Raw genomic sequence first — 72,089 nt, forward strand, 5'->3', positions numbered from 1 at the left:
TCCTCCCCCCTCAGCCAGCAGCCCTTCTTTCTCTTCATCCTCAGCCCCAGTAGCTCCTCTCTCTCCCCCACCCTCAGCAACTCATCTTTCAAACCCCAAGCCACAGAACTCTCTTCTCCCGGCAATTCCTTTCCCACCCACCCCCCAGCACTAGCAGTCTCATCTCTTCCCTCCTCTCCCATTTCCATCTTTCCCACCCACCTTCCAAACCCCTAGTGGTTCTCTTCTCCCCAGCCCCCAGCTTTCTTTATCTATGTCCCCCCCCCCCCCAAAAAAAAAAAACCTGGTTTGGCCTTGCCTATTGCTCCTCAGCAGGACAGAAGTACTGGGTCCTGGCACTCCTAAACACCTCTCCTGCCGCCAGTGCCTCTCTGTTCCACGCAGTTCAAACATCTGATTTTAAAACTGAACAGACTGGGACACAGAAGCACTGGGTGGCAGGAGGAGGTGTTTAGAAGCTCTGAGCTCCAGTACTGTGCCCCCGCTGGCAGACTAAAAGGGAATGCGAGGAAATGGCAGCCATAGCAGCTATTTTTCATTCCTGGGGGGGGCGATGGAAACAGCAGTAATTCTTTGGCCACATGGACCGTGGTAAGAGGGAGAGAAGATTGCGCAACAGCCACAATTCTGCAGACTATGTGGAAAAGGTGTTGTGTGTCAGTGCTGTTCTTCAGATGCCAGGGTGCGTCCCCTTTTCCAACTAGAAGAGAAGTGGTGGTCCTGTTGTTACACTGGAAGGGGGTGATGGTGCCACAGCGCAAAAACCAGCCCTAACTAAGCACCTACTTTTAGCCAGTTGAAAATGGATTCAGCCATTCTAACCACATAATCCCGATTTTACCTGATTTAGAAGTGAATTTTCAAAGGAGTTACAAATGTAAAAGTAGCATATATTGTGGCAATTTTCAAAAGTCCATTTATGTAAGTAAAACCTTTAAAACAAATCTCAGTGAAATTTCAAAGGAGTTATGTACATAAAAGTTACAATTTTCAAAATCCCAGTTTTATGCACATAAAGGCTTTTGAAACGTTATTTGGATGGGGACTGTTTGCCAAGGTAGTTGAATAATAAACCCGAATGGATGGAGCAAGAATTAAGGGGAAATGTAGATTGTGACTAGATATGAACAGTATCTTATGGCAGAGAGCCTTATGGTTAGTCACAGGGTGTCTTACTTATGGAATGCAGCTTCAGGTGGGACTCAAACTTTGAGAAAGGAAGGAACCACTATACTGCAAGCAGAAGTATATTCTAGCAATAGAGGAAGGGGTGCTCTTTGGTGAGTGTCGTAGATTTAGGATTAAGAGGAAAAAAGCTAGCTTGTTTGCTCTGAAAGCTTATCTAGTAGGTAAAAAGAGCCTTTTGAGGGCTTGGGAAGTGCTTTTCTGCCCTCATTATTGCAATGGAGAAATGCTTTGCATGATCTGATGGGACTGGAGATTATGGCAGCACAGGAGTCCTCAAAGAAAAAAAGAATCTTTTTTTGGCCTGGGAAGATCATATTCATATGTTACCTCCTAGGGCTAATTAACTATCTTTAATGTGTTATGAAGGAGAGAAATTAGGGTTGGAAGGAGGGTGGTAGGTAAGGAGTTTAGGAAGATAGTGGGGACGAGAGAGTTTGCATATGTTTTTGCACCTTAGCAAGAATGAATAGAGCTGCTTTTGGGGTTTGAGTGAGCATAAGGAACAAATACTCATCAGGCCATTTCTCGTTGTTCCAGTTTCTACAATTTTGGGATTCTAATGGGTTGGAGTGGGGATGGTAAGGGAAACTATGAGAACGTTCAAACTTATTTTGTATATGATGCTAGTTTGATTTTAGAGAGAAAATGGAAAATGCTAGATTTAGTTCACTTGTTATGGGATATGATGTACTTTATGTATTCATTGGATGATTGCTTACTCTCTTAGGCCTAGATTTATCAAAATGCTATAAATATATCAGAAATAGCACCTGAGACAAAAAAAATGTGCATGGTTAGGCTAATTTCCAATCTTCTACATTGCATATGCAATTTCTGCAAAATGTGATATGGTATTACATTTTTATGCAGCATGCATTGATTTATGCATGGCGTGCTATTTGGTTTATGTATATACCAGCTGCCTCTCTAGGGGGAGGAGAAGGGGAGAGAGAGAGAGTGCGCATTGTAATAGGGAGAATGGGACTCTGTATATATCTAGCACTGTAGAAGGGGTGGATTTGGGATGGTGTTATTACATACACCTATTTTTTAAGTTTTTAGTCTGTTTTTAAATTTGTTAATTTTATTATAGTTTCATTTTTTATGACTGTTATATTTATTTTGCTTGTATTATTTTTATTCTATTTTACCTTTTATGACTATTTTATGTTTGCCTTATTCTATTTTACTGTATTGTCATATTGGTTTGTTATTTTATGTATCTATTATTATGATTGTATTCTTGTACATCACCTAATCCTTTTTAGTGTTGGGCGATCCATAAATGCCAATGTAAATGCCAATAAATGTACAGTCAAAGGAATTAACTACAAATTTGAATTGATGAAAGGTACAACAAGAGAAGTTGATTGTACGATGCAGTCTCTAACTGTCTTCAATGTTTGAAAGTCCAATGGAGAAAATGTAAATGTCACCACAGATGGATCAGCAAATTTAACTAGTAAAAAAGGTTTAGAATTCTCAAAAGAATAGAAGACAAAGTAAAAGAAGAGGACCCAACACAACAACTAATATTTCTACACTGTATTTATTCATCAGGACATGGAGCATATTGTTCACACAGTGGTGCATGTACTGAACTGCATTAGGTCACAGGGACTCACAATGTCAATTCATCTCCCTTCTTAATGACACAAATGCTGAACACCAGGATTTGATTTACCATAGCTATGTCCACTGGCTAAGCCTAGGAAAGTGCTGCTGCACTGCTGCTCCCTAGGGCTTGATTGTTGGGATCAGCAAATTTCTGGGCAAGATGTGTGGAAACAAAGAAGACATAAGTACCAATGCCAAGAAGTACACATGTACCATTTGGCATCAGGTGTGCCTGCACTGTGCACTTTGCATCTCAATCAATGTGAGCATCTTATGCCAAATGATGTGGACAGCTGAAGCAGCCTTGCCATTTACAGGTGACATGAACTTACGAGCTCCGACTCGTGTGGTGACATTTACCATTTTTCTCCAGAGGAGCTTCAAACTTTGAAGACAGCTAGAGACTGCATTTACAAATCAACTCCTCTTGTTGCACCTTCCATCGATTCAAATGATAGAAATTCTTCAGTGATTTCAAATTTGCAGTTAACCCCTCTGACTGTGTATGTAACACCACAGCCCCAAACCCACCCTGAGTTGAATGTGCCCATTTACAATCCTAGATATAGAGAGTTCTATTCTCCCTATTAGAGTGTGTTCATACTCTCTCTCTTTCCTGCAATAACAGCTGTGGTTGCGCAATAAAAACAGTTTTCCCCTCTACTGTAAGAAAAAAAAAAAAAGGTGTCATTATTTCTGACATTAAATCTCACGTTAATCTACCGCGCTCCATGGTAGAAGACCCCAATTTGCATTGACTCCTCCCACTTGCATAAATTTAGAATTTCCATGCTAATTTGCATTGTGATATTTATTGTGTGCTTTAGACCCTTTTAACGCATGTTCGGGCCCTAACGCTTTTTGATGAATGACCCGGTTTGTTTCTTTTCTTTCAATAAAAAAGTGTTAACATAAAAAGACTGGGGAAGAGTCTAAGCAGAGCAAAGAGCATTGGTTGTAGTACAAATTAAGGTAACATTGTAAAACAGACACTTAAATGTGAATTTTCAAAACATTAAGTGCTTAAAAATTAGCATATATGCACGTAAGTAGCCACTACTCACATATTCTTTATTTTACAAAGGATGAAATATACATGTATTTTCACTTTTGCACATATAGGTATGTAAAAAATGGCAGTCTATGAGTATTTATGGGGCCAACAATTACACGCGAAAGTTGTTATTTTAAAAGACACTTGCACTTCTACACGTTCCAACCAGGAGAAGGACCAGGAGAAGGACTGGGCAAACTGATGGACTAATTAGTTAAACTGGTAATTTCACTCATGTGTGTATGTTTTAAAATACATCGATTTGCGTGAATAAATCCAAGATCATGTGAGTAAATCATACTTTATTTTTGCACTAAGTTAAAATATATGTGTGTATATATTAAAAAAAACAAATTGCTGGGTAAACTACGTGCGCTCATTGCACTGAAACACGTGGTTTCAATGCAATGCATGTATTCGCTCATTGGCCAACATATGACTTTTTTATAATATGTGTGTATGTGATACGCACATGTTAGAATATACTATGGCAAAACTATACCAGGCCCCATACACACGTATATGCCACCGTGCACAATTCTTTTAGTTATCCTCCCTAGCTTTTTCAGAGAGAAAGAGAAGATTGAATTTAACATGGACAAGGCCAGGAAGTCACAGTAGTAACCTAAGGAAGGGTTGCAAATTAAATACTGTCTTATAACTGATGTGCAATACTATTATACAAGAGACAATTACCACCTGAAATACAGACTAATAATTCAGTCATCACTTCAATTGGCTTCTCCCGATTCCTACTCTGCATTCCCCTGTTCATTTATCCACTATCAATTGCTATGCCTATTTTTATTCAAGAGGTAAAAGAAATTGATGTAGTATTCAAAGGTCAGAAGACTGGCAATATGGGAACCTGGCAACCTGATGTGTTTTATTTATTACTAAGGCCAGATGTTGTAAAGGCAGCTGTGAAGCAAGTTTCCTTCTGCTGTCCTGCCACTAACTTCAACCCTGACCTGGAGGAAACTTTTTTCTAGGAGACTAGATACTACCTCAGTCCTGATCAGAGGCTGCCAGCTGTGACAAATACTTTATTGCTGAGCAACAACAACAGGATGCTAACATTACTTTTACATGTGTGTAACCCTTGGTGGGGTTTTAATCCCAAGGGCATAGAAACATATTTATTTTTCTTTGGGGCTGCTCCAGCTAGCAAATGTACTCCCTTGCTTGACTCTTAAACCTGGGGGGGATTCTTTTTATGGGGGTAAGCTCTCGCTGGTGGCCCAGACCATGGTGTCTTGCTTCACAGTGTGTTTAAATAATATACATGCTTCCCATAAGGTGACAAGCTGTGATAAATCAGATAGGACCAGGGTCTGGATGTTAAAAGTTTACTTATTGGTAATCATTAAATTAAGTCCATTTGTCCAGTGGCGTAGCCACGGGTGGGCCTGGGTGGGCCATGGCCCACCCACTTTGAGCAAAGGCCCGCCTACTTTGTGTTGCCTGGTGGCCCGAGAAGAGAGGCCCTGTCACAGAGTCCCCGTGAGGAGGCCCAGTGCTGCCAGAGATGTACAACCAGCGGAGCAGCAGCCAAAGAGGAGAGGCGGCCCAGGAGACCACCAGTGGGCCCTTTTCCCAATGGCGACCAAAGAGAGGTGGCATCCTGCAAGGGTGCCAGTGGCTTCCACCCTATTCATGTCCAAGATAAAAAAAAAGGCCCAGGAGGCCACCGGTGGATCCTATCCCACCGGTAGTCAAAGAAAGAAGAGCCCAAGAGGCTGCCAGTGGATCCCATTCCACTGGCAGCTGAAAAGAGAATACCACCAGGAAAGGGCCCATTCTCTACTCCATCACATATGCCGGCAATGCATGAGATCAGCATAGAGGAAATGCTAGCGACAAGAGTTTTGTATAGCTCTGAGGCCGACACACGAGGAGCAGCAGGAGAATGGATGTTCCCTTCTGCTCCCGCTGGGGAGACTCTCTGGGTGTGTGTTTGTGTGAATGGAAACCTGAATGGGAGCCTGCCCATGTGAGTGTGTGTGTGTGTGTGTGAGTGAAGCCTTTAATAGAGTGAGGTGGGGTGGGGTGAGATTATGAATGGGAGGTTTCCTGAGGGGGAGATGTGAATGGGAGCCTGCCTGAGGGAAGGTGTATGTGTGTGTGTATGAGAGACATTTGGGAGTGGAGAAGCTGTGTGTATGTGTGTGTGTGTGTGAGGGAGAGAGAGCATGTGGGTATGACATCTGTATTTAAGAAAGATCAAGAGCATGTATGTTTGAAAGAGAAAATATTTGAGAGTAAGACCCTGTGCGTGTGAGAAAGCATATGCATGTTGAAGTGGCAGCCTGCTTGTGATCGTGAGACCCTATGTTTGTGTGAGCCTGTGTGTTTGTGTGGGAATGTGAACCTGTGTGTGAGACAGAATATGAGAGCTTGTGTGTATCTGTGAGGGGGACTGGGAGCCTGCATGTGAAAGACAGCATGTGACAGCGAGAGCCTGTGTGGGATGGAATAGGAACCTGCATGTGAGAGAGAGCATATGAGAATGGGAGCATGACTGAGTGTGTGGGAGTGGGAGCCTGTGTGTATGTGAGAGAGAGCATGCAAGAGTGGGAGCCTGTGTGAGATAAAGCATGTATGTGTGAGAGCTCATGTGAGAGAGCTTCTGTGTGTGTATATGAAGGAGGAAGGAAAGAAGATGAGGAGAGAGAAGAAACAGAAATAATAAGAGAGACCCTAAAAAAGGAATTAGGGAAAAGACAGACAAGGAGAACAAAGACATTGGAAGCAACCGATTAAAAAATAAGATCAGACAACAAAGGTAAAAAAAAATAAAAAATTATTTTGACTTTCAGTGGTTGAAATATGCTATCTTTAGGAATGCATTTCTTATATTTTTGCATTTTGCTGTTTCTTCAGTATTCCAGTGTTCACAGGTCTGATTTCTTAGGCTTTTCATTTCAGTTTTGTCTGCATATTTGTTTCTAATTTGTAATCCCTTATTTTGTATTGGATAGGTGTCTGTCTGTATTATGTATGTGTAACAGAGGTACAGTATTTTGGCTAGCATGTAGTTTCTCTGTAGGGATTTGTAGCAGTTTAGCTTGTTCTGTATGCCCACTAGGTTGTGTATTAGTATTCTAGGGTTTAGTGTAATGCTTGCCTTTGCTGCCTGTTTGTAGATAAGGCTGCTGCTGTTTGAGTCCTGAGAATTACTGTTGTTATGGTACAGTATGGCAAGGTTCTAGGTGGGGGGGTTTTTGGGCGGGGGTTGTAGGGATTTGTCTTACTTCACAAAATGTTTGGCATTGGAGAGAGTTTATTTTGTTGTCAATGAATATATTTTTTTTTTGCATGTCCTAGTCCTGTTCTGCATTTTTTTAAATGGTGCTGGTCATCCATTACCCCTACCATGTGACAGGGGCCGGCCAATGGCACCAATCGCCCCAGTCACACGGTAGGTGCTAAGGGTCACCAGCACCATTTTGGTTAGTAATGGCAGCCAATGACACTGGGAGGCGGCAGATTGCTCCAGGGCCTCCCGATGGACCACCAGGGGTTTTCGTGAGTCTTGGGGGGGTTGGGAGCGGGTGAGGAAGGGGCTGGGCAGAATTTTGAAGGGGCACTTTTTTTCTGCTTCAAAATTCTGCCGTGTGAAGTGGCCGCCTCAACCCTGCCTCAATATAGAACTGGCCCCTGTCAGGTGCACTCTAAGGCATTATTTATCAATAAGAATACCACTAGAAGGGCCTAGATCTGTATGTCAGCTGCCCACCCATGTTAACCTTGGGCCAACCACAAACTTCATTTCTGGCTATATCACTGCATTTGTCCATAACAGTGATATTACGTCTGACTGCTGGTACAAGTATAGTTCTAGGTAGGTAAGTGTCCTTTTATTCAGGCATCTGGGTAGAACCCCATGGTGATATTTACTACGCAAAGCTCACTCAGCAGCTATCTGGGAATCCTATTTAAGGGGTCACCAACTTCACAGCAAAAAGGCTTATTTTAGGTCATCTTCTCTCGGACACCCAGCCCACCCTGATCCCATAGTGTGGACATCCAGCTGGGTGTCTCCCGATCTTGTTCTTTCATCCTTGCATGATAATTCTGTGGGTACTTCTCCTGGGGGAAAGTCAAGTGAGATCAGACTACCTCAGCACTGCAGTCCTGGTGGGAAGTGGGGGGGGGGGGGGGGGCGCGATCCAAATCCTCCCCATACTGTTCAGGTAAAAAAAAAAAAAAAACATCTTAAAGTTAAAACTGGATACATCTTCTGCCTTCACTGTCTCTCGCAGCAGGATCCATCACTGGTGCTTGCCCATCTTGGGTTTAGTGCAGGCTCACAGATCTTTGGACCTCTGGTGAAAGCCTTTGCGTCCCAAAAGGCTATCAGGCGTATCACTATATCTCTCTGTAAATTAGTAAAAGAAGGATGCTCTGGCAGGGAGTGCACAGTGAGGTATCACTTCTAAGTGAAACTGCATCTGAGTGAAAGCTGTGAGGCCTCACTAGAGTGTAAAACGTGGACATCTCTACCCTTCCGATGCTTTCTCAAACTGAACCCAAAGTGTCCTAAAATGGCTGGGCTAAATAGGCATCCAATCACAGCCCTCCAGGTGGGAGGGACTGAGGGGGGATGGATGGCTCTTTAAGAATATGTTTTATACAGGGACAGTGACATCTGGTAGCCAACTCGGTGGGGGGTGGGGTTGCCACATGTCCTTGCTAACATCAGCTTTAGCAGCCCAGTCATTGGGAAGGTAATTTTAGAACTGTGAGCAATCAGCTGAAGTCTGCTTGTAGCTTTTACATATAGGGGCAGATAAACGCTACGCGTGGGTGTAGATTTGTGCGTGCAACCCGGCGCGCAGAACTCTACGCCCGGTTTTATAATATGCACGCGCAGGAGGGGTTTAAAAGGGTTACGTGCATGTATATTACGTGCATAACCCTTTCAAAATCCAAACCATAGACTTTCCCCAAATGCACATAAATTTGCTGTGAAAATTCTCAGGTAACTGGCCTGGTGTGCGCACAGACTAACTTGCACAAAGTTACATCCCTTCTTCAGAGGGCATAACTTCTGAGGATTAATGTATGCACACAAATTTTATAAAGAAAAAGTATGCATGCATGTTCCAACTCTACCTCCATTCCTGAAGTGGAATTCCTCTCCCCAGTTTGCATAAAAGTGTGTGTGTAACCAGATTACATATGTGCTTTTATGAGCTCCAGGTTATGTTCTAACAGTCATTTATGCACATAAAACACTGTTTTATGTGTATAAAAGGCTTTCAAAATTCAGCCCTAAATTGTCAGATGCATGAAGGAGTTTTACCCATTTCGTATCTATGGGAAATTGGCTTAATACATCTGGCTACAAATTAATGAGATGCACAGTGTGCACAAAGTGAAAGACCCTTGCTAAATGGCAATTGGGACTTTTAACACATGAATGCTATGAATGTAAAAATCACTCCACTAATTGGCCTGAGGTACACAGCCCAGTAAGTAGAGAGCCTTTCTACTCCAACCACAAAAAAAATCTTTCAGGGTGCACAGGCTGCTATACACAGCCCCCCTCCCACTTCAACTGCAAAAGAAATCCTTCTGGATTCCAGCTGAATTCATCCTCCCCCCCATCCATGGCTACACAAACCCTTTCAGGGAATGCTGCTGCCCTCTTCTCCCCCACCAGTAGTTCCCCCAACCCCACCACGCACACTCTTCTCTTCTCTTGATGTACGAAATGACTCTTCTGGGGGAAGCCAACCCCTCCCCCACAAGAAAAGGCCCCTCTGAGGGTCCATTGATCTCTCCTTGCAATCCAATAAGCCAATAACTCCTTTCCAGGCAGTTGAATACACTGCAAAATGCAGTGATGTTGCCAGCAGGAGAGCTTTCCATTCCCTTCTGCTAATGAAGAATGGGGGCATCTCCAGGATGGTTAGATCCCATTCTGGATATTGAACTGAACCCCTGAATGAGCCTTGTTGTTGGCTCAAGGGATAAGAGTCAGGTAGGAGGTCAACTGCCCTACCTGAGTCCTACCTAAATCAGCTAGAGGGGCCTTATTTATAGACTGGGGATTGGGAGAGCTGGCTTCTCTCAGAGAAGCTTTGGATCAGAGATAGAATGGGGATTGGCTACCCAAAGGGGTCTTGTTTTTGGATCGGGGGTCGAAGATGGAATTGGTTGCCCAGGGTGGAGACTTTTTATTGGATAAGGGAGTGAGAAGGATTGACTGTCCCCAGAACAGTCCTTTGGTTGCAGATGACCCAAGGACACTGCCTCCCATCCACCCTCCCCTGCATTAAATGTTTGTGCTGGTATGTTAACATTTACTTACCCCCAAAGCAGTGATACATTTACTAGCGCTCAACAGCCTTGGTAAGTTTAGAGACTGGAGTGAGACATTTTCATTTCGACACCTAGTGGATGAATTAAAAAAAAAATTTACCTGCATATCTTTAGCAATTTTTCAAAGAAAAATTAACAAGGAGAAAATTGTTCTATATGTGCAAAGTTTACTCTCTTGAGCCAACTCTGCGTCCCAAAATGCATATTTTTTGAATGGCTAAAATATAGTCATTCTCAGTGGGGAAATTTTCAAACTTTTTGATAAAGCCAGCTAACTCATTAACTTGTTAGTTGACTAGATTGTACTGAAAACTGCCCGCTAGAGTGGATAGAGCTTATGAACTTATTATTGTCCTACTTATGTAGTCTGCATGCATGAACGCATAAGCCTTTAGCCTGCACATGCACGCCCAGTCCTGTGTTGTTTCTTACCAATGTTAAATTGGTAGTGACTAGCCCACTATATAGCATGCCCATTACGTGATAGCAGGCTTTTGGACTCAGTCCCTTTGTGGTGTGTTTATGGTTCGAATGAGCATCCTATAGATAGGATCACATCCTGATGTCTCAAATGATTAAGAAAAACCGTCGGATTTCAATAGGGAAGATAAGAAGCACCATCAACAATCCAGAAACAGCCACAGTATATTAAGTCCCTTGTGTAAAATGTCTGTCAAACAACATCTGCGAACATGCTAACCGGGAGTTAGCGTGCACTAATGGGGAGTTAGCGCGCACTAACTAAAAATTGTTTTTTTGCGAAAAAAAAGACCCGAACCGAAAAAAAACGACATTTTCCATGGCGGCCGAAAAATGAAGAACTACACGAACACAAAAAATGATGCACATCTCTACTACTTACTACTGCACTGTATGCCTTTTGACTTTATGGGAATACTGGTAAGAAAATAAAAGATTAGTGATAAAGATTTATAATAAATCTTCTTACATCACACAACTCCAATTACTCCAAACTGCACATCTTCAAGATAAGCTCATTTATTCCTGTTGCTGCATTCTCTTTCCCTCCTCTACCTAGCAATCAGTTTGTGGTAGCACTGTGAATCTTACAGTAGATTGTTGCAAAAAATTGCCTTGAACTAAAGTACTATATTAAGTATTTATAGTGTAACAAACTGTATTTCCACAGCAATAAGGAACAATCAATGTGTACTGCCTTCTTTGACCTGATGCAATAAAACCAGACTTTTATTTATTTATTTATTTATTTATTTATTTATTTATTTATTTATTTATTTTAACATTTTTATATACTGGCATTAGTTGTGGACACCATGCTGGTTTACATCAAAACTGGTAAAGTATGGAAATTACATTTTAACAGGGAATTAGAAACTGGGAGGAGGGTAAATAATTAAATAGGATAGATGAGAAATAACAGTAACATTAACATTAACATGGTTCCTCGGTGTGAACGAGGAGAGAGGATAACAACATATGGTTCCTCAGTATGAGGAAGATGGAACAGACGCAATGTGGTCTATTTTTTATTGGAGGAGGTGTGAGTTTTCATTCTGGGTAGGCATGCTCGAACAACCATGCTTTCAATCTCTTCCCGAAGCCGTCCACACATGGTTCAAGGCGCAGGTCAGGCGGCAGTGCGCTCCAGTGCGTGGGACCCGCTATGGAAATTGCAAATTAGATGCTTCAGCTGGATGCAAATGTTGCTGCCATCTACTAGTACAGCAAGAGAAAGTGTGTAGAGTCAAAAAAGAAAAATAAGACACATAGATACTAATATTCAAAGGCATTTACCCCTAAATTCATCAAAATGCATTAATAATGCATTGATAATTCCCACGATAAAAAAGGAGTGTGTGTGTTTAGGAAAATTTTAGAATTACCGCACCATGCGGTAACTTACTGCTTCTCATCAGTAGTATTGCATGGTGCAGTAAACTTAGCATGCCCTGCAATAATCTTGTGCTAAGGGGAGGGAGAGAGAGAGAGACTATCTACAAGGCCTTCGTAGTGAAGTATTTATTAGGGATGTGAATCGTGTCCTCGATCGTCTTAACGATCGATTTCGGCTGGGAGGGGGAGGGAATCGTATTGTTGCCGTTTGGGGGGGGTAAAAATATCGTGAAAAAATCGAAAAAATCGAAAAATCGCAAAACCGGCACATTAAAACCCCCTAAACCCCACCCCCGACCCTTTAAATTAAATCCCCCACCCTCCCGAACCCCCCCCCAAATGACTTAAATAACCTGCGGGTCCAGCGGCGGTCCGGAACGGCAGCGGTCCGGAACGGGCTCCTGCTCCTGAATCTTGTTGTCTTCAGCCGGCGCCATTTTCCAAAATGGCGCCGAAAAATGGCGGCGGCCATAGACGAACACGATTGGACGGCAGGAGGTCCTTCCGGACCCCCGCTGGACTTTTGGCAAGTCTCGTGGGGGTCAGGAGGCCCCCCACAAGCTGGCCAAAAGTTCCTGGAGGTCCAGCGGGGGTCAGGGAGCGATTTCCCGCCGCGAATCGTTTTCGTACGGAAAATGGCGCCGGCAGGAGATCGACTGCAGGAGGTCGTTCAGCGAGGGTTCCGGCGCCTCGCTGAACAACCTCCTGCAGTCGATCTCCTGCCGGCGCCATTTTCCGTACGAAAACGATTTGCGGCGGGAAATCGCTCCCTGACCCCCGCTGGACCTCCAGGAACTTTTGGCCAGCTGGTGGGGGGCCTCCTGACCCCCACGAGACTTGCCAAAAGTCCAGCGGGGGTCCGGAAGGACCTCCTGCCATCCAATCGTGTTCGTCTATGGCCGCCGCCATTTTTCGGCGCCATTTTGGAAAATGGCGCCGGCTGAAGACAACAAGATTCAGGAGCAGGAGCCCGTTCCGGACCGCTGCCGTTCCGGACCGCCGCTGGACCCGCAGGTTATTTAAGTCATTTGGGGGGGGTTCGGGAGGGTGGGGGATTTAATTTAAAGGGTCGGGGGTGGGTTTTAGGGGGTTTTAGTGTGCCGGCTCACGATTCTAACGATTTATAACGATAAATTGTTAGAATCTCTATTGTATTGTGTTCCATAACGGTTTAAGACGATATTAAAATTATCGGACGATAATTTTAATCGTCCTAAAACGATTCACATCCCTAGTATTTATATCTCTATAGGAGGACCATCTAATAGGTCGAGGTGAGGTGTTAGGGATAAGAGTGTAAGCCCAGCTGTGTTCAGAACACCCCTATGCCTCCAGGAGGAGGGCACCTCCTGTATAGCACTCTGTCCAAACCAGAAAGGGGTGTGTGTACACTGACCAGAAGCAAGGCAGTCTACAGCCCATGTGTATGTAAGTGACTACTGCTAAGGTAGACAGTCCACTGTTAAAGTGCTGTGTTTGCTAAATAAAATTTTATCTGCATTAAAAATGCTGAATTCAGTGTGGTCCAGTCTCTCACAAGGATCCAAATTATGGGTCATGCAGCTGGTGAAGTGGACCCAATAGAAACAATAGGGGTATCTCATTTTATTTGACTCGTCAGGGAGAACATCAGTCTTTTCCACCTCCTTGAACCTGGTCCCTATAGCTATCCATTAGTGCTGACACAAATAAAGCCTCACACTACTCCAAGGTAAAACCAAAACTATTTTTGGTTTTATAGCCAATCACTATATACACTTTAGTATAGGGTATAGCATTCAGTACTGAATGCTCAGAATTCATGGGATACACAGAATAAACCTCCACAATAATAAACTACCTGGTACCTAAAGGGTTAAAGTACTAATCTGTCAGCTTTACTTGAACAGCAGTTAAAGCTTCCAATCCTCCTATATCACGCATGAACAGAAATCAGATCTTTTTATTCACATTATTCTCCCTATCTCTCGACACCTCCTCTGGGACACCAAGAGTTACGTACAACACCATGACTTCAGGAACCTCTTTTTCCTCATCCTGGGCTTCTCACTTGGACAATTTTCAGGATTCTTAGGTCTCCTCCACACTCCAATTGTTATTACCTCACTGGGGTTCCCGTCATCTCAGGCCAACTCTTCATCTCCTCATCCAGGCACTTTCTTACTGGGACTTCATCCAATTCCTCAACAGAAAGAATCATCTCTCCTTCTACTCAGCTGTTCCAGCCAGTTCCTCAGAAGGAGTCATCATGCCACTCCCACTCCAAAGCCTTGGGCCTTTTCCCTTGAGGGGAAAAACCCTTGCAGGGACCAGGGTCCCGGACCCCACCAGCTTACGAGCTGGCTACTCTAGTGCCACTACATCCTTAGTGTCCCTCTCTCTCAAACTCCAACCTAGAAAGGGCAATGCCCACCAAATTGACCCAGGCTTTAAACCACCCCAGGACAACTCTCAACCAATAAAAATTTAAGGGGGACACTGCACCACCCAACACACCATCACTCAGATACTTTCCCTCTACCATTTACTGTAATCCAGTATTAATCCAAGTGCCATCCAGTGGTCACTCCGCAGAATGGAAGCTTCAAATATACTGTATATACATTTTTCATAACATTTCAAGCAATAAAAATCCTAGGACTCGCCCCTCTCAAAATATCTGGTACTACTAGAAGTAAAAAGGGCACAAATTTGGGGGTCTCCCCAATCTACTCCTGAACACCAACAGAAAACTATATACCAGAGTGAAAGTTTTGAATACCACTGGACCTCATCAGATGCAGAAAAGGAATAACCAAAGGTTAAACCACCAGAATCAAAATTTAATAACACATCATCATCTTATATCGCCCCTCTTGAGCATATTCCAATGATTTTTCCAAAAAGCAAAAATTTACATATTTTAAAAGATTTTTGTCTTATGTAAAAAAAATAAGCAAATCTTTAACACAAGTTTGGTTTATAGTTTATTAAAAATTTATATACCACATCATCATAAATTTCATAGTGGTTTAGAATAAAATGTACATAATCATACAACAACCGCCCCCCCCCCCCCCCCAAATATCATTAAAACAGCATCATCAAATAAATTAAAAAATAAAGAAATCAGTATAAGCTTCTTAAATAAGAACGTTTTTAAAGCCCTTTTAAGGACTTAATACAAGGCTCTATCCTAACTTCGTCCAGGAGCAATTCCTCAAATAAATAGGGCCTGCGATAGAAAAGCCCTATCATGTGTGATGATAAAATAAGCAAGTGTTGCTGTTGGAACCTCGAGGAGGTTCTTCTGAGCAGATTTTATGGCACATGGTGACCTGTAAATTTTTAAAATAGAGCTCACCCAGCTAAGATGATCAGAGTTGAGAAGCCTAAAGATGATGACTCCATCTTAGACATAATTCTCCACTTGATGGGGAGCCAATGCAAATTAGCCATAATTGTAGATATATGGTCACGGAACCTGGCACCAGACAAGACATGGGCAGCAGCATTCTGAGCTAACTGCAGAACAATATTTGGGAAACCAGCATATAAAGCATTACAAAATGACTAAGAACAAGTGCTTGAAGTACCGTACAAAAATCATTGGGAGCAGAGGATGAAGTTTCCTTACAAGATGTAATTTGTAAAGGATTTGTTTGACAACTGAGTTAATATGGGAATTAAATGAGAAATTTGAATCCAGGAATCGCCAAGGTTATGCACTCTGAATGGGAATGGGAAGTTATTAAAAGATGGGAATGGGAAGTTATTAAAAGATAAATGAGAAGGAAAATTGGATGATGGAAATTTGGACACGACCCTCTCAGTCTTTTCCACATTGAGAAGACGTTTATTATGAAATAACCATTTTTCCACAAACTCTACATAGAGGGAGACATGCTTGAAAGTATGGGCCGTGAAGAGGAGAATGGAATGAAAAATTGAACATCATCGGTATAGATTCTATAATTTACACCAAGAGCACTAAAACGTTTACAGATGGGACCAATGTAAATATTAAAGAAAGTGTCCAAAAGTGGGGAGCCTAGGGGTACTCCTGTTGCAACTTATTTCATCATAAAGCACTTATTTCCCAAATGTATGTAATGTATTCTGCCCTGCAAAAAAGATGTAAACCATTGAAGGACAGTACCAGAGATACCTAGCGATTCTAATTGTGCGATAAGATCCTGTGATTGATAGTGTCAAAGGCTGATGAAATGTCAAAAAGAATCATGAAACACTCAGAGCCTCCATCAAATGGAGGCTCTGAGTGTTTCAATAATCGTATCCATACTGGACAGCAATAGTCAGTTATGGATGCGACGGACTGCCCAGTTCTGCCCCTTACTAGCAGTGGTTTCCCCTAGTTAAAATGCAAGCAGTGGCCTCAACAGGTCTACTTGCCAGCAGTGTGAGTCAGAGGTCTCCATCGAGACCCTTCCTCTATCTGTGAGATTGGTATAGCAAGGTTTGTTAAAGTGCTGTACCACTCTTCACTGGGAGAGGTTAAGTAAACTCCTGTGCCCTTGTAACAGAGGAGCTGAGTGAAGGGGTGTTTCTCAGTTGGTGGGCATTATCCTCCACAGGTAAGTTCTGGGAAGAAAGGAGAGGGAGAACTTTAGGAATCCGAGAGGGAGATGCCCAGACTGAAGAAAGAAGACTTCCTGACGTGTCAGATTCGAGGAGACCCAAGAGAGAAGGAAATTCTGCATTCATGAATGGGCTGTAAGGGAGAACTTTCTGCTTGGGAAAATCCACAGAAAATCTGATAAAGCAAATCTGCCAGAAGCTTAGCAAAGAGGAGAAAGAAAGGAACAGACCCAAAGGTACTGAGTGTCCAGGGAGGAAGGGATCCTTTGTTGGAAGGAGTGTGTTGTACTGAGTTGTGTTTGCTGTGATGCCCTGCTCTCTGGTGAACTTCTTTTAGACTTTGTTTTTTTCTGCCACCCATTTTAGTAAAGACTTTATTTCAAACAGTAGCTTTGGGAGTGAAGAATGATTATTAGTGTTGACTGATTGGGTGTGCAGAAGAGCCCTAGAGGGCAGGAAAACCCTAAGGGCCTTGAATACTTTACTTCCCCCCCTGTGTGGGAACCCTGGGAGGTCATGGGGCTTTGTATGATCCGTGACCCTCCCCTGTGTACCCCAGTGCCCAACAGCTGACCAGGATGGGGGTTACGTGTATATTAAACATCCATATGATATAATTACAATAAGTCAATTCTAAAAGTAACTGAATAACAACTCTTAGGTGGTTTAAGCTTAAGGATAGGTTGATATGGGGCACACAAGCCCTTGCCAAAAACGTTTTCAGATGTTGTTGATTTTCTCATAGTTTAAACTTTTCTAGAAACAAGTTGTAAGTGGAATAACCATCTTAGAACTCAGTATTTATTTAATAAATCTTAAAATCTCACTGTTTCCATGGAAAGGAATTACCAGCAACCCAAGCATCTATGTTTAGAAGTCCTTGGTGATTGTTTTTCTTCATGAGATGTGTGGGTTTTACATTAGATCCTTTTCTTTTCCACTGAAGCCACAAGAGGAAGATACAGGGCTAGAATCTGGTTTTACTTATCTACGCACCCCACACGGAGATCTCTGGAGCTGACTGAAACCAGCTCAGATCACAAGTAAAGCAGGCACTGCCATGAAAAGGTGCGTTTCCAGCAGAGAGTTCAATTTTATGGGAATGAGGTACGGGGAATTTGATCTACCTTCAATGGGAGCCTGCTGAGATTTCAGTGTGGCCCGCTGCTGTTTTTTTAGGATATTCACTGGGACCATTCTAGGGATGGGGGGGGGCTGAGGCCTGTGCACTAGTTGGAATGTATGGGGTATTTTTATGTGTATGCTGGTGTCAGAAATTCTAACTCTTTGCATGAATTATTAAACTTCAAAGGTACTACACATCCCAATAAACAGTAAAAGGAATGGCTTGCTGATTTCAGGAGGACAGCACCTGGAACAGAGGACCTCCTGCTGCAAACGCAGCTTTCAACTGCAGCTCTATCTTATTGCCACTAAAGGGAATGTATTTATATAAGCCTTCCTTTAAAACAAACTCAGTCCAAGGCACACTATCTGTGACAGTCATCTTCCAGTACTTACTATATCCTAGGCATACAGTGCTGCATGTTAAGGATAGTGGCTCCCATAGCCAGACCCACTGAAATAAAATACGAATGCCTTCTTTAATACATGGCAATGTCAGAGGACATCTAAGACCCAGAAATTCCAATACACTGCCGGCACCATGCAAACACCAGCAGACAAAAATGGTCACATATTCGACAAAGAAAATCATGCATTAAGCTCATTTTCAAACCCTTCTCAAGCAAGTTATCAGAAACCTGTTGTCTGTGTACTGCAATTGATGCATGAAGGCAAACTAGGAAGAAGAAAGAGAATGGCCTCGTAGTTAAAGCAATAGGCTGTGAATAAGGAAGCCAGGGATCAAATCCCACTTCTCCCATTGATGCTCCTTGTCTCAGGTACATACTCAGATTATAAAGTCTAGGGGGAAGGAACTGATTGTACAGAACTGTAGGCCAGATTTTAAAAGGGTTATGCACGCCGGGCCTATTTTAAGTTCCGGGGCTTTACAAAAGGGGTGGTCTGGAGGCAGGGCCAAAAGCCTCCGACAGAGCGGCCATTGCCGCTGTGTTGGAGGATCACGTGCCGGCAAGCTGCTGGCACGTGCAACTTGTGCCTGCCCAGAGGCAGGCGCCAAAGATAAGACAAGAGTCCGGGGGGGGGGGGGGGGGTTTAGAGTAGGGTTAGGGGGGAAATGATAGGAGAAGGGGTGGGAAGGTTAGTTTAGGGGGAAGGGAACGGAGGAAGGGAGTGCGGCTCGGAGTGCGCAAGGTACACAATTGTGCACCTCCTTGCACGCGCCGACCAAGGATTTTATAACATGTGTGTGCCTGCGCGCGCATGTTATAAAATCAGGTGTACAAGTGCGTGTGTTGGGTAGCACGCGCACATGTACGCCCGCGGGCATCTTTTTAAAATCTACCTCTGTGTAGTAGTGCTACAAAAATTATAAAATATTATTAGAAGTAAAAGCTTAGTTATGGGGCCAGTCCAGTAGCAATGCTGTGTACTGCCTTGCTAGAGGTCCTAGGTTTGATTCCAGGGCAAGGACTCTGATGTACAAGAATGGCATGCTGCACAGGCAGTGTTCAAAGTCCTTTTTGGGTGCAGGAAGGAAGGAATCCCAGTCACCTAGTGAATGGCTTAGGGTCCATAAGGATTCTGCTGAGAAACTTGAGAGAAACATATACTAACTGCCACTGGGAACTTGGTACAATCATCCAGCTCCCAGCACATCCAGCATCGCTTTGATTGCAAGGTTGGATGCATCAGCAGATGGACGATTTGATCAAGCTCCTGGTGGTGTTAAAGGGTTTAAAGGAGCTCCACGTGGAGAAGAATAATTTGGGTAGGGTTTCTGTGGGGGAGTAGGATAGCTTCTAGATAGTACCCTGTTATAGAGTCCATCAAGGTAGGGTGAGAGAACATTGTAGAAATATCATCTTTGTGAGACTTTCCTCACTCCAAATGACATCATAGCTTCATCGAGTACTAGTGTGCTGTTCGTACGTCTCACTGCATGTAAAACTGGCCCCTAAACCCTAAACTACCACCAACACCTCACCTCAAGCTATTAGTTGGCCCTCATATAGAGATATAAATAGTTGACTACTATGAAGGTCTTATAAATAGTGTGAAAACTTTACTGCGGTAATTCTAAATTTACTATAAACACACCCCTTTTTCTTACCACTTGCATTATCCACAATTTATTATAACATTTTGATGAATCTAGTTGATAGTTTGCAATTTAGTTTCACTTTGAGGTGGTCTCTAACCTAAAACTTCTTACAAACTACTATCTAAAATAGAATAATCCCAAAATATCTTTACTGTATATTCATTCATAGTGCTGCAAGGGACAAAGTTTACTAAATTCCTCTCATTTCACAAATGGGGAAAGTACCTTCCCCAATGTATGTTTCCCCCCCCCCATACCACAGATTCTATAGGATTATAAATGGTATTCCCCATTGATAAGTTAAACATTTAGTTGAATTTTTTTTTGTCTACAGAAACAAAATCTATTTTATTTTGATTCATTGATATCCATATTCAATCACCAGCTGAAGACAGGAGTGGTCTCAGAGCATGGGAGAAGAGAATGTACAGCACCAGGGAATTAGACACACAACAAGGTGGGCAGCCTGGATGTAGGTCAGAAGGTTGTAAATTGGTTTAAATACTGTTAACGAGAGGCAACAAAAGAAAATCTCTCTTAGGAGAGGCCAAAGAAAGCCACAGCAATAACCCTAGGATTGGTCCTAGTTAATGTCTTTAAATATGACCCTATTTGTAAAAAAAACAAACCACACAATAGGAATGAAGATTACACAAATCATTCCCAAATAAATTATCTGCTCATCACAAAATATTTACTCAACAAAAAATCTGCCCATCAAAAAATATCAAATGAGGTATAGGGTAAATGTTATATGGACTACTTTAGGAGCCAAGTCTTTTAGGTGCCTTTAATATAATCATCAATTTCCCTTTCCTCCCACCATTTTTTAAAAATATTTTTAATACACAAACACTACAATTTAAAAATGTAGTTGAAACAACCATAGCTATTATGAACAAAACTTTGAAAGACCCAAAAGTAGCCCAGTCTGAAATGTACTCTTTACCTCCTTTGAGCATATTTTTTGATGAGTAAATATTTTATGGGAGTGATTTGTATAGGATGCTTCCTATATGACACTGCAGAGCAGCTGGAAGGGAAGGCATGTCTTTTCACTGATAAAACTAAGATCTACACTAGAGCTGAACTTCCAGGAAATGTTCTTCATTGGAAACGACTCCCCTCAAGCAGGAAGAAATGCTGCTCTGGTACGTATTCCAAAACATGGACCAAGTCAGGGAAATCTTTCAAAAGGTAACTCGGGATGTTTTAGATAATAGACATTGTGAAAAATAGAGTTGCACTGTAGATATGAAGGATCAATGATTATATTGAGGGCTTTTGAAAGAGAGGGGTGCAATTACAACAAATAGTGAGTTTATGGCCCTTACCAATATGAAGGTTCATCTCACAGTGTTTACAACATTTCATGAAGTGTTGTATAATCTAACGGTTTGGGAGGGAATTTGAGAGTTTTGTGTATTTTTTTTTATTACCTCCATTGGGGCCGTGGGGGGGTCTCACCAGACCCCTCAGGGTTTTTCTCAACTCAGGGGGAACACTGTGAGGGATGATCAGCCCCTTTAGCAAGATAGCGGCTGTGGGGCGGCCATCATGCAATCTACCCTCAAGTCAACTGAGCTAACAGGGGAAAACACTGCAGGATTAAGTAAGATGAGGTACAGGGAAAATATTGCAGAGTAGGACATAGGCCTCACAGTCATGTCTGTTCCCTACAACTGTAAAACAGTCAGAAATTAAACTGCAGTTTGTAAAATTAGTTTGGTCTTTGCATGATACAAATAATTTCACCAGGACATACAAATTTATTACAAATTAATTATCACTAGATAGTTGGTTTTGCTTTGGAAAGTCATACTATAGCGAGTGAAATTAGGAAGGCTTGATAAACGTGGCATTTGTTTTAGGCCAGTCAACTTTCAAATATTATACTGAATGAGATTTTGGGAGATGTAGGGTACGTGTGAACATGTCATGAAGTACATGTGTACTTTCCCTCTGCTAATTATCCCACCTAAACGATTACACACATTTACATCTGCAAATGCATGCTAATAGTATTCTCAGGAAAAAATATGTACATACATTTGAAAATGCAAAAGTGAGCAATTAATTCCAAACCTAATCCTGCCCCTAAGAATATCTCTTAAAAATGCAGGTTAAAATGCATGCATACAGGCCCTAGGTGTATAGTATTACATGTACATTGAGCAGACAGCTTTGTAAAAGCCCATTTCATGGGTAAAGCAGCACTATTTTATACACAAAAATGATTTTGAAAATTACCCTGTTTTAGATTGTGTGTTCCTTTATTGTATAATATGTAATTGAGTCTTCTCTGCTAGTAACACAATTGCTATTTCAAGTCATGAAATAGTCACCATCTTTTATGAAAAGAGTTTAAGATAGTTATAGAAAGAAATGGCTGCTGCTATTCTTTCTTTGTGAGAAGCTTGGCTAATGACCAAGTGATCTAAACAGCATACAGGAAGATGCAATCTTCATGTTAGGCAACTGAGCACATGGAAATGGAAGAAGAAAAAGGTAAAGAACAGAGTACCAAGAAACCTCAAAGCGGAAAAGGATAACTCTGGTAGTAGAAAAGATAAATTGTACCTGAATCTAACAAATTACAAAGCCAGCCTAACTTAAGAGACCCTTAAGAACCCATTGGGGTTCATTACTAATTGGGTTCTTAGTTCAACTTTTTTAGCTAGGAATAGGTAGGTTGGTAATTGTGGGGCAATACCATTCGGTACAGCCCCTCCCTTTGAGTATATTGGGATGGCCATCTCCCTGGAGAGGATATAAAAGCAGCTCTCTACGACTAGAGGAAGTGCTTTAAGTTGTAGAGTTAAGAGGACGTGCAAGTGAGTTTTTCCTGATTTGGATTTTGGGGTCTAATTGGAGTACTCAGGCACACCCTGCCTGATGTTCCTGAGCAAGGTCGAGAAGCTGCCCTTCCAGTCAACTCACTGGCTGGCTGGATGTGTTTCCAGGGTTCTTTAAGGTTGTTTGCATTTTTCTTGGTAAGAAGTCTGTGAGACCCCATGCTTGGAGAGAAGTCATGAAGAAGACCTGCCCTACTGCAATCTCCTGAAGGACAGAGGTATGGTGGTGACCCTGTGCAGAGATCTTCTGATATTTTGGACTCATTTTTGTGAGAATACGTTTTGGTTAGAGGAACCAGGAAGAAGAGTTTTGCTGTCCCCCTTCAATTCCTGGAGAAGGGAACATTGAGAGCTGTGTGCTGCAGTGCAGATCCCTTCCATCGTGGGATTTGAGAGAGTGAGAGAGATCGAGAGCGACATTGGAGAACTGTAAGAACAAATTGAGATCTATTGAGGACACCCACTTGGAGTCTTCATCCCTGGGAAGAGAGAAATTTGGGACTCTCTGTGCTAAGACTACATTATCCAATTTTTGCCAGCTTGGAGGGAGTTTTCCTGCCCAAACAAAGATACCCTGTCCACTTGGGACCCTCATTTAATCCATGCCCTGGAGGATAAGTGTCTCCCAGTCCTAGTAGTAAGAAACCATTGCACAGATAGAGTAAAAACTGTAAACTGAAAAGACCAGCTGTGGTGCTGTTTTGAACTGTGCCATTTACTCTTCGATTCACCATCATTAAAGTTACTTGTGGGCACTCAGATTCTCCTGTCTATTTTTGGCACCTTACAGTACTCACAGGAGAAACGGGATTATACCTCTCCCAGAAAGGCACCCCTGTCACTCTGGGACCTGAAGGAAGATTCCTTCTTCCCACCAAGAAAAGATTCAGGCCCTGAGGAAATGGACTTGTGTAAGAGCTAGTGTGGAGAGGATCTAGCTCCAAGGACTTTATGAATTCTTTTCTAGCCCCTGTGGTATAACAGCCACCCAAAACAGAGGTTACCCTTGCATTTGCCTGTATCTTATCTCTGGCACAGTTGTTATTTATTTATTTATTTATTTATTTGAATTTCTATACTGATATTAGTAGGGACATCATATCGGTTTACATCAAAAACATAAAGATAGGAAATTACATAAAACAGGGTGGTGGGGATGGAGAGATAGGAACTGTGAGAGCGCAGATTAGGAAGTACATAGGAATCAGGCTACTCAGGAAGTGAGCACCACAGCAGTTCATATTAAGCATAATATTTGTAAAACAAAAGGAACTTTGTACAAAGGTTCAGGGTGAGTTTGCAAGAGGGGGATCAGATATGTTTGCGTGGAGGTGAATGGGGAGATGTTATTCTTGGTAGGCATGTTTGAATAGCCAGGTTTTTAGATTGGCTCTGAATTTAGAGCTGCAGGTCTCGAGCCTGAGATTGGGGGGTAGAGAGTTCCAGAGAGTAGGTCCAGCAATAGATAGGGCTCGTTCCCTTGTGGAGGTAAGGTGTGCTTTTTTAAGTGAGGGTACATGGAGGGTTCCATTGCTGGAGGCTCTGGTGGATTTGTTAGATCGTAAGGGGCAGAATGGTTCGACGAGCCAGTTTGAATTGTGTGTGTGTATAGCTTTGTGGGTCAACGTTAGGGTTTTGTATACGATGCGAGAGGGGATTGGAAGCCAGTGTAAGTTCTTGAAGAGGGGTGTAATATGGTCATATTTGCGGGCATTTGAGATGGTTCTCGCTACTGCATTCTGCAGCATTTGGAGAGGTTTTATTGTAGAGTAGGGGAGGCCAAGGAAGAGGGAGTTACAGTAGTCCATTTTTGCTGTGAGGGTGGCCTGGATGACGGTGTGAAAATCGCTGGCATGGAGTAAGGGTTTTAGTTTCTTCATTACATTAAGTTTGAAGAAACCTTCCTTGAGGATCAGATTGATATGTTTTTTTAGGTTCAGTTGTTGGTCTATGTGAACACCAAGGTTTCGTGCGACGGTCAGCCTTTTGACAGTATCATAGGCGGGGTCATTTGTGATGACAGGTTTGGGGGGTGATCGTTGGGAAATGAGTAGTAGTTCAGTTTGCGAAGCATTTAGAGCTAGATGAAGGTCGGAGAGGAGAGCATTGATGGATGCAAGACAATTTTTCCAATGGTTTCTCAGGGTATCCTGGATGTGTATGATGATTTGTACATCATCAGCGTAGAGAAAGAATTTGAGGCCGAGGTCAGATAGATGTTGGCAGAGGGGGGTCAGGTATATGTTAAATAGGGTGGAGGAGAGGAAAGAGCCCTGGGGAACTCCCTGGGAGAGAGCATGACGGGTGGATTCTGAGTTGCCTATTTTAACTGAGAATTTTCTGTTGGTGAGATGTGATGTGAACCAGTAGAATGCTGTGCCTGAGAGGCCTAAGTGGGCAAGGCCAGTGAGGAGGTGCTTATGGCTTATAGTATCAAAGGCAGCGGAGATGTCCAAGAGGGCTAGAATGTAGCAGGTTCCTTGGTCCATGCCTCTGAGAAGGAAGTCGGTGAAGGAAAGGAGAAGGGTTTCTGTGTTAAGGTGCTTGCAGAAACCGAATTGGGAATCGTGCAGAATCTTGTTTTCCTCCAGATAGTTTGTTAATTGATTGTTTACAATCCTTTCCATAATTTTTGAAATAAATGGGAGGTTAGAAATGGGGCGAAAGTTGGCTGGGTTCGCAGGGTTCAAGGAAGGTTTTTTTAGGAGGGGTTTGACAGCAGCATGCTTAAGGGAATCAGGGACAATTCCAGATGCGAGTGAGCAATTGATGATGTCAGCCAGGGGTTTGGCTAAGGTATCAGGTATTGTGAGGAGGGCTTTGGTGGGGACCGTGTCAGAGGGATGGGTGGCTGGTCTAATCTTTTTAAGGACTGAGGCTATTTCCATGGCGTTATGTTCACTCCCATCCAACCTTTGCACAATGATATAAACCTGATATATTCTGAACAGAGCAAAGTCACAAACTTAGGACCTGATTTATTAAGGCTTTTTCTCCATTCTGTGGCTATGAGGAAAAAACCTTAGTAAAAGCAGGCCCCTAGTGGAAAGGCTCAGAAGAAATGCATTCCTATCACATTATGCACAAAGCAGAGAAGAGCTCCAGTAGTCGTCAATATGTATTACAGAAGATGTTTGCTATTACATCTGTACCATATTCAGAGTACAGAGTTCCACAGAAGTTTCCTAAACTCACATATCTAAAATGAGTCAACATTGATAGAAACCTGAGCAACTACAGAAGGAAATTCAACCCATAGAAGACCACCACACCTCCAACGTTAACAAACCTGACATGCACAGTATGCTTCCTATCCAATTAGAGTGAGGCATATTAAGACAAGTAAACAATATTAAGCAGAGTGCTCGCCATGTACTATTATTTTACCCTGTGTTTATTTAATTAAAATATTTCTATGCCGCACCATCCTTTGTTCTGGGCGGCTTACATAGTAAAACAGTCATAAAATATGTTAAATAAACTTGTTTCATTGCTTGAAATAAATAGACAAGAAAATGTTTAGGGTACTATTGTTTTGCTCAAATTCTAGTAACCATTTTAGCATATCCATATTTCCAGAAAATTAGGGTCAGGTTTAAGAACTGTGCAATTCTTGGAAGATCAAACGTAGAGAAAACATGCAGCAGTCTAGGACATTTCCCGTCAGTCTAAAGAACTCTATTTCCAGATGATCCTGAGATTCATATTACAAAATTCCATATGTGTGAGTCAACATCAGAATCACACATTTGCAAATGGCAGAGTTTTTAGCGTCTTTGTTTGGCTGAGACCGGCAACACTATCCAGGGAACATTATCATTCTCTGAAAGGGTGGGTTAATAGAGTGAGCACATCTTGATGGCCATGTTAAAACCACTATCTACTAAGAGGAGGCTATCAGATTGACAGGTAGACAGAGTGCTATAAAGCAGTTGTTGCCTGGAAGACAGAAAAAAATATCACCTTCAGCCTTTAGAGCTCTTCATTCTGAAAAAAAAAAAAGGATTATTAGCAACAGGCATATGTATAATAAACATCCAAAATATAAATTCTCTTAGTGATGTAGTTTGGCTTAGCTAGAACTTCTAGGGCATGATTAGGTAACAATGCACAACTGGATGCATCCATATCAAGAGCCAAGTGCTTTACAGGCTCCATATACAATATCGATTATTTCATTTCATTTATTGATATTTATCAATCGATTTCAAGACAAAAATCACTCAAAGCAAAGAACAACAAAGTCAAATATACAAAATGTCAGCATATTACATATACACAGGGATACTGTACTACTAGAGTTAAGTAGAAGAATACCAATTGGTGTGGGGAGAGACAGTGGTAATATGATGAGGTCCATTTTCAAAACCCATTTAGATGATAAATTAATAGTTATCCATCTAAATGACTTACCCGGCTATATTCAGCCTTTATCTGGCTAAATTCTAGCCGGCTTTTATGTTTGGTGGCTAGAATTTAGCCGGATAAGTTAGGGTCAATTCAGGGGTTTAATATGGGAGGAGTTGAGTTAGCTGGTTAAGTTAACTGGCTAACTCTGATATTCAGAGTTACATAAAAATCACATAAAAGTCTGTGTCTGAATATAGACATCTATGAGGAAGCTGGTAAATGGTGTGACTCTTTGACACTTATTGCTAGTGCACCATTTTACCGTCTGGATACTCCTTTTGTTTTTGAAGAAGCAGCATGTCTTGAGCTGTGCTCTGATGTTTCTGGAAGTTAACTTTTGCTTCCATGGAGCTTTTGCTTTGGATAGGAGTTTCTTTCCACCCTCCCAATTCACTTTAAAGGCGTTAATTAAATTTATTTAAGTTTGGAATGCCCACTACTTGGGACTAAGTAAAGGCAAATTAAGTTTTACTATACTATTAACTGGGAGAAGTTCACAACACACAAGATTGACCTGAGATCACAAAGGTCCAAGAAGAGGATGACTTCCAGCCATCCTAATGAGAGAAAGAAGGTGAAAGGGGAAGAAGGAGCTGGACCCCAGTTGGGCCCCTGAACATCTACACAAGATAAGAAGATACGGAGCCACAGGTATCTTCATGATACTGAACAGGAGAAGGAAGAGGACTTGTGCCTTTCAGGTATAGAGCATGAAACTAAGGACTTCAGAGGAGAAAACTACAAAAAAGAGGCAGGAGATAAAATGACTGTCAGGTCGATCCAGTAAAGTGTGCTCCATCGGAGCGCACTGTCACCCTGCTCTGGACGCGTGTTTTCCCTTACCCCTTATTCAGTAAGGGGAGGAAAACACGCGGCCCACCCGCGGCACCTAATAGTGCCCTCAACATGCAAATGCATGTTGATGGCCCTATTAGGTATTCCCGAGCGATCCAGTAAGTAAAATGTGCAGCCAAGCCGCACATTTTACTCTAAGAAATTAGCGCCGCCCAAAGGTCGGCGCTAATTTCTTCCGACGCCAGGGAAGTGCACAGAAAAGCAGTAAAAACTGCTTTTCTGTGCACCCTCCAACTTAATATCATAGCGATATTAAGTCGGAGGTCCCCAAAAGTAAAAAAAGTAAAAAAAAAACAAAACATTTTTGAATTCGGCCCGCGGCTCTCGGGCCGAAAACCGGACGCTCAATTTTGCCGGCGTCCGGTTTCCGAGCCCGTGGCTGTCAGCGGGCTCGAGAACCGACGCCGGCAAAATTGAGCGTCGGCTGTCAAACCCGCTGACAGCCGCCGCTCCAGGCCAAAAGGAGGCGCTAGGGACGCGCTAGTGTCCCTAGCGCCTCCTTTTCCTCGTTTGCACCGCGTCGCCTAATTTAAATACTGGATTGCGCGCACCGGCGAGGGGCCGGTGCGTGCGCCGGGAGAGCGGGCGTTAGTCCGCTCTCCCACGGACTTTACTGGATCGGGCTGAGTGTAATATAAATTGATTCCAGCAAATGATACACCACCTACATTGGGAGGAAATCCATTAACTTGCCCTATATTCAAGTGCGGGAAGATATAAATCAACTTAAGAAGTAAATTAAATTGCTTTAATATCTTGAACATGAGAGAAGCTATGAGAAGTCAATAACTTAAACTACTGAATTACCTGGCTTTAATATCTGAATTAAGAAAGACTGCAAGAAGTCGCAAGCTTATTAAAAAAGCACTTGTAGCATCTTAAAGGAGAATACATCAGCTGTAAAAAAAACTTTATTTCATCAATTGCATCTATTCAGTAAAGAGAAATATTGTAAACCACCAAAAACTCTCAAGTGTTTCATTGAATTGTGAGTTTGATGTTTATCAATGCTGAGATTATTATTGCTGTATGCAATGGGGACTTAAAGTTAATGCAATGTGAAGGACCTTGAAAGGTATCTCCCCACCCGACACATGTAACCCTATAAAATACATTTAATGACATAACCACAGTGTTCCACCTTTAATAGCTATTTGAGATATGGGCTCTGGAACTATTATCTGGGTTCAACCATCACAGGGGATACATACATAACTTATTACAATCAAGCAGGAATATTTAAAACTACCCGGTGCTTATCCAGCAAGCCTGATTTACCCAGGTGCAGATATTAGCCACTTCTTTAGACTCTTCCTATAACATAACAACTTATTTTCATCTCTAAACTAAGGTAGTAAACTATTCAACAGTGAAGGAATTGCAGCAGAAAAGGCACAGTTCTCCACCTCGGCACGTATATTATGTGCTTACTTGGGTGCACAAGTGCCTAAAGCATCCACCCCTGGGTCAATGCTGTAAGCGTGTTTGTGCTTGTGTAATGGCGGCATTCTGCCACGAAGATAGCATGGGATGCCGGTAAGTTAGACAGCTGGGAGGGAGCAGCTGGGGACCACATGTTTTAAAAGCTGCATCGGATCCATACGCAGTACTTTGGAGTATGGTCAACCAGTGGTGAAAGCCGCAGGACATTAGCAAGATCCATTGGCAGCATGTGCCATGCTCAAAGTGAGCATAATGGCAAAACAGAAGGCCACAAATATGGCATGGATAGACAACCCAAGGCAAACTGGTTGTCCTTATGATAACAATGAAGGAAAAACGGAAGATGGGAGAGAAAGGGTACTTTATAATTTAGTTAAAACATGACCTTGCACTATTTAACTCTATACAAGTCTCAATGTGTATAGTATAGCTTTGACATAGAAACATAGAAATGACGGCAGAAGAAGACCAAACGGCCCATCCAGTCTGCCCAGCAAGCTTCACATTTTTTTCTCATACTTATCTGTTTCTCTTAGCTCTTTGGTTCTATTTCCCTTCCACCCCCACCATTAATGTAGAGAGCAGTGATGGAGCTGCAACCAAGTGAAATATCAAGCTTGATTAGTTAGGGGTAGTAGGGGTAGTAACCGCCGCAATAAGCAAGCTACACCCATGTTTATTTGTTTTACCCAGACTGTGTTATTCAGCCCTTATTGGTTGTTTTTCTTCTCCCCTGCTGTTGAAGCAGGGAGCTATGCTGGATATGCGTGTAGTATCAGTTTTTCTTCTCCCCTGCCATTGAAGTAGAGAGCTATGCTGGATATGCGTGAAGTATCAGTTTTTCTTCTCCCCTGCGGTTGAAGCAGGATATGCATTGAAAGTGAAGTATCAGGCTTATTTGGTTTGGGGTAGTAACCGCCGTAACAAGCCAGCTACTCCCCGCTTTGTGAGTGTGAATCCTTTTTTCTTCTCCCCTGCCGTTGAAGCAGAGAGCTATGCTGGATATGCGTGAAGTATCAGTTTTTCTTCTCCCCTGCTGTTGAAGCAGAGAGCTATGCGTGAAGTATCAGTTTTTCTTCTCCCCTGCCGTTGAAGCAGAGAGCTATGCTGGATATGTATTGAAAGTGAAGTATCAGGCTTATTTGGTTTGGGGTAGTAACCGCCGTAACAAGCCAGCTACTCCCCACTTTGTGAGTGCGAATCCTTTTTTCCACATTTCCTCTTGCTGTTGTAGCTTAGAGTGATGTTGGAGTCACAGTAACCATGTGTATGTTTATTGAATAAGGGTATTATCTCCAGGCAGTAGCCGTCATTCTGGCGAGCCACCCACTCTTTATTGACGGCCTCTTGATTTTATGGATCCACAGTGTTTATCCCACGCCCCTTTGAAGTCCTTCACAGTTCTGGTCTTCACCACTTCCTTCGGAAGTGGTGAAGACCAGAACTACTATTACTAGACCTACTATTACTAGAGGATGCTGACTCATGCATAGAGATCATTACACAATATAGTACACAGCAAGCATGGCCATTCTAGATATTAGTACACAACTGGTTTGAACAGTGAAATAAAAAATTATATGCTCAATCACAAATAAAGTAAGGCACTTAGTACCAAAGTATATCAAAAGCTGTTCGTCTTTCACCATACTGCTCTTCAGAATGAACACTTCTCAGTTAAGTTAACGGTTGGCTCACTGGCTTGTAAGCAAAAAACATCTCATCCAGAGGATGCTGCCTCTGTGAGATTAGCTCTCTGTACATCTTAAAAACAAGACTGCAAGCAATAAAGCAACTGCACTCTAATCAAATTGATCCTGCTTTGCAGATTGCCAGCTTTAATAAGGATAGCTCATGATGCAGAAATTTTTATTTTTGCAAAAGACAATGCAAAAAAGGAAGAGTGGAGACCAGAGCAGTGCACTAAGGGCCAGATTTTCGTATCTACGCGTGGGCATAGATTTGTGCGCGCAACCCGGCGCATACAAATCTATGCCTGATTTTATAACATGTGCGCGCAGCTACACGCATGTTATAAAATCCGGGGTCGGCGCACGCAAGGGGATGCACACTTGTGCCCCTTGCGTGTGCTGAGCCCTAGGGGAGCCCTGATGGCTTTCCCCGTTCCCTCTAAGGCCGCTCCGAAATCAGAGCGGCCTCGGAGGGAACTTTCCTTCCGCCCTCCCACCTTCTCCTCCCTTCCTCTATCTAACCCGCCCCCCAGCCCTACCTAAATCTCCCCCCCCCCCCGCACCTTTATTTTTTTATTTACGCCTGCCTCTGGGCAGGCGTAGGTTGTGCGCACCTGCCAAGTGCCGGCGCACGATCCCCCGGCACGACCGCTCTGCCAGAGGCCTCGGTCCCGACCTATCCCCGCCCACTCCCCTCCCCTTTTTTCAAGCCCCGGGATCACGCATCCCGGGGCTTGCGGGCGTCACCGGGTCTATGCAAAATAGGCTCGGCATGCGCAGGAGGGGTTTAAAAATGTTATGCGCGTATATTACGCAAGTAACCCTTTTAAAATCCACCCCCAAGACAGTAACTTTGATACTGGTACACGGGCGCACATGTGCGAGTGTATGCCGGCTCACGCCCAAGGACGCAGCCATATTATAACTGACACGTGTGTATGCACGCATGGTATAAAATAGGCTGTATGTGTGTACATGAGTGCACAATTTTATATGGACACACAAATGTGCATGTAAATGCTGCCTCTACTGTGTAAGTGGAGCGATTTTAGTAGACACGCGCACCGACGCAATTAACAGTTTCCCTAGTTCATGCCCTGTTCGCCCATGTAAGGGATAGGACTTCCTAACCACCCCCTAGTTAAACAGCCTCCCTTTTACCCTGTTAGTACCAACCCTTAAAACACTGCTGCCTAGCCTAGAATTTATTTTATTTTATTACTTACATGCCATCCATAGCAGTAGTAAATTTATGCAACAGGAACCCCGGCACACACTTGTGCTAATAGATAGTTACGCGCACATTTCATGTTAAAGTCCTGGAACGTCCATTTCCTGCTCATGCCCTGCCCAGACCAAGCCCACAGCCCATCCTTCTTTAGCAACTTATTTCTGTGCGCACCAGGAAATACCCGCGTACTCGGTCAGCGCAGCATCGGTCGGCCGGACATATTCGCAAATCTACCAGTTTTGGTTGTGACAGGCTTTTAAAATTCACCCCTAATTGTCTAAACCAAGAGGTAATAATGTCATAAATAATAATGCACCATTCATTTTAAATTCAAATGTTTGGCTTCCAATGTACAATTATGGTTATGATGTGCATTCTATGTAAGCTACAAGGAAGTGCAGGGTGTATAAGCCCCCAATTAAAACTTTCTTCTAGTTGCTAGAATGCTGCATCAAGTGATTTAAGGTATGTGCTATATATTGCAATAGTCAACTGAAGACCATTAAAAAGGGGATGATTTAGTTCAATAAACTTATTGGGGCGAATTTTCAATAAGCTGCCTGACAGTTGTACACCCTACTGATATTCAAACACAAACTATTATCACAGGTTAAAAAGTAGACATGCACTTGAAGTCATCTCTAATGGGAGCATAAAATAAACATGTCCTTTTTTTTTTTTCACAATTAAGAGGGTAATTTTACAACCGCCTACATCAGGCTAAAGTCTCCATGTGGAAAGAATTTTCAAAGTGGACATATGTGCATAAGTCCACTTTGAAACTTAGCTAATGTGAGCAGAACCCTGCATGGCATACAAGCCCGCATTTACACTTGCTCCTTAGAAGGTGAAAATATGGGCATGTAGATATATGTGCATATTTTCCAAACTCGTAACTATGTGCATAAATGGTTTCTTCACCCCACTCCATCCCGTGGAATGCCTCTTCCTAGAGCGTTTAAAAGTATGACATCACTTTTGTGCTTACTTTTATGCACCCCCCTCCCCAAGGCAATTTTAAAAAGCCCATCTAACTGCATAAAACAGGAATTTATGCACAAAAATTCTTTTGAAAATTCAGCCCTAAATATGTATATGTAGTAGGGATATGAATCGTGTGATTAATCGTCTTAACGATCGATTTTGGCTGAGGGGGGGAGGGGAATCTGATCGTCTTAGTTTTTTAGGTTAAAAAATCGTTTTATTGGGGGAGGGGGGAGGGCGGGAAAACCGGCACACCAAAACAACCCTAAAACCCACCCCGACCCTTTAAAATAAATCCTCCACCCTCCCGAACCCCCCCAAAATGTTTTAAATTACCTGGGGTCCAGTGGGGGGGGGGGGGGCGCGGCGCGATCTCCTGCTCTCTGGCCACGGCTGCGTTAAGAGAAATGGTGCCGGTGGCCCTTTGCCCTTATCATATGACAGGGCAAAGGTAGCGCTGGCGCCATTTTGGTTCCTGTGACCCGACATCATGAGTGCAGGAGATCGCTCCCGGACCCCCGCTGGACCCCCAGGGACTTTTGGCCAGCTTGGGGGGGGGGGGCCTCCTGACCCCCACAAGACTTGCCAAAAGTCTAGCGGGGGTCCGGGAGCGACCTTCTGCACTCGGGCCGATTTGCCAATATTCAAAATGGCGCCGGTGCTACCTTTGCCCTCACTATGGACATAGTAATTTAAAACATTTTGAGAGGGTGGGGAATTTCTTTTAAAGGGTCGGGGTGGGTTTTAGGGTTGTTTTGGTGTGCCGGTTTTCCCGCCCTCCTCCCCTCCCCCGATTTACGATTTCTGACGATAAATTGGGGGAATTGTTATTGTATCGCGGCTCTAAAGATTTCTGACAATTTAAAATATATCTGACGATTGTTTTAAATCATCAAAAAACGATTCACATCCCTAATATGTAGTTTTTGCCTTTGACCAAGCTCCACCCCTGGGAACACTTCTTTTTGCTGCATCTATAAGTACCTGGATACTTTTAGTCAGCTGAAAATGCACTTAGATTTAACCATTCAACTAACACAACTACAGATACAACCTGCACAATTCACAACTATGCCTTTGATGATTTGCCCCGTTTAAGACTCCTGTGACAAAAATATGACATTAACTACATTTTATCTCCTTTCTAATTAAAAGAAAATAAAATGTATGTGAAATCTGTGATTACAATAGGTAACGTATCAAGGTCGTTTTTCTGCTCTCTGAAACATTGTACATGATCGCTCTTTAGCAATGGAAGGCTATGTCATATCTCATTACTCATTGATCATGAACAGGATATTGTGCAATACTTACAGAGACTATGAATTAAAAACAATGTAAAACTAACTCAGCTTAGCTGTTCATGTTGCCTAGATGAATTAAGATTGCAGAAATGACATCCTGCTTAGCTGTAGCTTTCTGAAAGATTTAAGACACTGTCTTATGTAACCTGTAACCAATGCTACCCAGTCAAATTAAGATTACATCATCACATATTAAGTATTGCAGAAAGAGTGCTTCCAGTTACCATGCCACTGGTGTTGGATGCTATATTGCGTAAGACTTCTGTATTTGGCTGCCAACTCCAGCACCTGCACCTCAGACCTCTCGTCTGAGAGTGCTGCTGAGATGGAGCAGTAGTCACGGGACCTCTAGTGACTGGAAGCAGGTTTGGAAAAGGCTATAATTTCCTTGCCATGAGGAGTCCATATTTCTTTCAATGAAATGCAGGATGTCTGAAGTAAAACAAATAATAATTCTTTAAAATAGAAAAAAAATAAAAAGCTGCAGCTCTGGCTCAAAAAGCATAATGTCTCTTTCTCCTCTCCTCATTGACCTCCACAGGGAAATGTGAAAGTGATGATTCGGATGGGCTGAAGGCAGAGTGGAGGTGGGTGTGGGTAAATACTGAGTCTGTAATTTAAAAGCTTTTCAAGTTTAGACAAAATTTCTCTGTATCTGAATGCTCTACTAAATGTTACAGTTCGGATGTTAAACAAAGGTAGCCTGCACTCAGAGTGCTAATTCCTTTCTTGTGTTTGTTGCAAGCTCTAGCCTCCTGAGATAGAGACAAAAGCTTTTCTTTACCCCAGCTCATAATTATCTTTCATTCCTTCTACCACTAACTTTTGCTTCAGTGGAATAATGTCACTCAGGGGGTCAAAATCTGTAAAGGCCAACAGGGGTTCCACTTTCAATCTCAGTAAATGAGAAATATAAAAACCTCTTGAGAGAATTAACTGGGGCCATGACAACTGGGGCTTCACTGGAAACGCAGAATTAATTTCTCCGGGGCAGCAAGTTCATTCCACACTGTGGAGCCATGTTGACGTTAGCACTGTCATCAGAAGACACTAGCATAACTGGTAAAATGCTTTGTCACTAACAGCGCCCACACACCACAGAGACGTACAGATTTAAAGAAATGGCTTAGGCCTAGTGGGTAGCATACAGAGCTGCTAGGCATTATGGATACTTATCTCTGCCACTTAGTGATTGTGTAAACTTCAGCAAATCAATGTCCACCTTGTGCTTAGCCACACTTTCACATACATATTCTATAGGTTTATGAGACTGTTCACAAAATATTCCATCTTAGCCAGTCTTAATCCTTATTTCAAAGTTCCTGAGTACCAGTTTACTTGAACCAGAATAAAATCAAGATATATTAGCTAGAAATTTCCTTCAACCCATGATCAGCCAAATCACTTGGTGAGATACTAAACAATATAAATGCATCACAGATCACAAGTTCAGAGGTTGGGTGATCATTAAGAGACCTGAGCTTCTGTGTGAGGGAGACATGCCTGACATGGTGTCTGGGTATTTTCTGTCCTATTCTCTCTCTTTTCCCCCTTCTGGCCCTGGGAAAGCTGCAGCAAGAAAATTTCCCACCTCAGCAACCTGGGCCAGGCAGGGTCAGTACAAAAGTATTTGGCGCCCTAGGCATCCTCTCCTCCAAGTTACCTACCGGTGGCAGCACCGACACTATGCTCCCACCTACCAACAGCAGTGGCTCCAGCACACTGCTCCTTTCTTTGGTGGTAAAGCTCTGGCACAGTACCCCTCTATGCTTCGCACTGGCGGGATTTTGCCGCCCCTAAAATGTTGGTGCTCTAGGTGATTACCTAATTTGGCTAATGGAGACATCAGCCCTGGGGCCAGGGACTTCATGGGTACAGTGGAGGAAGGGCAGCCAATTGTTTAAAAAAAAAGGCCTTGGCTGCAATCAGGAGTCTTTTTGCTATGATCAGAGAAGCAAATTCCTGCACCCCTACCTTAGAAGGTAAGTCTCACTTGTATGATTTATGCAATGCATGCTGCCTTATATACAACTCAGTGTAATGGATTTGATGATTTGTAATGTTAAAATGTATTGGCACAGCTCTGAGGGAGCCGGGGTGGGGGCTTGAATACGGTGACAATAGTCACGCACACAGCACCTCTCAGTGAAGAAAGGCATCATTTGTATCTTGGAAGGGGCAGGGGATTTCACTCTTTATCCCTGCCACCTGTGTATTGGTACATGTTGTGGTGAGGTGGTATTGTGACTGACAACAGATGTCATGGCAAAGTATTGGGACATCTCGGAATGCTGCACAGTGTAAGTGAAGAAGCAGCAGCATGGAGGCTCTTACTTTGTAGGCTTATGGCAGGGGTCTTGGGAACAAGCCTAGTTTGGTACACGGCCTGCTCACTATGCACAGTGTCTTATTAACTCACAGCAGCAGTCAGGTATGATGGTAATGGCTGGTTCAGGGTATGTGTTGTGTGTGAACACATTATAACTGTTACAATAAAGCTGTGGCCTGTTTTATTCCTAAATGCATCAGGTTTGATTTATTGCATTTGTCGAGAGGGAGGTGAAATAAGAGTCCCAAATGCCAATTTAATGACTTACCATTTCAGATTGTATTCCCCTCTTAAACAGAATGAGTGTAGTGCTTTTACTTTCTGCATCATGCTAGTCATATATTTAATCTAAATAAATCAGCTTATGACTGCAAAAATATTATACAAACATCCAAGTATTAGTTCATTACTCACTAATTGTGATCTGCAAATTAACATCCAAAGTTTGGAATCACAAATTGCGATTTGGAAATCACTGGATGGGATTTTAAAAATTCAAAAGAGTTGTGGATCATAAATTATGCATTGACCCATCTCTAATGCAAATTCAGTTATTGTAACCTTTTCACAAGCAACACATCATTCATTTTATCTATCATTTTAGTTATATTCATCAGTCTTAATTTTAATATGATGGAGCAGCCTCTGGCTGCCCACAATGCCCTTTTGCACAGTCCCTTCCATAGCACATCAAGCAGTAGATTACAGCTTCAAGTGGCATTCCCTTCCATCATCTTCCTTTCCTAAGGTTTACCAGGTCACTTCTTCCTGGCATCCCCTCCTCCTTCATCCCCCCTGTAGAGGTTTACATGTTTTGGGGCTGATGCAATAATTATGCACAGAAAGCGGGTGCTGAACAGTCAACACCCGCTTTCTTAACATGCCTCCAAGCACCCCTCCTAGGGGCGCCATGCAATATTTAAATTAGGGGTCATGTTAGCAAGGAGGCACTAGAGTCGTTTACATGCCCCTAGCACCTCCTTGCTAACGAGAACCCAATCGGCATTGGCCGTCTGCCAGTTAGGAAAACCGAAGCTGAGTTTATTGCACAGCCAGGGGGATCAGGAAACAGACGCTTGTCAGTTTAGTGTCTGTTTCCTGCACCCAACTGCCGGCTGGTTTTTTTTCTTTTTTTTAGTTTATTTAGTTGTTTCTGCTTTTCTGTACTAGTTTAAGGAGCGCTCAGCAATTAGCGCCTGCTTCAGCATTAATTTCTGATCACAAAAATGTGCATCCTGGATGCACATTTTTTTCTTACATCGGGAGTGAATAGCTAATAGGCACATTCACATACATTTGCATCTGATGAGCGCTATTAGTTCCACTCCTTGTTGGACGAAGGTTGTAGAAGCGCTAACTAATCCCCTTATTGTATATAAGTGCCTCTACAATGCGCGTCCAACTGCAGGTTAACAGTGCGCTCAGCTGAGCGCACTATATTGCATGAACCCCTTGGGTTGTGGCTAGGGATGGTGAGTTTGTGAGGCGTCAGTTCATCCCTCTCCCAAAGCCACATTCATGGTTCTTCCTTCAGTGTCTGCCCTCTTCTTCCTTTCTCCTCTAAAATTTATTGAGATATTTTAGACATTTACTCTCGACTGCTCAACTCTGTGTTTCCTTTCCCTGCCACACTTAACATATATCTTCTAAGTGTTTCAAGAGATTCAGCTGATGAGGGTGGTATGTATTAAATAAGGGGCAGAAGAAAGGAACAGATATATTGTCCTTATACTATATAAGCTGTTTGTCAGACCACTTTTAGAATACAGAGCTCAGTTTTAGGCAACTATCCACATAAGACATATCTAAATATTAGAAAGACTACAAAAGAGGGTTATTAAACTAATAAAAGTGACACAGGGAATTTCTGTCTGAAATGGGGTTATTTACTTTAAAGATGTTTAAGAGGAGATGCAATTAAATTATACAAATATATAGACTTTTAACAGCCTTAAATGGGATCTAGCATGTGATCTTTTTACTGAAAAGAGCAACAAACAAAACAAGGAGGCATACTCTAACATTAACGGGTAACAGATTTCATCATCTTCAAAGAAAGGCATTTCCTACTCAGAGAAGTAAACGTATGGACAAGATTTTAGATGAAAAAGATGTTGGTGGGTAAGATGATATAGTGCCACATTAGGGAAACACGTTAATTTCAATAACTATGAGCTGATGATCATATCTGAGTCAGAGAGGATTTGTTTTTTTTTCATAATTGCTGAATTGTCTATACACTGTAATATTTCTGTCTTCTCCAGGAATATCATGTGGAGAGAACTGTTAACCAATCAAAAAATGTTTAAAGTAGATGGACTTCTAGGCTTTATTCAACCTAAGCAACCAGTTAGCTGCATAAATCACTCGTGTATTTGAAATTTTAAAGATGTCCTTTTTAGACTAGAAGGTCCATTGCACAATGGGACCATTCAATTACAGCTCACTAAAGAGAGAAAGGTTTTACTGATTCATAAGCTGAAAAACAAACTTGAAACATCACAAGTTTACTCAACTACAACTAATAACAGCAACCGGACTTTGTGTAAATGGTCTTGTGCCAAGGTTCAAAAAGGAAGGCATGGTGAATAGCAAATTGGGATGGTTGGCCATCAGTGAAAACACAATTCCGAGTCTGAAAGCATCAGTCCGGATGTACCAAATAGCAGAGAACAGGCCAACCATGAGCATATAATGAAGCATTCAGGGCCAGCCAGGCTTCACGATGTGGAATGCATTGCAATCTGTGCAAGCCTCGTTATGCCTTTTCTGGTGTGCAAAGTCATTCCAGTTATATCAGAACCTATGGGAAAATATGAAGGAAGCCCATAGAGCATGCTTGGGCTGTAACATTAGTGGGAACTAGGAACAAGCAGCCAACAATGCTTGTCCAAGCTTAAATTGGAAGTCTCCCTCATTTGCATATTCTCTCCAACATTTATGTGGCCTGTATCAAGAAGATATAATGGGGAGAAGGGGAGAAAGGCAGCAAGCAGATACAGGTAAAAAATTTTTTTTTTTACAATTCCATAACAAAAAGAAAAAAATAGCCTAGCAAGCTATAGAGCATAAACAGCATCTGGCATACAAGGTCAGCATGTGTCCCAGTGCAGAGAAATACTTTTCTCTATCTCAACAGTATTTATTCTCCTTCACTGATTGACAGCTGGCTTATCCATGAAAGTCCAGCGCTGGCAGTGCCCTAGCAACACTCACCTTTCTCTTTTATGTATCACTTGCTCACTCAGTACTCATCCCTGACATTGCTGTCATGGCCAACAACACCCTTACACAGGGGACAGCTAAAATAAGATCAGTGGGGAATGAGGCCTCATCTGCTACATGCATGGACTCCATTGCTTTGCCATTTTTAAGGGAATGAAATTATGGATGTTTGAGAAATGTATGAATGGACTCCCTGCAGAGTTTCCCTTTGAAACTAAGATGGCAGAGGAATGAAGGTACTTTGTACCCATGCATTTGATGCCTACTTTGAAGCAGGTACAAAATACTAGGGATGTGCAGAGCAAAATTTTATGTTCATATTTTTTATGTCCGAAAGGGGGTCCCACTTGCGGCCAATATGGACATAAAAAAAATCCAATGAGTAGGGTATATGTACATATGTGCAAAAAAAAAATTTAAACCTCCTCACCCTCCTTAATCCCCCCCCCCAGACTTACCACAACTCCCTGGTGATCGAGCGAGGAGTGAGGACGTCATTTCTGCAATCCTTGGCGAGAAGCATGTGACGTCGGTGGCACGTCGAGTGACGCGGCGTCACGTGATTCCCGGCGAGTTCGCGCCGGACGGCTCGTTCGGCCCAAAAAGAACTTTTGGCCAGCTTGGGGGGGCCTCCTGACTTATCTGGCTAAGTATCGATATTCAGTCTTAACCAGTTAAGTTATATGGGTAAGTTATATCTGCCAACAAGCAGGTTTAACTTAGCCGGATATAACTTATCTAGTTAAGTAGAGGCTTGACTGCTGAATATCCCTTGTAACTTAGCCGGATAACTCATATCCGGCTAAGTTACTTGAACACCCATCTTTCAATTTTGGAAGACAATTTTGGAAGACAAAATTTTTATCTTGTTCAGAGCAAAAAGAAATAAATAAAGTATCCTTAGTTGGTATAATATCAATAGAGGTGTCTTAAAACGAAGAGACCCCTGGACTCTGATCCATTAAAGAATCAAACTTACTCCCTCACATTGCACTATTTTCTGTCTGGGCAGATAGCAAATCCTTGAGACAGAATTACCAAAATAGTTAAAATCTCAACTAAATACTTTTTTAGCATTTCAAATGGTGATAATCTAGTATAAGGAAAGTTAAAAAATTGTAAATTCTTAGATCTTACCTGATAATCCAACATCTCAATCTGATTATGAATATATAGACTATCCTTAACATATGATCCACCCGCACTCTGTAATGATTGTAATTGAGGATTAACTGAGGCTACAGAATTTTCAAGTTCCTTTATTAAACGATTCTCATGCTCAGTCAGTTTGGACCTAGATTCAAAAGCAAAATTATTCAACTAGGAGGCAGTATGAAACAGAGTTTTCTCTATCTTAGCCACCATCCTCCAGACATCTACAGTAGTCACATTTGCAGACTCTTGAATATCACCATATTCGATAGTATTAAAAGAGACCGATGTAATAAAAGCCTCCACTGAAAACTCTCACTCACTTACAGGCTGGAATCACCAATGTTAAGGCTCTTAGTGCTGCCCCTACTCCTGGTAAATCTCTCTCCCAGTGTGCACTGCTATAAGCAGGGTTTTGTAGCTCTCAGGGAGGGTGCATGAAGAGAGGAGGGAGGTGCATGTCGCAGGGAGGAGAAATGAACTGAAAATTCTCACGTATTCATTGCTGGTAGGCTGGAATTGCTGATGTTAGTGCTCTCAGTGCTGCTCCTACTCCTAGTAAATCTTTCTCCTTGTATGGGTAATTTTGAAAAAAATGTTATATATGTAGTACCAAGGAATTGCCATTAGATGGCACGATAAATGGTAACTGAGCTTATTGCATATGATTCAATGGGAAGTTTCTGGATAAAGTTCATGATGGATTGCTTGCTTTATTTATTAAAATTTCTGAATCACTTTGTCCAAAAACTCTAAGTGATTTACATAAACGTGCATAATAATCAACAAATACAATTGACATAAAATTAAACATAAAATGACAAAGTCAAAATTGAATAAAAACATTAGAAAATCTAAATAAAATTAATTCATTGGCAGATTGTAAAACCTATAAAACTGTTAAACTGTGCCCAGCTATTCTCTACAGTAACATCGCATAAGGATTGGAACTCATACAGCACAAAGCAATTAAAACTGTATACAGGTTCTACTAAATAAACACTTGATTCAGCAAGTATAGCTTCAGGTCGGCTCTAAATTTCTTTGAACATACCTCAAGCCTCAAGTACATGGGCATAGAATTCCATAGAATAGGAGCTCCAACAGAAATAGCACATTCTCTAGTAAATGCCAGCCTAGCCGTTTTTATTGAAGGCACTTCCAGCAGGCATCTTTACTGAGATCTAAGGCTTATCATTGGTTGATAAATACATAATAATGAGTTAACCCAGGGGAAAGAAGAAGAACTAAGCAATTCATGAGTCATGAGTAATACTTTCATTTGACTCTGAAACAGACTGGAAGCCATTTGAAAGACAACAGAATGGGAGAAATGTGATCATGGCGTTTTGCTACAGTGATTAAACGTGCAGTGGAATTAAGAAGAAGTTGAAGTGGTTTTAAAGTTAGTTTGTGAAATCCAAGGTATAAAGAATTATATTAATCGATGAACAGAAGCAGTGATGCCTCGACCACTAACTTGAAATCATTCGGCTCAAGTAGGTTCTTTAAGCCATGTAGTACTCTCTCAATTTGAAAAAAGCATTCTTTATGACACTTTTAATCTGTACAATAGATTGTGTGACATGTTGGTTCCTTCAAGAGGTTGGGAAGTGTTTCACGGTGTATAACCGGAGTGATTTGTAATTCCCACAAGAACTTCGGTATATAAAAATTAAAAATAAATAAATAAATAAATAAATATATAATCTTGCTTCAAGTTTAGCAGGAGGAAATACCAGAAGACTCTAGGATGCTTAAAAGTCTGAAGGGAGCAGCCAGCCACAGCTATTGAGCCTGGGGACACCTCCTTTTAGGAGATGGGCCTGTAGAGGCTTTTCCCCTCAAAGGAGAGGCCCGAAGCTGATGAGGAATTCTTCTCACAATTAATTACCAGGGGACCCGGTTTGGGTGTCCCATAGGAAGAGGACCAGGAGGAGCAGGCCCTATTCCAGAACTGAAGAGAGCAGAATAGAAAAGAGCTCACATGAAGGATTGTACCAAGAACATTGGGAAGGTCCATGAATAATGCTGGGTAACAAAGGTACTATGCCTAGAGAAAGGGAAACTCTGTTGACCCATTATGGGAGTATTTGACAAAGATGAAAACTGATGTTGATGTGTAAAGAGGAGTTTAAGTTATGGTACTGATGGTGGGGTGGGATATTGTGAGTATGGGATTTGTGATGTGACAGCTTGGAGAAATTAACTTGCTGATGACACTTTAATTGATGTTTTGAACACTGCATCTTGGCTGTCAGAGCCTGTGAACTCTTGTAAATTTAGTAATCCTTTACTACCCTCTGTCATCTTGTAAATAGTTGCTGGTTGGTAATCCCAGAAATAAAAGTTTAATGTTTTCAAAACTACAGTAGCTTCGACTGTGGGATGCCTTGACTGCCAGCAATCAATAATGAGTTTGGGGGGGAGCAGGGTTCACAGAGGGAAGTCCTGGGTGGATGGCCTTCTTATTCCAGCACAAGAATAGAATATACAATCCTTCTGCCTCTAGCCTGGGCCCACTACTCCATCTGCTTGATCCACATTGCTGACTCCTAAAACTGCAAGACTGGCATGTGGCCTCCACAGGTGCCAGACCCTCTCAACATTTTATGTGTCTCATCCAGAGGTATTTCAGGTTCCCTCTCCCAAACTAAGCCCATTCATTGTTCATTACTCTGGGGTGAGGGGTGGGACATTTTCGAGCAAACTTGTTTACCTACATAAAAAGTTTGGAAAATTATCCTCTCAAAGTGCACATTTTGTCCTTGGCAGCTTCACAAAAGGGAAAAAACATACCATAGGTAAAGACGGACAAGCGAAAAGCTTCACAATTGTTATATGTAGGCAAGTGTCCCCCGGCACTTTTTGCACCGGTTTTTGCTTGCATGTTTTTTCCTCTTGTTTTTTTTACCCAGCCTTAAAGTTGTAGAATTTACATTCTGAGGCAACAAAATGTATTTATTAATGGAAAGTTTCATCCCCTTGGTTTTGCAATAATCTAAAGAGTTTCATGTTCCCAGTAGGATTAGGTGGTGGGAGTTTACTACCCCATGTTGTATAAGCCCTCAAGTGATAACCATCCTCAGTTCATGGCTCCTTGGGTGACAAATGCACTATTTCAAAATCAGGCAGGATTTTTGCTTTTTTTTCTCACTCTTAATATTTCCTCAAATAAAAATGTTGCAATCTTTGTTGTGTGTCATTTTTTTCCATTTTCCATTGCAGTTCTTTCTCCATCTTTTCAATCTTTTGTCTTTCGTCCACTTACTTTTTCCCTTTCCTTTCTCTCTCTTTCTGTTTGTCCCCCTTGTAAAAGTTCCTCAGTTTTTTCTGTCTCCACTCCCCATCTATTTCTGCTTCCCTTTCAACTTTTCCTACACTCATCTACACAGTTCCCAGCCTTGCACAGAGAGTCTACATATGCACAGGTTTCCTTTTGAGCCTGCTGGCCCTTCTTACAGTCCCTTCTACTCTGTTAAACTCCCCAAATTGGCTCCCTGACTTCTCTCAGGCTGAGACACTTTGAGAATATCCCCACTTCACTCCTACTTCTCATACCCTGTAAGCCCTGGATGGGGTAAAAGCTACATTCTCTTTGTTGATCTGTGACTCTGAAGTAGCCACAGTCCTAAAGTGAACCATGCCCAATGGGGCTGTACCAGGCTGTCACTGACATAGATTCCTGACCCACCCTCTGCCCTCAGGATGAACCTTTCTCACTACAGCCTTCCTACAATCACAATAATACAGCACTTACAGGACTTCACTTGGGAGGAAATCACAACTTTAATATAACACATCTTCTGTCCATTAAGCCTTGCACAACTCTGTGGCATGCAGGGGCGACAAAAGCAAGAGACTAGCAACTGTGGGAGGACAATGGAGGAAGAGAACGGGAGGCCTTCAAGTAGAACAGGCTGGCGGAGGGGGGCAAAACAGACGGTTTCCCACAATTCTGCAGCAAGGAGGAAATTCCTTGGCAATTGATGCAGAATCAAAGGAAAGACGAGGACCTTGCCAATAATCTAATATGCTCTAGGTCAAGTAGAGCTCAAATTTGGCGGATTTCAAATTGATTCAAGTTTGAAAGAATCTTATATATTTTCGCAGAGATCAACAATAATTGTTACGTCTTTTGCTATAAAAATCTGTCAAACTCTCAACAATCCACTGTAAATTACTCTGGCTCTATGGTAAATTTTTTCACCAAATCAACGATAGAGTTTCCACACATGTCTACAGATTTGGACAGCAACAGCACATCAGATGTAAAGAAGGTTCACAAACCAATGCAAGAAATTCAACAGACTGTGTGTAAATTCAGCACGTTAGTTTATAAAACATTTTTTTGTAAAAGTTATATTATTACAATTGTTGTAATATATAATATGATGACACACTTCTAATTAACCCATACCGCTGCTATAGTCCAAAGACTGACAACTCTAGATTGTAGTTGGAAAAATGTAGCTTTTTCTGAAAAAGCCAGGGAAAAGTCACACAATTGTTTTAGGAAAATTGAGACCATCTGAGTTATATGAGAAAGGTTCCTTCTTAGCAGATATTTTTCAGTGAATTAAATGTTTAGGAGTGAATTTTAAAAGCCCAGCACTCACCAAAACCGGGAGAGACGCAAGTATGTCTGGCTGGTGCATGCTGAGTGGATTTTAAAAGCTGCCCATGTACGCGCATATCTCCCGATGTACGCACAAATAAGAAGTTGCAAAAAAGGGGCAGAGAGTGGGCATGGTCTGGGCAGGGCATGAGCAGGACATGGGCATTTTAGGACTTTTATATGAAATGTGCATCGGGTCCCCTGCCGTGTAACTTTACTACTGCTATGGATGGCACATAAGTAATAAAATTTAAAAAATCTAGGCTAGTCAATGGGGCTTAAAAGGTTGGTGCTAACAGGGTAAAAGGGAGGCTATTTAACTAGGGGTTAGGAAGTCCTATCCCTTAACTGAACTGGGAAAACTAGTAATTGCGTCAGCGTGCGTCTACTAAAATCCCCCCCACTTAAGTGGTAGAGGCGGCATTTGTGCACACGTGTATGTGCATACAGCCTGTTTTATATCACATGCACATAAATGTGCATATGTTATAAAATAGCCGGGTCCTTTGGCGCAAGCCAGAATACGCACGCATACGTGTACCCACGCGATGGTATCAAAGTTACCATCTTAGTCTTTAAGGCATATCCTACACATTTCAGTAGATCTTCTGTCTCATAATTTGGAGTTCAAGAAGCTCGGTAAATATGATTAGTGATTTATGGAGGAAAATGATTTTTTTTTCATTATCTTGTGGCTGCTAGGAAAGCAGATGTTGCAGATGTATTTACGTTTCAAATTTGTTTTTACATATTTATATATATATTTATACTTATTGATTAAGGACACCTGAGTATTATTCCAACATACATATTACCTAAATAGGGAGACTGGTAATCTCTGTTGCGTGGCAGAGGGATAGATAGACTTTCACCTCCAAGTTACTGGCTTTCATCTAGGTCTGATGTGACCAAAAGTAATTCCCATCTGAATGTCATGTGTGATGCCATTTTTTTCTACTTCTTTTCTCCAGCTTTCTTTAAACAGCATGGCCTACTGGTTAAAACAATGTGGTTGGGAATCATGGAATCCATGGTTCAAATCCTTCTTCCCCTACTAGCACTTGAGGTGACCTTGTGCAGGTCATTGTCTTCTGTTGCTCCAGATACTCAGATTGGTAGCTCTTTGGGGACGAGACACCATACCTGACTTCTTAGCCCCACTATACAGTGCTGTGTAGATCTACTAATGCTAACAAAATAAATATTATTATTTTTGTAAAAGCCTATTTAAATACCAAGCAATTTTTTAAATCTTTATTTGGGATATATTGCCTGCATTGAAGGATTTTAATCCATGGTGATATGGTACTGTCACACCAATTGTAACACTCGCTTTTTCTAATAAAGCAAAGTGAAAATATATTGTTAGATTTGTACAGTAAACATTGTTCTAAGTATTTTCAGTATAAACAGTGTTAGAATCATACTTAAAATAGCCAAACAAGAATATAGATTTCTGTTGGAGATTCCTCGGCGTCTAGGATGTTGCCCTCTGATTAATCGCATTTTTATTTAGCACTTTCTCTTCAAAAAGGTATTAATAAAGGCTCCTTTTTTAAGCACCTGAACTTCTGCTTTCATGGCCTTTATATAAGAAACTTCCAAATATTCGTACTTCTTTAAAATGTTTTCATTGTATGTACTACCACTGCAGTGCCTGCTGCCTCAGCTATGTCATTCAATAATGTCTGGGTCAAGTGACTGACCCTCCTTCTGGAGATAACAGCACAGCATAGCTATTTAACCTCATTCTTAGCTCTTTTATCTTATTAAAGGTGCCCGGTAATACTCTGAAGCACAGCTACACAAAGAACACCTAAAAGGAGAGGTGTGGGAGACTTTAGATTACAATCAAAGTAAACTACCAGGGGAATACTTTGGGGTTTTTTACATGCAAACTACATCTATATTTTAGGAAGTGGTATCAATTTCTTGTTGTGGTCAACCCTCCAGTTTTTCTTTTGACTACCTGCTGGTAACATTTAGAAATATGTCACCACCTATGAGTCAAGGGGAAGAGAACATAAGGTATAATGCATGGGAGTTTTTACAGATCTGAGTCAGACTAACCCACAACCCAGTACTGAAATTAGACCAAACATTGGGTTAAGCTAGTTGGACAAGATGTCACATGAGAGAACACACACCCTAATTTCAGAAATTGTATGCTGACCTCAAAACAAAATGCATTTAAAACAGCTTGACGGTTTGGGGGGAAAGGAACAGGACTAGTGCAATTTTTAGCCATGAGACTAAAACGCTCATGCACAGTTTGAGTAAAAGCATTCGCAAATACTATGGACCTGATACACTGAAGAGTTTTTCCAATTTTGTGTCTATGGGGAAAATGCTTAGAACATAGGCCCCCCCTATATTACAGGCCGAAACAGTACAGTGCGCTCCGGCGGAGCACACTGTTAACCCGTGCTTGGACACGTGTTTTGGACGTGCTAGCTTTACCCCTTATTCAGTAAGGGTTAATAGCGTGTCCAAAACTCGCGTCCAACTCCCCCGAACCTAATAGCGCCCGCAACATACAAATGCATGTTGATGGCCCTATTAGGTATTCCCGCGCGATACAGAAAGTAAAATGTGCAGCCATGTCACACATTTTACTTTCAGAAATTAGCGCCTACCCAAAGGTAGGCGCTAATTTCTCCGGGCACCGGGAAAGTGCACAGAAAAGCAGTAAAAACTGCTTTTCTGTGCACCCTCTGACTTAATATGGCGATATTAAGTCGGAGGTCCCAAAAGTTAAAAAAAGTAAAAAAATAGAAAAAAAAAATTAGAAATAGGCCCACAGCTCGCAGGTCAAAAACCGGACGCTCAATTTTGCCGGCATCTGGTTTCCGAATCCGTGACTGTCAGCGGGCTCGAGAACCGATGCAGGCAAAATTGAGCATCGGCTGTCAAACCCGCTGACAGCCGCCGCTCCTGTCAAAAAAGAGGCGCTAGGGACGTGCTAGTGTCCCTAGCGCCTCTTTTTACCGCCGACCCTAATTTTAATAAATTAAAATACTGTATCGCGCACATAGGAGAGTGGCCTGTGCACACGCCGGGAGAGCGGGCGCCCGCTCTCCTGCGATTTTACTGTATCGTCCCGTTAGTAAATTATGAGAGGTCAGAAAGTAACCTCTGAGCTCTTCCACAGATCACTGGATGGGTGATTTTAAAAGCAGTGCCCACAGGTAAAGCTGTGCTTTACCAAAATTGCCTGCCTGGTACATGGATAAAAATACCCATGTACAACCTGTATGCACGTATTTTTACCTGCATACTAGAGATGTTCCTGAGGGCAGGTTTAGAGAGGGATTCTGAGTTATGCACATATATATTTTTTCATTTTAAATAGCTTGCAAGCAAATGTCCACAAAAGAATTACTTGTACATATCAGTTGTAAATGTGGCCAGGTAGTTTTCCTGGCATAATTTCACTTTGGAAACTGATGCAAAATCTACAGTGAAAAACTACCTGCAAACTTTGCACGCTTTGAAAATTACCCCCTAAAAGTACAACTATTGGAAGGGGGGGGAGGGGTTCTACCTTCCCAGCTATGGAACAGCAATGTTATGTTGGAATTTATCCAACTTGAAAGGCCCCATTTTCTCTTTCTTTGAAAAGCAGACCCATTTCATCTGTGTAAAGTCAATGCCACTTTCAACAGTGATCCAATGGCTGTGCACGGAAAGATGCTCTTGCTTCAACAGATGAGGCAGGTCCGAGGGCAAATCCTGCCTGAGTGCTAGATTATCAGAGGACAATTCTCAAAACTTTTTTATGCATAAAGAAGCTGTTTACCCATTTCCATGGACCGCTGACAACCGTCACCCCTCCGCCCTTCACTGCAGTTACACAGCATGGGTACTTTTATCCATAGGGAAAAAAGAAAAAAGGTTCATGTTTAGGTTGGGAGCGTGGGGGAAGAAAGTACATATGGGAACTGCATTTTCAAATCCCCATGCCAAATTAACACATGTACATTTGAACCTGCTTTACAGTGGCTGCAAATAAAATGCAGAAACAACAGAGCTGAGTTCCCCACCGTAACTGATTTTCAAAGGCAGACTCTGCGGGGAGTTTCTCTTTGAAAATTAGCTTGCCTGTGTACACTCTCAAAATTGCCTCAACAATGTATAAACAATAAGTAAAGCACATCTCACATACTGTAAGTCCATCAGCAGTCAGGGAAAAGGCTTCGGCTTTGGTGTTTTAAGGCAAATCTCTCTACCCCAGAGCTGAGAGGAGAGGCAGGGTAAAAAAGAACCCATTAACAAAGGAATCCAAAGGAAAACTTTTCTCTTGGGTTTTTTTTAACACTAAAAATTAAAGATCTTGCATATAGGGAACACCTATATCTTGCCAAACTGAAAATAAAAAATCTTCAGCCCATTAGTACCTGATGACTGATTTATTAGACATTAATTCATGAACATCCATATGACATTTTCAGAAAGGGTAAGAGTTCAGAAGATGGGCAGAAGTTAATTTTGTGGTTGGACCTAACAAAACACATACTGCAGCTAAAAAGAACAAGCTCCATCCCGCAATTAATTTTAGTCAGCACAAATTTCTAAAAATGAAACCATTTCCTTTCAAAATTTAAATAGTGATGCGGAAGTGGAATGTAATATTTCACAGACCATCTCCAACCATTCGAGTGTGATGTTATTGAGTAAGCAGCTTTCACAGAAGATGAAATCACGTGCAAAGTAAATCAGCAAGAAAGTAAGCAAAAGTAAATGTTTAAAGAAAATTATTGCCATCAGGGCTGGCTCTAAGGCAAATGGCACCTTGGGTGAAAATTGTCAAGGGTACACCTCGCCCTGCGCCTCCAGATATTATCTTCCCCTTCTCCCAAGTCCTCCAGGCATTCTCCCCCTTCTCTCTATGCATTCTCTCTCCTTCTCCATTCCCCTCAGAAACAGCCACCCCTTCTTCCTTCTATTCTCTCTCTTCCTCCAGACATTCTCTCACTCTTCTCCCCACTCCAGGCATTCTCACAACCTCCATCCTGCCTGCCCAGGCCTATCTGACCTACACCTCCTCACTTGTGACCAGTGCTCCTCCTCTCTTAGATCCATGGGGTTGCGTTAACCACTTATGAGGCTCTAGGCAACTTTAGTGGATGAGCCCCCTTTTATTTTTTCCAGATTGATCCCTCCACCAGATTGATCCCTCACACCACAACCTCATAGTCCCAGCCAATCACACTCCCCACCCAATCACTAAGATCATCCCACTCTCTCCACAATCTCTGAATCCCTGCACTCACTGCGCCCCCCCCACCCCTTTTTCTCCACAATCCAAGTAATTCTCCTCCCAGCTGGGCTACCAGTCCCTGCTGTCCCCCTTCTCCCTTCCTACTCTCCCTTTCCCTCATCACCAAATGTTTCAAGCAAGCTTCAGCCTATTTCTTACAAGCGAAAAGAAAAAAAAAAACTTACCCAAAATTTCCCCAGAACAGTAAACTGTATTTTAACAGGGTTTTGTTTTGTTTTTTTTAAACTTTCATATGGAGATTTCTTTTAAAGAATTTAGCTCACTTAGGAAATCTGAATGACTCTAAGGTCAATATTCAAATGGTTTGTCCAGCTAACGTTTGGCTATCTTGATTTATCTGGCAAAAGTGCTTTTTAGACTTACCCAACTATCTGGTTTAACCAGATAATATTTATTTTTATTTTTTATTTTTATTTATTTAACATTTCTTTTATACCGATATCCGTTCGCACATCGTATCGGTTCACAGTGAACAAAAAACCATTGGGCAGTGCCCGTACATATAACATATAACAGATAACATAATATAATATGATGAACTAGGCAACATATAAATACATTTTTGGGAGGAGCCCTTACATAAAACAGGCATCAATGGGTAGATGCTATGGAATATAACTATAACTATATACATGAAAGTGCGAAGTAGAAAATCATCAGACATAAAGGCGTTCATACCAAGATATCAGTATAACATTCATAGGGGGGTTTTATGTAATAGGGGGTGAGATGGAGTAGGCTTGCTGAAATAATAAAGACTTATCTGTCTCAAACGTTCGTTTCTCAGACTTATATGGCTCTCTTACTTAACCGATAAGTCAGAAAAGCACTACTCAGATGGACAAGTAGCATTTTTCATACATATCTGGCTAAGTAGCGGCTTTGTCGGATAGGTCTGAAAGGTAGGCCGGAAGGTAGGGCCTAGCTCTGGCAACTGACTGATGAGACTGCTTCAGTAAAAATACAAGTCTAAACTGGAAACAAGATGGCCACTGGGGGGGAAGTGAAGGGCACAGGCTGGGGGGACTGGCTATTCCAAGCAGCTCACAGCACCACCTGCAGGCTGGAGCATTCAGCACTGGATCCTTACATGCCATAACCGGCAATATTCAACATGTAGCTTGTTAGGAGGCGCCAAGCCCCCCTACCACACCAAACCCCTCAAAGTAATCTTAAAAAATGAAAGTGAAATGGGCTTGGTGTCAGGCTCCCCCCTGCCATTCCTCGATTAGACAAACTATTTAATCCATACTCCCTCCCTCCTCCCCACTCCTACTCTCCCATCCACCCCCCCCCCCCCCCCCCCAGTAACTTGGTGAACTCCATTCTGCACTGGGATCATAGGTAGCAGCTTTCAATATTGCTGTGCCCATCCCAGATGACATCTCACATTCTCACATCCCAAGGGCAAATAAATATACACACCTGCACATACACCATCTTTCATTCTCTTTCCACTTAACTTCCCCATTCCCTCAGCATATTTCACACCCAATCCCCCCTTTCATACAAACACCCATTCCATGACTCCATTTTCACACAGCCCAAATCCGTATCCTCCCCAACTTCTCTTTTACAGTTCTTCCCTTGGCCCCAGCTACTTTTTGGCATCCTTTCCCCCAAAAGAAAATATCACCATCCTCCAGTTCCATTGTTCTCCAGGATCCCCCCTGCACAGATCAGGCAAAAGCAGCAGCAGCAGCACATTGGGCCAGGTCTTGTTCCTCTGCTGCTCAGGGCCCCCACTGCTGTTTTGAACTGAAAGGCCCCATTTCCTTGCAGTTCAAAGCAGACGTTGGGCAAGGGCAGCAGAGGAAGAAGATGCCGCCTGACATGTTGCCACTGCTCTCCTATTCCTGCCTTTCGGTCTGGTGTTTCCTCTCTAGGAAGCCTCTTCTTTCAGCTCCTCTCCTGGGGCCCAGATGATCTCCCACATTTGCTCTTAGCACTGGCAACCAGGGACAGGGGCCAGCAGTGGCTTCCACCTTTCAAACCGGCTATAATAAGCAAAGGAAGCAAGATCAGAAAGGTTCCAAGTCAACGACAAAAGATTAAAGACAACAACCTGGTATAATTTAGCAGAAAATCATCACTTTTAGCAACCATTCTCATGTCTCAGCCTTACTTTTATACAGGTTTGCAGCAAGGGGGCTCAGTTAAGAGATAAAAAGTACTCTACATACTCATTTTAGTGAAACATTTTGCAGATGCTTCATGCTATTTAGCACACAGATGCTATTAGTGCAGACATGTTACTATTTTTGGGTTAACATTTTAAGTGACACTGTATCATGCTCGTTACATTTTTACCAATGTGAATGTTAAAATATTTAGTACACGTTTTAGTGCACAGGCCCTACAATCTGAAGTTTGTTTTACTACATTTTCATAGGAGTGACATTACTAGGCCTATATAAAATGTTGTTCCTGATAGTAAGATACAAAATTGGGAGGTGTGTACCAAATGGCAAGATGATTAATGCAAACTGTGTTTTAGAAACATGGAGGCAGATATTCAAAAGAGAGCCACTGAACAAGTTAGCTTGTGGCCTGGTTTTGGCCTCTGTTGGAAACAGGATGCTGGGCTTGATGGACCCTTGGTCTGACCCAACATGGCAGTTTCTTATGTTCTTATGTTCTTAAACATATATGACTAACTTGTCTGGGATATTCAGCAGCACGTGGCCGTGCCAATGAATATACCTGGATAACTTTATGTTAGCTGGATAATTTGCCCAAGGTCACAAGGAGCTGTCGCTCCTTGTGACCTTGGGCAAGTCACTTTACCCTCCATTGCCTCAGGTACAAAAACTTAGATTGTAAGCCCTCTGGGGATAGAGAAATATCTACAGTACCTGGATGTAAACTGGTGTGATATCTCAATTGAGATCAAATGTCGGTATATAAAAATAATACATAAATAAATAATTTTACATGGATACTTGACCATTGGGAACTTAACTGGGAACATCAAGTCACTGTACATATGCCACTAAACAGCATCTACAATTTCAGATGACAAGATGGTTAAATCACTATGCTTTTTGCAGATTCACTAATTTCAGGAATCCTCTGCAGAGGGGCTGCATGGAAACAGACTGCAGAGAGGGCCAAAGAAATAAGTTATTTAATGTAATGTAAAGACGTTTTTCACTCTTTAAAGCAAGTCATTAGACAGACATCCCGCGATCTGAATTCAAGCAGATTGTGTGAAGAGGAGGCTTCTCATGAACCATGCTGAATAGAAACCTGTTCACACTGCAGTGCCGAGGTTCACATCAACCGAGCTGCTTTTCATGAATTGAGCCACACAGCATTTTACAGTGGGGCTATGTGTGACAGGATTTCAAACAAGAGGCCCCCACAGTGCAAATGAAGGAGGGGAAAGGGAGGCTTATTTACAATGGAACAGGTCTCACATGGTCCTTCTGAGCGCCCATTGTCCCTTTTTCTGTTCAACTGTGTGAATCTGTGGGAAACAAATGACCTTCGGTCCACAGTGATGCACGCTTAAGTGGCAAGTGCAAAAGGAAGGAGCAAAGAGAAAGAGAGAGGATGACAGCGGGAGGGCTTGAGCCCCATCACTCAGACATGATACACCCACGGTACCAGTGCTAAATCACAGCAAAGATGGGCTTCACTAGGGTCTCACATGAACTACACAACAGTTCTCAAATACAGGAGCAGCAGAATGCCTCTTTCCATTCAAGCTACTGAGCTATCTAAATAGTATAGTAATACTGACAATTTTATTCATTGACTTCAAATATTACCTGAAAACAAGAACCTCTAAACCTGCACCAAATTCTCTTTAGGTGTTCCACTCCCATTTCTCAGAACTCTTGAGTCCAAGCACAATCGACAACAGGACTGGAATCACAAGCCAATTTATTTATTTTTATTCATTTATATATTTTATTTTCCACTTTGCAGGCGCTTCAAAGCGCATTACATTCAGGTACTGTTGAGGTATTTCTGCAGAGGGTTCACACACAACTTATATATATATATATATATATAAATGTCTTTTTCTCTTTGTCTTACATGGTTTCACAGCTAAATTTCTATTTGACCAATTCCATCTGGTTAGAGATTTGTCATCTGATGAAGAACACAGATGTGGGGGAAGTAGAGATGTTTTGATTTTTGAAGCAACAGATTAAGGAAAGCATGCAATTGCAGTTATGAGGACAGAATTCAAAGGCATTTCAAGATGCCTAAATTTCTATAACAAACGGAGAGAAAAATAATCTCTGGTTCTGTAACATAAGACTGACAGGTCCTAGTTTTTAAACTTTGGAGCACAACTTATTATCTATCTACCAAGTTACATATATTTGTTTAAAAAAAAATTGTCAAGCTGAAATGTTTCGGTGGTCTTCTAATAATAAGAACAACATAATCAAAATAATTACAATACATTTAAGAAAATATCCATGTGAGACAGTAGCTTCTTAAAACGTTCTCATTTTAATTTGCAAGCTGCAGTTCAATTTATCCTCAGTTAACAAATCAGAGTGTACAGGAAAAAAAAAATTCAGGATGTGAAATGCTTCCTAAAGAGTTAATTACTTGTTTGCAGAACTCTCAGCCCTGTTTAGCAACATGGACTGGAGTCACGTCTGGCTTTTCCACGATCCTTGCCTGATGTAATATATAAAGCAGCTGTTTGTGTTTACTACCTCCAGCAAGGCTTGTATAAAACATGGTCTGCCCCAGGGGATGCCAGCAATAGGAATCCAATCACCCTGGAAAATGTAGTCTTTATAGCTCCGTTAGGCGCAAGAAGATGGATGGCAGGGATGAAGAAAGCAGTGTTCCCCAAAGTTATGTCTACATCATTTAAGCATTATTTCAGTGAAGGCAACTATTGTATCTTGCTCAGGAATGATGCAATGGCTTCATAAATCTGTCCGTTTTTTTTTTAGTTTTCATTTGATGAAAGCATATAAATTTATCAAATAGGCACAGATATGACAGTGAACAACATAGCAGAAACCTGCAGTCACTGTTATTTTTATATATCAAAAATCCTTTAAGAAAAAACATCTGTATATCAGTTTTGCTTTCTCTCTGAAGTGCCAGAGTTATATATTTTTTCTACTTCAGGTTCTCTGTGGATTACAACAATGCAGTGATCTTTATCAAACATTAACATAGAAACATAAACACAGAAATATAGAAATGATGACAGAAAAGGACCAAATGGTCCATCCAGTCTGACCAGCAAGCTTATGGTAGTATCTTATCGTGCTGTGCAGGTTACCCCCATGCTTATCAATTTCCCAAACAATAAAAGTCAGGGCCCTCATTGGTTATATGTCTGAATCCAATTCCCTGTTACCCCCTGTCGTTGAAACAAAGAGCAATGTTGGAGTTGCATCAAAAGTATCAGACTTATTGGTTAAGGGTAGTAACTGCAGCATCAAGCAAGTTACCCCCATGCTTATCTGTTTCCCCAGACTGTAAACACAAGGGCCCATGTTGGTTGCTGTCTGAATCTCATTCTTTTCCCCTGCCGTTGAAGCAGAGAGCAATGATGGAGTTGAATTAACAGTATGTAGGTTGACAGATTAAAGGTAATAAGTGCTGCACCAGCAAGTTACCCCAAGTTACCCCCATGCACTCTTTTCTTCATTTACATCTTCTAGTGTTTATCCCATTCTCCTTTGAATTCTTTCACTGTTTTCATCTTCACCACCTTCTTCAGAAGGGCATTCCAGGCATTCACCACCTTCTCCATGAAGAAATATTTCCTGACCTTGGTTCTGAGTCATCCTCCCTGAAGTTTCATTTCTTTAAAAAGCCCTAGCAGACAATATAATCAGTACACAATTTACAAGCTGCCTTGTTTAGGAATAAAGCTTACCTTCTAAACATTTTATTATATCTTTAGTATTGTAGCATTCTTAGGGGTAGATTTTAAAAGGGTGCATGCACATGGACACGCATTTTATATCATGCACACGCAGGCGCGGGCATCTTATAAAATCGGGGGTCGGAGTGCGCAAGGAGGTGCACAATTGTGCACCTTCCGCGTGCCGAGCCCGTGCTGCCTTCCCTCGTTCCCTTCTCCCCTACCCCACCTTCCCTTCCCTTCCCCTAACTCTCCCGTCTCCCAGCCCTAAGCTAACCCCCTCAAAAAAATTTGTCTTACCCAGTTACGTCTGCCTTGGGCAGGCGCAAGTTGCGCCTGCCGGCCAAGTGCCGGCACGCAATCCTGGGCACAGCAGCCAATGGCCGCTGTGCCTGGAGGCTCTGGCCCTGCCCCCACTTTGCTCATGCCCCCGTCCCCTTCCCACCCCTTTAGTAAAGCTCCAGGACTTACACGTGTCTTGGGGCTTTACGCGCACCGCCAGGCCTTTTGAAAATAGGCCCAGCGCGCATAACCCCCCCCTACATGCGTAAATCCTCCTGGATTTACGCGCATAGGTCTTTGAAAATCTGCCCCTTATTGAACAGCAGACACCAATCTCCATCAGCATTTTTTTCCACTGTGAACTTGGTACCATTTTCAGTGCTTTTCCAGTAAAGCTCATTCATGCAACTAAAGCCACCTTTTACTGTTTATATAATGCCACTAACCAACAGGGTCATTCATCAAATTGAATGCTGTCTCACAGCTCGCCTCCACCCGAGAAAGAGCCTTTTCCATAGCAGGACTATCTCTATGGAACTCGATGCCTCCCGACCTACGTCTAGAGCAGTGCACAACAACCTTCAAAAAAAAGTTGAAAACCTGACTGTTCAAACAGACATTTACCTAATCGTAGCATCCCTGGACAACTTAGCTCTGTAATAAAGTCTGTAATTGCAATGTAATATAATGTAATATACCTTCGGATAATATTATACAATACACTACTACTGTACCGCATTATAATGTGGCTGTAATGTAATATAGTTGTTTTCTCTTAACTTTAATTTTAATCTTCCCTAAACTCTGCTTTTATCTTCCTCACTATCCCGTTCCTCTTGAATTCCCCTGTTAGATGTATCTATTATTTTCCTCCTACTGTTGTTAATTGTTACCCCTGTTATTATGTAAACCGATGTGATATCCATTTGATTGTCGGTATATAAAAGTTTTAAATAAATAAATAAATAAATTATGGAGTTAATGCCATAACACATGCGATAGTAATGGTAGCAATTGGCACAAATGCAAATTTTTCAAAGGGCTGGGATTAATGAAAATGAAGGGCATTTTCACACTGGTCCTTCTATAGTGATACACATACTATGATGGCCTTATAGAGTCTCTCTCTCTCAGCATTTCACAAGTAACGAACTACAAGTATCATGGGTTGCAAAAACTTTAACGCACCCCACAATACACTACCTATGCGAAGAACTAACATAGCTGTGGTGCAGTAATTAAAAAATTATCATAGACATGTCCCCTTTTATTACAGGCATTATCCATGCACAATTATAGCATTTTGATGAATCTAGGAGCAAGAGAGATGCACAAATACATTTAATAAATATACAAAAGTTTTTATTAATTTCTTATATACTCAAAAAATGTTAACAACTTTCAAACTAATTTAAATATTAAAACTACCCAACTTATATCCAAACATACATAATACATTGTATCAAAAATATGTTTTTTTTTAATATAAAGATACAAGGGCCCACCAATATATCACAAAACACAAAAAACCTGACAAACAAAACAAATGAACAAAGTATAATAAAAAAAAACCCAAATATATATAAAAGGTAAAAAAAAATCTGGCTTCATGAAGGAACTGAAGTAAAGCAGCTCAACTTGCTATAGCATGAGGAATATACTTCACAGCAAAATGAGAATGTCTTTCTCTCATCCATTCGTCAGCCCCAAACCTTTTGTTCTTCAAAGTTCAGCCAAACATGCTCCACTATATGAGTTTTCATTTTAGGCACTTGGGGAACAATATTCCCATAAGGCAATTTTTTTGCTTGTGATGTATTTGCTCTGAGGTACAAGAATATGTCTAAAATACTGGGCGTGTAGACTCTGTTTTTGGAGACAGGATACCCATGGCATGTTGTTCGCCAAGCGTACAAGAAAGGGTTGTATATCAACAGAGAATTGTATTTGGTAAATCATCTAAAGTGCCTTCTGACTGACCAGTTTGTATGTTGCCGTATACAGAGGTCTAGAATGGGTAGATGTGAATAGGTTATTTACTCTTTCTGATAATAGAAAGACTAGGGGGCACTCCATGAAGTTAGCATGTGGCACTTTTAAAACTAATCGGAGAAAGTTCTTTTTTACTCAACGCACAATTAAACTCTGGAATTTGTTGCCAGAGGATTTGGTTAGTGCAATTAGTCTAGCTGTGTTTAAAAAAGGATTGGATAAGTTCTTGGAGGAGAAGTCCATTACCTGCTATTATAAGTTCACCTAGAGAATAGCCACTGCCATTAGCAATGGTAACATTGAATAGACTTAGTTTTGGGGTACTTGCCAAGTTCTTATGGCCTGGATTGGCCACTGTTGGTAACAGGATGCGGGTCTTGATGGACCCTTGGTCTGACCCAGTATTGCATATTCTTATGTTCTTATGTTCAGTATGCACCCTGCAAGTTGTCCGTATTATTCGGAAACATTAGCCAGACTCATGATTTGTTTGTTGCTCATTTTCCTTTGCTTATAAATGAGATCATAATCTATGTGATGTTTTGGTTTCATCAATCAGCTAAGAGGGCCAGTACAGGTAGCCATGAATGTTGTGGCCACTGCTGCATTTGTCATCTTTCTTTATCTCTCAATTACTTTAAATATCCCATTACTGACAAACTCTATCACTTAATGCTCAAACACTTCCTCCATTTCCACTCAAGTGATATACATAGATTTTTGTTCATGATATTGTTATAAATTCATATCATGGAGTGTTATGTAGCGGGGTGTTTTAGTGTGCCCATGGGCCTCAGCCCGACCCCAGATGGATCCAGGACTGAACCGAGGGTTGACGGCGTGTTCCACCATGGCTGACGGTCTTACCCTCCGCCAGGCCTGCAAGCTCCCAAGGCCAACAACATGATGATGATGTTGGAATGTGAATGCTCCTCTGACCATTCCGAGCCCTTTCGGACCTGCCGCTTGGATCGGCATGGAGCAGCAGGCCTGGCGTGTGGTCGAGGGCAGACGGACCTAGACACGAAGACATGACAGCAGGATTGATGCAACGGCATCGCGGAAGAGGACTTGACACCAAGGCTGATGCAGACGGCATCAGAGACGAGGGCTGGCACAAGGCAAGACACCAAGGTAGCTGAAGACATGACACCAGGGTCAATACAACGGCATTGCGGATGAAGACATGACACCAAGGTTGATGCGAAGACATCACGGACCAATGGTCGATGCGACGGCATCCCGGACCAGGGTCGATGCGACGACATTAGGAACAAGACGTTGACATGATACCAAGAGTGATGCAACGGCATCCAGGACGAGACAAGGAACTTGACGAAGTCCAGACGAGACAAGAAGCTGGGCGGAAGGACATTGGCACTGTCTCTCAGGGCGCCCTACTCAGTTCACCCGCGGAACTGAGTCGCAGACCACCCTGTCCCACTGCGCGCCCTACACAGCCCGAGGAGGCTGGTCACGGACCACGCTGAGAACGGGACGAGCGCAGGGAAGGATCCAGTCGAAGCAGAACTCCAACGATGGAGCTGATGTCGTCCGAAGCTCCACCAACGGCTGGCAGTACATGATGGCTCAAGAGCACAGGACACCAGTCCACCTGCAGGCTAGTCCACGCTAGGGCAAGACATCATCCAAGGGACCCCCGGCCTACAGGACCAGAAGGCTCAGAGCGCTGAAGACGAAGACACAGGAGCAGGACATCAAGGAACTTGGAACATCAGGAAGCATAAGACCAAGACGAGACACCAGGACACCTGGACGGGGACCTCAGGCAACAAAGACATGGCATGACTTGACGAGAAGAGACGAAGAACTCCATGGAGAAGACGAAGAAGACCTGACAGAGCTCTGGCAGGCAGGAGCCTCCAGAGAGAAGTAACTCTGATGTAAGGTGAAGACTGACTGACGGAGCAGCCCTTTATAGGGCTGGAACAGGAAGTCCACTCCCTAGGTGGGGCCAGCACACTTCCTGTGTCTGGCCCTTTAAATATCATGAAGAGACGCGCGCCGGTGCCTAAGGGAAGCAGGAGCTTGTGCAGGACCGCGGACAGCGGCCTGCACCGACGTAGATGTGAAGAGCCGCAGGGCTGAGCCTGGACGCAGGCCCTGACATCAGCAGTGGCTCCTGCCACTGCAGGAAACCCCGAGGGTGGCTCCAGCCGCTAAGAGAGTCCCAGGGCTTGTGGCCTACACCACGAAGATGGTGGAAGTCGGCGGCGGCTCTATGCCGCCAAGATGGCCAGGAAAGTCCGCGGCTCTGGCCGCATGGTGAAGGCCCAACGGCGGCGTCCGTGCTGCGTCGGGGAAGCAGGAAACAGCAACGGGTGAGTGCTTGCTTGTGGAGGGACCCGCGGGCAGGGTTCATAACAGGAGTACTGTAGTACTATTCGATGTGGTCGTATGGAAGTGCCTTTGACATTACACTGGTTAGAGCATAATCATGGGGTTGATGGCATTCTCTTCTTTCATTATGTTAGACTGTTTGTGTTAATGGGGGCAATGTTGATCATATGTTATTGAGATGTGAACAACAATGTGATTAGATTTGCAAGCAAGTTCATTTGTTGCCCACTTTGGCGGTATGTTTGTTGGGCTTGTCAGGAAGGAACAAGTTGTATTTCAGGTAAAATTCTGCTTTAAATTGATATGTTCTTTAGCAGTATTTTGTAAACAGGGAGTAACTTTAATGTATGTTTTTGAGATGTTTTGGTTTTGTTTTTTTTCTTTTTGCAGTGATGCTTACTTGAAATGCTAAATGCTATCAAGCTTTCAATATATTATTGGATTGATAAGTTGTTTTCCATCTAAGCGAAGCCTGTGAAGTTGGCTGGTTACAGCTTGAAGTTTATTCATTGAGAAAGTCATCTTTTATTCACAATGCTTGACTCTTGATATTGCATGTGGAGTTGTTCTTTCAGCTTGCTGTTCATCATGGCCCCTGATGAAGCCATTTGTTAGCGAAACATGTTTGGCTGACATTGAAGAACAAAATGTTTGGGGCTGACATTTAGATGATATCATAGAACAACATTCTTGTTTTGCTGTGAAGTGTATTTCTCATGCTGTAGCAAGTTCAGCTGCTTTACTTCAGTTCCTTTGTGAAGCTGGATTTTTTTTACCTTTTATATATATTTGTTTTTTGTATTATTATTTGTTTGTTTGTGTTATATGTGTTAGGCCAAATGACATTTTATTAATGACATTTTAATGATGGCCTACAGGTGATTTCAAGTTAGCTGCAATAGAATAAGCTAGTTTTGAACAGTTAAAAGAACAAGGTTCTCATGGTTGGAAATGCTGATCCACTGGCAATGTCATTTTCTAGAAGTATTCAGTTCTGTATGATTATGATTAATGATGTGGTGAAATCAATGGGAGTTACTTTAAACTCGGCACTGGATTTAGAAAAACATGTAGCTTAGGTAGTGCGCACAGATTTTCTCAAATTACATTTAAGCAACATCTGCGCCCACAGTAGAGTCTTAAATCATTCAAGCTGAAGGAAACAATCTCTATTCAGAACTCAGTCACAGGGTAATAGCCAACCCCCATTCCATACTGAGTTTTAAACAAGGATTGGCTTCTTAATGGGAGGATGGAGTGAATATATTAATACTAAGTGTCAGTACTTATCAGCTGTACTAGTAATTAGAAATGAAAAATGCAGGAGGAGGAAAGAACCTCTCCCCTTCCTACTCGGTTTCCTGGGCACTTTGAGGGTTGAAAGTGGGATTGGGGATTTGGCCCAGGACTTATTTTTAGATACATTATAGAGGGAATCAGAGTGCTGCTGGCACCTAGGTCTTTAAATCTTGGGAGCAGGATGGGGGCATTGGACACTTCAGGGCCTGCTACTGTTTCTTAAATCTTAAGAGTGATGCTGGCCAGCTAAAATTATTCATTATTCAAAAGTGAGTGGCAAAGTTACCCAGGTAACTTTAAGTATATTCTGTGGCACTTTTGCCCAGATAAGCGCCACTAAATATTCGGTTAAAGTTATCCAGGCAACTTTTATCTAAATAACTTCTCTACTCGACTCTGAATATTGACTTCTGAGTTATTTCAAACTGTGTAAACATCTGTCACTAGCATAGATGAGAGACTGCTATAGAGATAAAAAGAGTGTGAACAGCCATAAGAGTATAGGATCATTAGTAGGAACAAGAAAATATTGAGAATACCATTATTGGAAGTAGCTTTGCCAGAACCTTTGAGCTTTATTATAATGGATAACGAATATAGTTTCACTTCATCTCCACCATAGACCATATGTGGGCAACCAGAACAACTCAGTAAAAAACTGAACAAGAGAGAATAAAGGTTAGGAAGATATAAGAGTCCTTAATCAGGAATAGCCTAATGTTTAGTGTTACGGTTCTGGCCATGAGCGCTGTGACCAGACCCTTACCTCCATGCTCCTAGACCTGTTCCCGCTTCGGATGGCCTAGTTCACGGCCTGTTCGGTGGTGTCCCCGCGGGGCCCACGCCACTGGGAAGCCTCCCATGGACACCCTTCCCCCAAGAGTGCGCGCACGCCACTTGGGCGTTTTTCTAGGCCGTTTCTCGCCAGTGGTGACTCTGCCCAGTTCCTGACGTCAGACGCCGCGGCCTTGATAAGCCAGCCGCGGACACTCAGTCTTTGCCTTGCAACAGGCTTACTTACTGGTCCCCTGTTGCTCCGTGCCCCGGAGTGAGCTGCCTTGGAACTCGCTCCGTTCCTGCTTGCCTGCTACAGTACCTACTTGGTTTCTGCTTGCCTGCTACAGTTCCTGTCTACTGTCCTAGTCTGGTTCCAGTACCCAAGTTTTGCTACAGTTCCTGTCTACTGTTCTAGACTGGTTCCAGTATCCGAGTCTTGCTACAGTTCCTGTCTACTGTACTAGTCTGGTTCCAGTTCCCAGTCCTGTTCATCAGTCTGCTCATTCCAGTCTCAAGTTCATCAGCTCGCCTAAGTCCCAGCGGCCGGGCTCCTACAGGCTCCTCCCGGGGAGGCTTCGGCTTCCAAGGGTGAAGCCTCACCTAAGTCCCAGCGGCTGGGCTCCTACGGCTCCTCCCGGGGGAGCACCAGCTTCCAGGGTGAAGAGCACCACTACGTCCTGCCTGAACATCTGCTTCCCGGCCTGCGGTGTACCAGAGACATGAACCCCTTTCCCCAGTCTCCTGCAGGTCGGCCTAAGGGTCCACTAAACTGAGACTCCATAACAGTTTAGAGCAACAAACTAAGAACCAGCGAAACCAGAGTCAAAATCCCACTGCCACTCCTTGTGACCTTGGTCAAATCACTTTACCGTCCATTGTCTCAGGTACAACTTATCCCCTCATTTACTAAGTTGCAGTATTTTTCCTTGCAGGTTTGACCAAGCTGTGGTAAATTACTCTGTGGCTTGGTAAATCACCCTGCCACTTAGTAAATCCCATAGTATTTTTCCCTGATGGAAAATACCATAGTTTACGACATTTTCCCATAGGGAAAAATTCAGTGGCAGCAAAAGCTCCACCCCTCCCAACTACATGCAAAGACGGCATCTGGACTGTGGGGCCACCACTGCTTAAAGGGGCTACTTAACCCAAGAATGTGCCCCCCCTCCCTACAGGATGTAAAAACTCCAAGGGTTTGCATAGACCCTCATCCCAATCTTTTGTTTAAAATAAAATGTAAACTTCTTATTCTCACAACAATGACACCCCTCCACTCCCCCAACTCCACCCCTTCACAAGGAAACCCTGTCCCCCGGGACTGGGATCTCCACTCCCCTCAACTTCCTGGACCCCCCCACCCCGACCCCTCCACTTTGTAAAAAGGCCTTGATGATGTTAAAAAGGCCCCACGCCACCCCCCGCTTATATAAAAACAAATCCCTAGTGATGTAATTCAACCTGAACCCCCACCCTAGCCCCCCAGCATACTTACCTCAAAAAACATCATTAGCGGTACAGTGAGAGATCAGAGCACCCACTAGGCTCTGGGCCTGGGCAGGTGGCCAGTCTTTGCCCTAATGATAGGTTTCAGGATGTGCTTTGAAGTGCTGAAAGGCGAAATATTGTAATAAATGGTGTGGAAGTGAGCCCTTGGTGCTGTGGCAAATGCACCCTGAAGAGAGACAGATTGGAGCTTCACTTATACCAGCCGCCTCCCCTGCAGGTCGAGCCTTTGGGCTATAGCGGCCGGCAGGGTTTGGGTGGGTCCCTAGGGTGATGGAGAGAGAATAAGAGTCCAAGGATACACTGGGGTAAGGATAGGCAGCAGATTGGAGATACCAGAGGCAAGTGAGGAGTTAAGGTGGGTGGCAAGCAAGCGTAATCAGGTACTAGGCAGAGGGTCAGGGCCAGGCAGCAAGTAAACATGGTCAGGTCAAAAGCTATGATCAGATCCAGGCGGCAGGCAGACATGGTCAGGTCCATGGCCAGAGATCAGTACCAGGAAAACAGGCCAAAGGAGGACAAGGACTGATAGAAAGACACTGGATGAGACTAGCAGGATAAGGCTGGACGAGGAAAGGCTGGACGAGAGAACACAGGAACACAGGAATCCAAGAGCAACATACTGGACACAAGACAGGAGACCCATTACTGAGATGCCATTAGGCAGTCCGAGCCATGCTTAAATAGTGAGAGCCTGTTGATGTCATCACAGGTGCCACGATGCTTTTCCCGCCACTGGTCCTTTAAGTACAGATGCGCAGTATGCATGTGTGCCTATGGAGATCCTAGGATGATGGCGGAGTCGGGAAGGTGCAGAAGGTGCTGGGGTGAGTTGGAGAGAGTGTTTGGTCATGGGCCTACCCCACAACTGGCTAAACATAACAAATATAAAATAAATAAATAAATATAGTGATATTACTGAAGTCATGATTATCCTGGAAAAATTTGTCATTTTGACTATGATGCCAAAATCTGCAACAGGGTAGACATCCAAAAAGATGTGGAAAACATGAGGGATCTAGCAAGCCTGAGGAATGGTCCACAGCAGGGGGTTGGCCAACCCCAGTCCTTGAGAGCCACAAACAGATCAGGTTTTCAGGATATCCACAATGAATATGCATGAGATACATTTGCATACAGTGGAGGCAGTGCATGCAAATTCACTGCAGATATCCCGAAAATCTGGCCTGTTTTTGGCTTTCGAGGACCAGAGTTAGCCATCCTTGGTCTAAAGACTGGCAGCTAAGATTTAGTGCTAAAAAAATGCAGAGTGATGCATTTAGGGTGCAAAAATGCAAGGGAGAAATACAATATTGGAAATGAATTTCTTCTAAGCATGAGAGAAGAGCGGGATCTAGGGGTGAGTGTATCTGATGGTATTAAGATAGCCAAACAGGTGGATAAAGGGATAGAAAAAGCCAGGAAGATGCTTGGTTGCATAAGGAGAGGAATGGTCAGCAGAAAAAGGGAGGTAATATTGCTCCTGTAAATATCCCTGGTGAGATCTCATTTGGAATCGTGTGTATAATTCTGGAGACCACATTTTCAAAAGAATGCAAACCGGTTGGAGTCAGTCCAAAGGGTAGCTACTAAAATGATCAGTGGTCTTCATTCTAGAGCATATGAGGATAGACTTAAAAATCTAAAAATTTACACCTTGGAGGAAAGCAAGATAGGGGTAATATGATAGAGACATTTAAATATCCCAAAGGTTCAATGCACAGGAGGTGATCCTCTTTCAATAGAAAGGAGGCTCTAGAATGTAGAGTCATGGGATGAGAGTGCGCAAGGGGATAGATTCAGGAGTAATCTTAGGAAATAATTATTTACAGAGAGGGTAGTGGATGCATGAAACGGCCTCTTAGTGGAGGCAACAACAGTATCCGAATTAAAGAAAACATGGGATAAATACAGAGGATCTGAGGAAGTGATGGGAATTGTAAGGGCTAGATAAACTGGATAGATGGGCAGACTAGATCAACCATATGGTCTTTTTCTGCCATCATGTTTCTCTGTTTTTATGTTTCTTAGTTTCTGTGATGTACATGCAAACAAAGGTTACGAGACAACCTGTAGTGTAATTACAGAATTGCCCCTTGGGCTTTGGACCCAACTAATCAGGAACTAGGATCTCCCAAGTTATTTTTCTAATGTTCATCTGGTTCTGCCCTGAACAATCTGTGAAGTCAAACTTTCAACATTATATCGGAATGACTGGATATTCTTGAGTTTCTTTAATAATTGTAATCAGATGAATATGGTGATGAAATGATGCTTCCCACACACCCCTAGAGCCCTCCATTTTGTAAACATCACAATGTAATTTGTTGGACAGATTCCTCAATTCACAGATGAAGGCAGATAGAAGGCTCTGGTTTATCCAGCACTAACAAATCCTAATAGTCTTATTCAGCTCAGACATAACAAACGGAAATGACTTTAAATTATCCTGCCCCCGAGACATGATTTCATAAGAGTACAAACTCTATATGCTCACAGAGTTTCCAATGTAAACCTGGAATGGAAGTTGAAAGCTGCCTTTAGATTTTCAACATATATATGACAGTGGAAGCGTATAATATTTAAAAAATGATGACTTCCTTCTAGTTTAAAACATTTAGTCTATGATTTTGACAAGGAATACATTCAACTCTGGAGCATTTGATTAGACCCACCCATGACTCTGTTTATTTTACCTAATCCATTCACTACCACTTACTCCAATCCACAGCACAAAGTATAGCTTCTGAGTTCAATTAACAATATTAAATAAACAAGGGTTTGGGGGTTTTTTTGGTTTTTTTTTATCAGTAACTATATATAAATTGTTATTTTTCAGTGTTGCAAGGAGGGTGTGTTTTCTGACCATACTTGTGTTAAAATGTAATGTAGACATTTAGATATAATGACATCCTAGCATTGTATTTTCCATGATTGAATTTGTATGAAATTTAACAACATGCCTGCCCTGATCTCTATTGATGCTGTAATAAATACATTTCCATATCAGCCACATTTTTTTTTATAAAGGAAAATTATTTTCAATTTATGATTGTGATCCAAGGTTTACCACATATTTCGTGAGCACAACAAACTGGAGAGTACATTTTCTCTGCTGCAATGCTCATTACAGGATTTAATATAGAAAAATGATCAGTCCTATATTCTTCTTTTAAACATTTTCTTAAAGCTTGATTATATAATATGCCTAGGAGAATGTTTCAGAAATAGCAGTTCAATCTAATAAAACATTTAAATGCTCTTGGATTTAGTTGTTATGTAAAATGGGAGGCCCCTAGCATACATTAGAGATGTGAATCGTGTCCTCGATCGTCTTAACGATCGATTTCGGCTGGGAGGGGGAGGGAATCGTATTGTTGCCGTTTGGGGGGGTAAAATATCGTGAAAAAATCGTTAAAATCGTGAGCCGGCACATTAAAACCTCCTAAAACCCACCCCCGACCCTTTAAATTAAATCTCCCACCCTCCCGAACCCCCCCCAAATGACTTAAATAACCTGGGTGTCCAGCGGCGGTCCGGAACGGCAGCGGTCCGGAACGGGCTCCTACTATTGAATCTTGTTGTCTTCAGCCGGCGCCATTTTCCAAAATGGCGCCGAAAAATGGCGGCGGCCATAGAACAACACGATTCCACGGCAGGAGGTCCTTCCGGACCCCCGCTGGACTTTTGGCAAGTCTTGTGGGGGTCAGGAGGCCCCCCCCAAGCTGGCCAAAAGTTCCTGGAGGTCCAGCGGGGGTCAGGGAGCGATTTCCCGCCGCGAATCATTTTCCGTACGGAAAATGGCGCCGGCAGGAGATCGACTGCAGGAGGTCGTTCACCGAGGCGCCGGAACCCTCGCTGAATGACCTTTTGGCAAGTCTTGTGGGGGTCAGGAGGCCCCCCCCCAAGCTGGCCAAAAGTTCCTGGAGGTCCAGCGGGGGTCAGGGAGCGCTTTCCCGCCGCGAATCGTTTTCCGTACGGAAAATGGCGCCGGCAGGAGATCGACTGCAGGAGGTCGTTCAGCGAGGCGCCGGAACCCTCGCTGAACGACCTCTTGCAGTCGATCTCCTGCCGGCGCCATTTTCCGTACGGAAAACGATTCGCGGCGGGAAATCACTCCCTGACCCCCGCTGGACCTCCAGGAACTTTTGGCCAGCTTGGGGGGGGCCTCCTGACCCCCACAAGACTTGCCAAAAGTCCAGCGGGGGTCCGGAAGGACCCTCCTGCCGTGGAATCGTGTTGTTCTATGGCCGCCGCCATTTTTCGGCGCCATTTTGGAAAATGGCGCCGGCTGAAGACAACAAGATTCAATAGCAGGAGCCCGTTCCGGACCGCTGCCGTTCCGGACCGCCGCTGGACACCCAGGTTATTTAAGTCATTTGGGGGGGGGTTCGGGAGGGTGGGAGATTTAATTTAAAGGGTCGGGGGTGGGTTTTAGGGGGTTTTAGTGTGCCGGCTCACGATTCTAACGATTTATAACGATAAATCGTTAGAATCTCTATTGTATTGTGTGTCCATAACGGTTTTAAGAGACGATATTAAAATTATCGGACGATAATTTTAATCGTCGAAAAACGATTCACATCCCTAGCATACATAGCACTGATCTAAGAAATGATCTTAGTGCCAGCCCAGAGGAAAGAAGATTCTCCTTCTGGGTCAACACCAGTTCTGATGTCCCTTGAAAGTAACCAAACCAACTTCTGCTGTGGTTAAATCCTGCTTAGCTTCTGTAGCCTGAAAAAGGCAAAGCTAAGTAACTATTTATCGACAACAGTCTCCACACCTAAATCTTTAATATGCTACTAAAAGTTATCAAGGTTTTATTTCTATTTTGAGATATGTTCTATGAATCATATAGTCATTCACATCATTGTGCACTATATGGAGGGGAGAAAGGAGGATGTTTTGGGGGTAATAATTAAATTGGCTGCATTAGTGAAAATGATTTGCACCAATTTCCTGCAGACACTTTTTCTATGTAAAACTAAGCTTATTGTCGCCTCCTCCAAACTAACGCCACCCCTAGGAAAGCCTCCAGAATATGCAGATAAAAGTACATGCATAGTAGAATAATGTGTACACTTTTATCTACAACCAGGGTGAGCTATTTTCAAACAGGTACCTAAGAGAAATGCTAACAGGCCTATGCAATACCATGCGCTGGCCGCAGCGCCCACAGCTCAACATGTAATTGGATGTGTGTTTTGGGCGAGTGTTCATAACCCCCAATGCAAAATGAGGGTTAGTGTGTCCAAAACGCGCAACCAATTGAGCACGTAGCTAAACCGCTCATCACATGTAAATTCATGTTGATGAGGATATTAGCTATTTCATCCGATGCAAAAAAAAAAAAAAAAGTGCCACAGACGTGCACATGTTTTACCCTCAAAAATTAACGCCTGTCCCAGAGCAGGCGTTAATTCTTGAGAAGCCCAAAACGTTTACAGAAAAGCAGAAAATAAGGCTTTTCGGTACTTCCTCCAATTTAATATCGTGGCAATATTAAGTTGGAGGACCCTAAAAAATAAAAAATAAAAAAAGTGTGCTGGCAGTCAAGTTAGGAAAAAAGGAAGCTCAATTGACTAGCGTCCCTTTTCCTAACCCGCTGACTGCCAGCTCTCCTGGGCGCCTCATGCTGAGGAGGCACTGTGGATGCAAAATTTTCCCTAGCGCCTCCTTTTTAACGCAGCAGTCAATTTAAATATCAAATCAGGCACCCGGAAGTAGTGGATTGTCACATTTTAAGAAATGGGGGCGCTCATTCAGTTTTGTTAGGAACTGGGGAACCTTTTGGGGAAGGGGGAGTCTCTTCCGAAGGATGGGCTCCACCGTAAACCAGGGTGGAACCAGACTGCTGGCGCTAACCTTTAAAAAGGAGATAGAGCAGCTTTTAAACTAGAACAAAGGGGAAAACCGACAGTCGCTCAGCAGCGCATGGTTCGGAGGGAGGTATCTTCAAAGGATACTAATGATGCATTAGAATTAGGGCATCCCGACAGTGAGGTTCCAATAATAAGAAAAGTAGTCCAAGTGCCTGTAACTAAAAACTCACCTGAGCTAAAAAATTCTAACTTATCCCTATCAATTAAAAAGCAGAATGAAAATACAAACAAAAAACAAACTTTGAAATGTTTGTATGCTAATGCCAGAAGTCTAAGAAGTAAGATGGGAGAATTAAAATGTATAGCAGTGAATGATGACATAGATTTATCTCAGAGATATGGTGGAAAGAGGATAACCAATAGGACAGTGCTATACCGGGGTACAAATTATATCGCAATGACAGAGAGGAGCACCTGGGAGGAGGTATAGAACTTTATGTCTAGGATGGCATAGAGTCCAACAGGATAAACATCCTGCATGAGACTAAATACAAAATTGAATCTTTATGGGTAGAAATCCTTTGTATGTCAGGGAAGACTAGTGATAGGGGTATACTACCATCCACCTGGTCAAGATGCTGAGATGGACAGTGAAATGCTAAGAGAAATTAGGGAAGCTAACCAAATTGGTAGTCAGTAATAATGGGAGACTTCAATTACTCCAATATTGACTGGGTAAATGTATCATCGGGACACGCTAGAGAGATAACATTCCTGGATGGAATAAATGATAGCTTTATGGAGCAACTGGTTCAGGAACCAACGAGAGAGGGAGCAATTTTAGATCTAATTCTCAGTGGAGCACAGGACTTGGTGAGAGAGGTAACGGTGGTGGGGCCGCTTGGCAATAGTGATCATAATATGATCAAATTTGATTTAATGACTGGAAGAGGAACAGTGTGCAAAGCAGAAAGCCTGTGAGGGAG

The 72,089-nt window shown here is 42.5% G+C and overlaps 1 long non-coding RNA gene across 2 annotated transcripts; it reads right to left on the minus strand.

Moving 5' to 3' along the window:
* Positions 1-11,596: 11,596 nt before the first annotated feature.
* On the minus strand, positions 11,597-41,723 carry LOC115090125. 2 transcript variants are annotated; one of them, XR_003856314.1, is made up of 4 exons: positions 41,636-41,700; positions 41,294-41,450; positions 26,648-26,671; positions 11,597-11,884 (listed from the first exon to the last, which is right to left on the minus strand). It is a non-coding gene; the product is annotated as an uncharacterized LOC115090125 (long non-coding RNA). The 2 variants fall into 2 exon arrangements; XR_003856315.1 differs by lacking the exon at positions 41,294-41,450 and having other exon boundaries at positions 41,636-41,723.
* Between the last annotated feature and the right edge of the window lie 30,366 nt (positions 41,724-72,089).

The sequence above is a fragment of the Rhinatrema bivittatum genome, chromosome 4 (genome assembly GCF_901001135.1).
Source record: "Rhinatrema bivittatum chromosome 4, aRhiBiv1.1, whole genome shotgun sequence".
Classification (NCBI taxonomy): Eukaryota; Metazoa; Chordata; class Amphibia; order Gymnophiona; family Rhinatrematidae; genus Rhinatrema; species Rhinatrema bivittatum.